This window comes from Hippopotamus amphibius, chromosome 17 (genome assembly GCF_030028045.1).
Source record: "Hippopotamus amphibius kiboko isolate mHipAmp2 chromosome 17, mHipAmp2.hap2, whole genome shotgun sequence".
Lineage (NCBI taxonomy): Eukaryota > Metazoa > Chordata > Mammalia > Artiodactyla > Hippopotamidae > Hippopotamus > Hippopotamus amphibius.
In genome coordinates, this window is record NC_080202.1 from 50,608,651 (window position 1) to 50,679,414 (window position 70,764).

General features: G+C 48.1%; 2 protein-coding genes across 3 annotated transcripts; one reads left to right on the forward strand and one right to left on the reverse strand.

Annotated features, from left to right (window-relative positions):
- Nucleotides 1-12,546: 12,546 nt before the first annotated feature.
- Nucleotides 12,547-45,870, forward strand: GOSR2 (golgi SNAP receptor complex member 2). 2 transcript variants are annotated; one of them, XM_057714930.1, is made up of 7 exons: nt 12,558-12,644; nt 20,070-20,134; nt 21,660-21,768; nt 22,766-22,898; nt 25,362-25,502; nt 28,550-28,754; nt 30,709-45,870. In XM_057714930.1, exons 1-6 carry the CDS (start codon nt 12,616-12,618, stop codon nt 28,709-28,711), a joined length of 639 nt encoding a protein of 212 aa, XP_057570913.1. In that variant the 5' UTR covers nt 12,558-12,615; the 3' UTR covers nt 28,712-28,754; nt 30,709-45,870. The 2 variants fall into 2 exon arrangements, with proteins under 2 accessions (XP_057570910.1, XP_057570913.1); XM_057714927.1 differs by lacking the exon at nt 30,709-45,870 and having other exon boundaries at nt 12,547-12,644; nt 28,550-28,961.
- An 8,512-nt stretch (nt 45,871-54,382) lies between these two features.
- RPRML (reprimo like) lies at nt 54,383-54,934 on the reverse strand. Its single transcript, XM_057713771.1, has one exon. The coding sequence runs from the start codon at nt 54,932-54,934 to the stop codon at nt 54,584-54,586; it is 351 nt and encodes a 116-aa protein (XP_057569754.1). The 3' UTR covers nt 54,383-54,583.
- Between the last annotated feature and the right edge of the window lie 15,830 nt (nt 54,935-70,764).

Here is a 70,764-nt window from a genome sequence, read left to right on the forward strand (position 1 = left end):
GGTAGGCACAGGTCCTGTTACACACTGAGCAGGTCTGCATCAAGGATTTGATTTTTGTATCTAGTGCACTTGGCTAACACGGGAAGGTTCTGTTAGGCCCCTTGTGACAGGGAACCAAAAGGGGACAGCAGAATCCCGAGGGCTATATCTAGCACGGTGTCTCTTTAAGCTTATGGCAAGGAGATAAGGGTTGAGTCATTCGCAACAAATCTTTCGGTTTTCTCCACGACGTCCGGCTGCCATGCACTGTCTCTGGGCTAGATGGCGCGAGACAGTTTACCACCGAGATTCCTTCTGGTGCCGGCTGTGGCCCCACCTGGATAAGCAGCCTCCCTCCCTGAATGCTGCTGCGTAAGCATCTTCCTTCCGGATGGGCCACGTGGAGCGCGTGAGGTTAGGTGTCGTTTTTCCTTTGCTTTCCATCAAGCCCGGTCTTTGGCTGTAAATTGTTTATGGAGAAATGGAGGCTCAGAAATGCCTATGTGTACAAACCTTGTCAGAAATGGATGGCGGTGTCTATACTGGGCAGGGGGCAGTGCACCGGAACAAGTGTGTTCCTCATATAGATGTAGGATTTAGAGTAATTCAGTGGACACCTACATAATGTGTGTGTGCGTGTGTGTGCGTGTGTGTGCGTGTGCGTGTGTGTGCGTGTGTGTGTGTGTGGTAAGACTGAGACAGAGAGAGAGAACACTATGGCAGGAAGTTTTCACATACCCAAGTTTTGACAACAAACAAAGAGCAGTTTGTGGCCAAGCAGTTGGTCTAGAGGGAAAAACAAACAGAGCAGAGGGCTGAGGAAGGCAGGGTTGGGTTTCCCAAGCTGCTCGTGGGGTGGGGGAAGAAACACAAAATTCTGGGAATTTTCTTCTGGTCACTGACAGGTACTATGAGTAGCCAGCTTCCCCTTCTTCTTGGTAAAGAGAACCTCAGTTCTGGTGAGATAGCCATCCTCCCCAAGGAAGGGATCTCCCTTCCAGGGGTAAATCCTGATTCACCTAAGCCAGGTCTGGTCATCCCTTTTCAGAGATTAACTTGAGCTTGGGCAGGTGATGAAATGCCAGCCAATGAGAGTTGAAGGCAATTTCTGCTGGGGCTTATGGGAAAGGTCTCCTCTCTTTTAAAAAGGGACTCAAGAAGAAACTGTTCCTCTGGCACTTCAGTTGTTATAGGATTGGCCTGCAGTACCTGAATGTGTGGCAGCCACTTTGACACCATGAGGTGAGCTGGCAGACACTTGGAGGGTAGTCAGGTGAAAAATTTTTAAAAAATCCAAGTTCTCAATGACACCATTGAGTCCCTAAATTGACCAATCCCAGAGCCTCCTCCCTCTGGCCCTCTTGCCATGGGAGATAAATTTTCCTTGTTATTTGAGCCACTTCAGGCAGGGCTCCCAGGTATTTCTATCCCAATCAATGTTTTCTTCCTCACTGGAAAACAACTTGAAAGTAAGGACCATGGCTTCTTCTCTTCTGCATCTCCAGCATGCAACGCCAAGCCTGGCTTATTGTGGGTGCTCAGCAGATGGATGGATGGACAGACGGATGGATAGAGCTCACCATCTCTCACAGCATCTTTGTTCTAACATTTGCTCTTCTAGTTCACATTTTATCCTCAATCAAGCTCAGCGGGCCTTGAAGAAGCATAAAGTCTCAAACTTGGGGGACCTGCATGAAGCCTCCGTGTGAACACAGGACTGAGCTGTGCCTGGGGCTGCCAGGTAAACCACGATCTTCCCAGCAAAGATCTTAGAAAGAGCCCCTTGCCGAGAACGGCCTTTCCCCTAGAGAAGAGGCACTCATGTCTCCTTGGGGTCCCCTCCCAACATGCAGAGCAGGAGCTGCCCACCCCTACCATGAAGGAACCAGCCCTGGGGTCTTGGAACTGGTCTCTATGAGTCCCAAAGCCTCTGTTGCTACATTGGATAAAGGGAACCGCAGTGGTTCTAGTGAGATGATCTTCTTAGATAGCCTGCATTCCAGCGTCCAAACGTCCCCGGTGAAGCTGAGGCTTGCAAAAACCCACCCTGGTCAGAGTGGGCAGCAGCAAGAAGATACAGTCTTCTCCTTCTGCTGAGTCATGAGCCGATCCCTTTTGGACATATTGCACACGTATGAGAGAGCAGGGTGACGTCTGTGGCTATGCGAGAGAAGGAAATCCATGGTCCTATCCAAGGACTGACCCATGACCTTGACCTCTTGGGCAATGGACACTGACAGCGAAGCCATTGCTCCCAACATCCCATTTTGCATCCAGACGGTGCAGCCTGGGACAGCGCAGTGGAATGTAAAGCAGACGGCCAAGTCCGTAACTGGTTACTTCATCCCACAGCCCCAGGACTGTACACATGTGTGTGTGTGGCGGGTGGGGCATTGTTTGCCTGTGAGTGTGTGCCCAGACCTGCAGACCAGGGTCCTCCAAGGGGACTGCCCCAGTGTGAAGGAAAGACCCCGCCCAGCAATGACGAAGCGGCGAGGACATCTTTCCACAGCATCTGGGAGGAATGGGCAAGGCCGGATGTGGACCGCTGACCTTCTCCCTTCCTCCTAGAGAGGAAGCTCCTCCTGCAGCCACCTTTGTGCTGACCACTGGGTGGTTACAAACGCGTTCCCTGCCTGTCGGTCTCTTCCTGAGCTGTGAGAGGCAGCTTGTCCAGCCCAGCCCAGCCCCCACTTGCGAGAAAGCCAGCGCAGAGAAGGAGCTGCAGGTCCTGGCTTCTGACCAGTGCTGATGGGCGGGGTGGGAGGCAAGGACCAGTGGCCAAGCCAGGACCTTCACCCTGTCTCTTCGGGAGCTCCGCTTCCTCCCCATCCTATAAGAAAGTCGACAGAGGGTTAGAAGGGACTTCTCTGAAAAGGGCCGCTTCTGTGAAAGGCCTGAACCAGGGCCAGCAGATGCATGGTAAGCATCTCTGGGCAGAGGAGGTGGTCACTATTTTTCATTTGGCAAAACCATCCTGTAGCATGTATCATGTGCCCTTTATAAGTATTACCTTATTTAAACCCCACAAGAACCCTATGAGGAAGGTGCTATTATTACACCCATTTTACAGATGAGGAGGCCGAGGCACAGTGAAGTGAAGCAACTGGCTTGAGATTGCCCAGCTAGTAAGTGGCAGAGACCAGATTTGAACTCAGGCTGCAGAGTCATTCTCTAAACTAATATGCAACCCTACCTCCTGAAGGTACAAAAATAAGAGCATTGGGCTTCCCTGGTGGTGCAGTGGTTAAGAATCCACCTGCCAACGCAGGCAATATGGTTTCCATCCCTGGGCCGGGAAGATCCCACATGCCACAGAGCAACTAAGGCCAAGCACCACAACTACTGAGCCTGTGCTCTAGAGCCCGTGAGTCACAACTATTGGGCCCACGAGCTGCAACTACTGAAGCCTGTGTGCCTAGAGCCCGTGCTCCGCCACACAAGAAGCCACCGCAATGAGAAACCAGCACTGCAATGAAGAGTAGCCTCCCTTCTCCACAACTAGAGAAAGCCCGTGTGCAGCAACGAAGACCCAACACAGCCAAAAATTAAATAAATAAATAAATAATAAAATAAATCTTAAAAAAAAAAAAAAGGTTACTTTTAAAGAAAAAAAAAAGCATTGCCTGAACACCATGTGTGTCCTAGGTGCTCTCACAGGGTCCTGTCTGGAGCCCACCACTTGAGAGCCCAACATATAACTATGCCACAGCTACACTGCAGTGAGGGTGATTAGTGTGATCAGAGCTGTACTGTGAAGGTATCAAGGGAAGTAGGAGGGTAAGAGGCAGAAGGATTATTTCCACCTGATGGCAGCACCCTCTATGTATCGTGCCATGTACTTTCAAATGCACAATTTCATTGAATCCTTGTAAAAACCTCTTAAGGAAAGTGAAGGTCAGGGTAGTCAAGTGACTTATCCAAGGATGCACAGCTAGCCAATGGCCCAACACACATCTTCTGATAGCACGGCCAGATGGCTTTCCACTATACCAGGAGTATCCTAGGAGCACACCAAGTCAGGAAATAGGGCACAGAGAATTCAAGTAGCCTGCCAAGGTCAAAGGGCAGCAGGGGGCTGAGTCAGGATTTGAATACAGGCCTTTCTGATGCCTCAATGAGCAACTGCCAAGGCTTGGGGTTCTTCTTGGCCCTGCTGTAGTCAGGACTGCAGTCCCCCAGTGGGAGCTCCCTTGGGAGGGAAGGAGAGATGGGAAGTCCATTCTCTTGTCCCACCCAGCAGGGGGCCTGGCCATGGCCTTGGGCACTCAGCGCATCTGAGGCCTGCCGGCTTCAGAAAGGTGAGCCAGGCGCAGGTGTTAGGCCAGGTGGGGAGGACTCTTGACCCTTCGCTCTCATCTGAGGGATGCTTCCCACTCTCCAGCCCCAGTTCTTGGCATAAGCAAGCCTTTGCAGACTCTCTCTGCCGCCATCCTCTCCCCTGCACCACCAGTGCAAGCCAACTCTCCTGATTTAAAAAAAAGAGAAGATAGTCAAGATTACCTCTCAATTTGTGTGCTATTTTCTTAAAAGCAGGGGCAGACAAAAAGGCCCCACCAATTTCTATTTTGCCCTGGGCCCCTTAACCACAGCTCCAGCTGAGGGGGGTAGGTATAGGAGATTGGTTCCTGCACACTGGGTGAGCAGGTAGGGGCTGCGAGGGTGGGGGGGGGGAGCCCAGCCTGGGTTGCCGACCCCGTAATCCCCCACCAATGGAATGTGCTTGATTCCAGGAGGCTAAGGTTTGGGGGGCGGGGGGCTGCAGAAGGCCCCTTTAAAAAGCCAAATGTCTGGGCAGGCCTGTGGCCCTGCTGTTTGACGGTTCTTGACGGATGAGTCCCCGACCCTCCGGTCGAGCCTCCTTGTCCCCCCTCCCCATGCTCCCGCCTCACTCTGTGAGGTCTGGCTTCTGCAAGGAAGCCTGTCAGTGTTGGGACACGTTGGCCCCATGGCCTGCAGCAGGACGGAGGCCTCTGAGGGATGCCTGCCGTCTGGTCCTCTCCTCAGAGGGCTCCTCTAGCCCCAGGCCTTGGGGTTTTGGGCGCTTCCCTTTCAAAGCTGCAAAATTATCGCCATTAATGCAGCTTGTCTCCTGGAGGCAATGAAAGCAGGGCAAGGAGGCCCTGGCTACCGAGGCTCCCGGGTTTGATCTGGCTTCTCTAGGGCTGGCGTGGTGGCTGTTGGGCGGGGTTTTTGCCCATGGGAGGCAGAGGCTGTTAGGACCACCCTGGGACTGCAGTGAGTTCAGCTGTGGGCCTCTGTGGCAATGTGGCTCCTGCCCGGTCCCACTGAAGGGACCATATTGGAGACTGACAGGGCTGGGAGCAGGGCAAGAGGCCAGCTAAGTGCTTGGGGTCAGCCCCTGCACCACCCTGAGAGTGAGTGCCTCCTTACTTTTTGTGCCCTGGGTACCTGGCTTGCCTCATTCTGCCCTGAAGCCCCCTTTGCCTCCTACAGGAAGCCTGCCTTGACTGCCCTCACACCCTAACTCTGAGACTCTTTGGATCTAAGGGATCCCAGAGGAGCCCATATTGGGGGGCTCTTCAGTTTGGAGAACTGGGGACCCAATCTATGCAACAGCATATGCCAGGCCTGGGATGCTAGGCTGGGAGTGGGGTGGAGGGAGAACTACCCAAGTCAGCTCTCTGCCTTCAGGAGTCTGCAGTCTCCTAGGGAAGTCAGAGGGTATCCGCTAGAGGACTGCTTTCTGATAGAAACACAGAACAAGCTACAAATGTGGGCTACAGATTTAATTTTAAATTGTCTAGAAGTCATAATAAGGAAGGAAAAAGAAACAGATCAAGTTCATTTTAATAATATATTTTATTTAACCCAAGACATCCAAAACTTTATCATTCCAACATGAATCAATGTGAAAAAGTATTGAGGTATTTGAAATTATTTTGTACTAAGTTTTTGAAAGCCGGTGGATCTCTTACAGCACAAGCTGATCTGCACTGGCCAAACTTCAAGTGCCCAACAGCCACGTGTGGCTAGCAGCTAGTGTATTGGACAGGGAAGCCCGAGATCAGGTGGCTTGGGTTATGGCGACAGCACTTTCATTTCAAGGGGAGAAAAAAACAGATAGGATGCACCAAGGAATGAAAGGTTTGGGGGCTTTGGAGAGGGGCTTAGAGATTCCTTCTTGGAAACATTTCAGTCTGGGTAGGTCTACTCCACCTCTGCCTGGCAAATTAAAGGCAATTTCAATGGGGGAGGTTGGTTCCCATTGAAATTGTACTTCCAGAATCCCCATCTGCAGAGCCTTGACCTGTGTGTCACCCAAGAGGCAGTGTGAGGTAGGGAGCTGAGCACTGGACTGGAGTCAGGATATGCAGGTTCCAACTCCAGCTGGGCTTTGAACTCTGTGTGATGTGGGCAGGTCACACCCCTCTCAGGGCCTTGGTTTCTCTCTAGGAGGATGAGCAGCTGAATGGCCACCAGTTCATTGGTTATCAAGGGCATGGAAGGAAAATTCCTCAATATTCCTGCTTCCCACCTGAAACTCTGAGGACTCATTGAATGATGGGGATGAAAGGGGATGACACAGAGGCTCCTCTACTCTCAGGGCAAGCCCTATGGGGCTGTAGAATAGAAGGCTTCTAGGTTGGTACTCTTGGCCAGGTCCCACAAGTTGCCACCTGTCAGAAACAATCCCCACCTCCGCATTGGCCTGCCATGGCTCGAGTCAACTCATGGATGGACATTGAGCCCACCAGTAAGCCAGATTCTCAACGTAGCACTGCTCAAGGTGCTCACGCGGTGGTAAGCCACTCTTTCCTGACTTGTAGATGGATGGAGTCCTGAGGACATCCCCTTAAGCCCACTGCCTCTCTAGCCTAGATTAGTTGAACAGATTTATTGAAAGACACAAGCAAGTCTTTGTCCTCAAGAAGATTATGATCTAATGTGGAGACTGGTTATACATGGAAAGCCAACATGCCTAGGAAGTGAATGCTAAGGTGCAGAGAATGATAAAGACAAGAGGGTGGAGAGGGTGTGACAGGATGGGTGGTCAGGAAGCCAGCTGGAGGAGGGGTTGGGAGTTGAGCCAACTTGGAAGAGGGGACACATCTCTTCAAGGAGCCAGCCCAGGCCCACAGGTATGAGAACACACAGTGTGTTTAGACAACTCAAGTAGGATCCGTGACTTGAACCCATGGTGGGGCAGGGAGGCACAGGCTCCAGGTTTGGGGGTGGGAGGTGAGCCAGTCCTGGAAAGGTGAGTTCCAGGCCAAGGAAGCAGTAGCCGGGAGCCATTGATGGTTCCTGAACAGGAGGCATGTGTAAGGTGGTATTTTAGGCAGGGGAAACTGAAGGCAATATTCCTGGAGAGGCAGGTAGGCGAGGGGGTGAAAACTGGAGGCAAGAAACTCACTCAGGAGGTCCCATGACAATCACTGTGAAATTAACACTCAAATCATGGGTGCAAAGCCCTTCTCATTTAATCCTCCTTCAACCTGGTGAAATACCAAGAATGGATATTAGTGTCCCCATCTAAGAGCTAAAGAAACCGAGGCTCAGAGGAATTGATTGATTTGGCCAAAGGGACCAAGTTGGAAAATCACACTCAGGCTCTCTGTATCAAACTCTGAACTCTTTCTAGCCCAGGCTCAGGGGTCCAGGAAAATGGAGGCCTGAAGGAGGAGACAGAGACGTCCAAGGAAGGCTCCCTGGAGGGGTGAAGTATATTCAGAGAAAAGTTGAATTTACTTGATTTAAGCATCTCTTGGAAGTCTTCACACTTAAACACTGAAATGGTGCATCTGGCCCAACTGACACTGAGATGCCCAGGCTGGGAGCCAGAGTTCAGGTCTCAGCTGGTCAATTACCTACGGTTTACTTTGATCACTTAGCCTCTCTGAACCTCAGTTTTCTCATCTATAAATTAAGACACCTGCCACACAAGGGGATTGTAAGGAATGACTGAGATCATTAGAGCCCAGAGAGACCGAGCTCTCAGTCAGTCCCTCAAGTCTAAATTAAGCTGATCCATTGCTCCATGTGCTGACACCCAAGCCTCCTTCTCTCCCACAGTTAAGAGGAGGCCACCACTCTCCCCTGCAACAACCCCAGCCTCCTGCTACCTCTGCCTTCCTCAGACTTATTCTCCTTCTAAACATGCCCACACATGGGCCCTGCTCCAGGTGGCTGCAAAGAGCAGGGGGCTCAGAAGGCATTTCTCCAGTCTGACAAGGGGGCTTCCTAGAAACTGTGCTGAGCCCCACAATCACCTAATGACCATGGAAATCACTTAGCAAGGGGAAAGGCAGACCTTTGCCCTGGCTCCACTCACAGGTAATGGGGTTAATTGGGACTTCTCTTTCCCTCCCTCAGGGCTGCTGGTGGGGGTCCAGCTCCCCAGTGACCTGGGGACACCTTAGTCAGTGATAAGTGGGGCTTTCCAGCCCCTTTTATCCTGTTTACTATACACTGGCTCTCCTCAAACCAAACCCTGCTCCCCCGACCTTGCTCCTGGCTATTATGGCCACATGAGACAATTTGCTGATGGACTCTCCATGGAGGGCAGCTTCCTTGGAGACCCCTCCCCACCTCCCACAGCACCCGGGGCAACATCTCCTCCACCTGGTGGGTCCTGGAAGGGGCCACAGATGCTTGTTTTTCTCAGCTCACTGCAGCCTCTGAATTCAGAAGTGTCATCCTTTCTCTCCGCTCAGCTTTCATCAAAGGGGTTGGGGAGAAAACCCAGAGGCAGTGAGATTATGTTTCTCTGGCTTTGGGGGTGGGGGTGACTAGGGTTTTTGGTTAGTTTGTTTTGCTTTTCTTTATAAATTTATTTATATATTGGCTGTGTTGGATCTTCCTTGCTGTGCGGGCTTTCTCTAAGTTGCGGCAAGCAGGGACTACTCTTCATTGCAGTTTGCGGGCTTCTCATTGCAGTGGCTTCTTTTGTGGCGGAGCACGGGCTCTAGGCTCATGGGCTTCAGCAGTTGTGGTGCATGAGCTTAGTTGCTCCATGACATGTGGGATCTTCCTGGACCAGGGCTTGAACCCGTGTCCCCTGCACTGGCAGGTGGATTCTTAACCACTGCACCACCAGGGAAGTCCTGTGACTAGGGTTTTGTTGCTGTCCAAGACAGAAGCCATCAGAGGTGTTTTACTTATCTGTGCAAGGCCTCTTTGAGTCAAAAAGGCAGGCTGACACAGCAGCTACCTGGAGGGTGGTGTGTGACAGCAGCCTGGACCTAGTTCCCCTCTTCCATGGTCAGCTGGGGCAAGTAAGTTAATCTCTGAAGCTCAGTATGCTTGTCTTAGAAAACCCAGATGGGGATGCCTGTCCTGCCTCCAATTGGGTGGTTATGAGCACAGAATGAGAAACTGCTGTGAAAGCACTTAAAGAGGAGGCATTTTGTTTAGCACTCTGTACTGATTTCAAGTGGTGAGTCTTTCAGCAAGAATTGCTCCTCTGATGCGGGCAGTTTATAATTGCCTAAAAGTCAACTTTCAAATAATTCTGGGCTTCCGAAATGGCATGCAGGTGGAATACTTTGGAGAGTGAGTTGATTAAATGGAGTCAATTTCAAGGCAATAAGCTGTTAAACAAGCACCTATCTTATACCAGTCACTGAGCTGGATGCTAAGAAGATACAGGGATGAAGGACACATTGTGGGTAGAGAATTGGGATACTGGTGATAAGTGCTGAGAAGGAGCACCAAATGCCAGAGGAAGCACAGGTGAGGAGTTCTGATCCAGCCTAGGTGTCAGAGGCCCTCCTCAAGGGAGGTGAAACCAGAGCTGAGACTTGAATGAGTTCATCAGGCTTGAGGCAGAGAGAAGGGTGTTTGAAACACCAGGGAACAGTGCATGCAAAGGCCAGAGGACACAAAGGCCCTCAAGAGAAGAACTACAATTTCTCTAATTAGGATGGGGGAAGTAGCCAGAAATGCGGCCAGTAAGGAGGGCTCTGTCTGCCAAGACAAGATTTGCTACTGTGTTCTTTAGGCATTGAAGAGAAGGGGCTCAACATTGAAGAGAATGATTGGAAAGGGGAGGGAGTGGTTGAGGAATGATGAGGGCCTCTCAACAGGCTCTTAGGTTTGGTAGGGTACATGGGACCTATTCACAGCTGGCACCAATTGTGCAAGGTGCTGTGCGAGCATTGGCACAAGTGGGAGAGACAATAGGAGGAAGGGGGCTTAGGAGGCAACAGGATCAGAAGGTGCAGTGGGAGAGGAGTAGACACCAGGGTAGGGGGGATATAGGGAGCAGTGATGGTTTGGTAGAAGGGATAAAAAAATTGTTCTATTCCATCTGATTGAGTTGACCAGAGAGACACAACAGATGGTTTCAGAGATAAGAATTAAATTCCTCAAATTGGACAGATCAAAAATACTCTTCAGAGTACTGAAGTTTATCACACCACAAAGGGAACAAACGGGCTGACTATGAATTAGTTTACCAAATCCTGGAAATGTAGAAATGTGGGACACCTCTTAAAGTTCAGATAAAAGGAGAGAGCATAAAGTCATCATACTGATTTTCCTGAAATATTACTTGATTCCGTTACCCAAGGCTCAAAGCCCTCCAGATGTTCCACAAGGTGGAGGCAAAGCATCTTTCCTCTCTGCAGTATCTTCCTCTACTGTGGCAACCCTCTGCTCTAGCCAAGAGGAACTACACAGACTGCCTGGGACTACCTACAGCTTCTGAACATTTTTCTCTCTGCTTGCCAAGAAATCCCTGTGCCTGTCTCTCCATACATCTTAATCTTCCTTGTACTTCAAGGTTCAGCTGAAATCTTATCTCTTCTGGAAAGTCTTCCTTCATCACCAAATTAAAAGGGATCTCTTCCTTCCCTACATTATGACAGAACCCACTTGTCTTTACTACTCATTACACAGTCATACATTGTCGTGTGCTACCTTTTCATAATCCCTGTACCCTGTCTCTCTAACTAGCTGATAAACTTTTTGAGGTCAGGTATCCATTGCTGCAAAGTAAACTATCCCAAAATTTGGTAGCTTAAAATATCATCCACTTTACTGTATCTCTTGATTTCCTGGACAGGAATTCAGGCATAGGCTCAGTTGGGCAATTCTTTTGTTCTATGTGGAGTCTACAGAGGTCACTTGGTGGGAGTCAACTGATGAATAGACTAGTACTGAGGGTACAAGATGGCTTTACTTACAAGTCTGGTGCCTTGGCTGGAAGATTAGGCTCAGCCGGGCATGTTGACTATAACGCATATAGACGTGGCCTTTCCAGCATCATGGCCTCAAGGTAGTCAAACTTCTAAGGTGACTCAGGATCACCAGAGTGAGTGCTCCTTTAAAGGGCTGAGTAGAAGCTGCATGGATTCTTATGACTTGACCTTGGAAATCCTAGAATTTCACTTTTCCTACATTCTATTGGTCAAGCAAGTCACCAAGGCAAGCTCAGATTAAAAGAGAATGGAATTAGACGCCACCTTTTAATCAGAACAGTAGCAAAGAATATGAAACCATCTTTATTCTGCCACGCAAGATTGTCCTAAGACCTAGGCAAGCAAAGTCCCTGGCCCAGGTTCTTGGCCTCAGGGGGGGTCCCTCACTTTGGAGTGCTATTTTAAATTTTTTCTAAGTCCTCCTTAAGTGGCTGGGATCATTCTAGTCTGCTTCTCTAGGGTTGGGTCTTACTTGTATTCCTCCCCCCAGTATCTGTGCCTGGTAATAGTAGGTACTCATTAATAAACAAATATTGGAATACATGGGAAAATAATGTTAGAGAAAGAATGTACATGGGTGGACAGTCTTTTGGGACACAAAACTGGGTGGGATCCAGGATACAGGAAAAGAGAAGCATCAACTTGTCAAAGGAAGAGGAACATCTCCTCCCTTGAGGGGAACTGCAGATAAGCCTGGGAGGATGGAAACGGATTAGGTCCACGTGGAAAGGCCAAAGTGTCCAAATCCTTCAAGTACTAACTCAAATGCTGCCTCCAACATTGTCTTTCCTGAATCTCCCACTGGAGCCAACTTTATCTCGCTCAGACTCTTTAGACTTTCTACCTTGTAGGTGTTTATTTGTACACATACATTTCCTTTCCTATACCGAGGCCGCTTTGAGCGCAATAAGAACAGGTTTCCTCCAGAGCACATGCGATACATGGTACCATTCATTCACTCTGGGTTTGTTAGATGGATAAATGGGGTGGGGGACGATGGTGCAAGGAGATGCTTGCACCAGACACCCTAACGAAGAGCGAAATCTCCAGACCCATAATTAAACAGTTTAACGCTACGCCAACCAGGAACCCTCCTAGCCCTCCTCCAGCAAAGAAAAGCTGCTGTCCCACAGCCTCCAATATTGCTCTGAGGACCCCACGTCGGTACCCTGAGACTGCCCTTACCGATGCCTGACTCAATGCTGGAGACAGCCTCCGGCCAAAACCCGTCCTTCCTCGTTCCCCATCTGAGGCAGAACCTCTGACTATATTTAGCCTTCTTCTCCAGGGCTCTTTACTCGTTCCCCTTCTCCTTTCTCGTAGCCATCACCAGGAGGGCGCGCGTTGGGGAAGCCCTAGCCGGCAGGGGCGGGAGGGCCCTGCGACCGGAAGCCGGGATCCGGAAGCCGGAAGGGGGGCTGTGAGGACGTGTTCCGTGGAAGCCAGAGCGGGACCCGGCGGGGCCGGAAACATGGAGCCGCTGTACCAGCAAACGCACAAGTGAGGGACGCGTCGGGCACGGGCTGGGGCGAAGCCAGGCTTGGCGAGGTCTGCCCCCCGGGCTGGGGCCTCGGGCGTCCGCCAGTATGGAGGCCGAGTCCTTCCGCCCGGGCACTGCCGGGAGGAGCAGCTCGGAAGTGCTCAATCGTTGGCGGGATGCCCGGGTCAGCGGAGGCCAGAGGGTCCGACCTGGTGCCCGGGGACATTGGGCCGAACGCCTCCGGGGATCTTCGAGGCCTTGACTACCTGCTGAGTAGACTAGGTGAAGGGAAAGTCTCACTTTGTCCAGCACCTGCCAACACTATGGTCCGAATTGGTAGAGCTGGTGGGGACTCAGGGCCCCTGCACAGAGGCGTTTGCTGTGTAGTTGGAGAGTCAGGGCTTGTACGAAAAAAGTCTAACGTGTGGCACGATGAGATGGAAGGTAAATGAGCAGTACCAACAGGATCTCCTTAAGTAATTTAGAAGGATCCATCACTGATTTAAGGTCTTCAGGAAAAGTTTAATAGCTCACAGCTCCTAAATGGTGTCAGTCTCTACTCTTTATTGACTCAAATCTTGTTTCTTCTTCACTGTAACTTTTTTCCATTATTCTGATTTTGGTTTATACTAAAGACCGTATTTTTATGATACAAAGAAATTACTCAGATAGCATTCAGTATGATTACAGTACATGTTATTCATATCTGGTTACAGGTTACCTTTAAGGAAATTGAATTTTGGTTTAGCTTCTCATAATTTAAATTCCTTGGTAGTGTCCTTTATTCATATTGTCCTGCATTTTTGGAACTTGCTGACATGTGTAATTGAATATAGAAATAAGATCACACCTATCCTATTTGGGGAGAAAATGTTTTTATGATTTATCTTTTACTGTGGTCAAACATGCATAACATACAATTTACCATTTTAAAGTTAACCATTTAAATTTTAACTAAATTACCAGTATCATATACTTTGCCATTTAAAATTTTTTTTATTTCTAAGTGTGCAGTTCAGTGACATCAAGTACATTCACAGTTAATGTTGTGTAGCCATCAACATTATCCATTTCCAGAGCTTTTTCATTATCCCAAACAGAAACTCATGTACCCATATAGGCAGTGCCTCCCCATTCCTCCCCAAGTCCCTGGTAACCTGTTCTACTTTCTGTTTCTGAATTTACCTATTCTAGATATCTCCTATAAGTCGAATAATATAATATTTGTCCATTTGTGTCTGGCTTATTTTCATTTAGCCTAATGTTTCCAAGATTCATCTATGTCATAGCATGTATCAGAATATCGTTCCTTTTTATGGCCGAATGATACTCTTCTGTGGACACACACACCACATTTTGTTATCCATCCATCTATTGATGGACACTTGGGTTGTTTCCACCTTTCGGCTGTTGTGAATAATACTGCTGAGAACATTGGTGTACAAATATCTCTGAATCTCTGTTTTCAGTTTTTGGGGAGTGTATACCTATACCTGTCCTCTTCTAACTTTCAAATTTATGTTGTAGTTTTGTGCTGATGAAAACACTTACATTCACACCCCCAGGGCCTGGGAAAGAAAGAAAATGGGGACCCACCTCTCTAATGAATTCACAACAAAAGAAATACTTTGGAGCATTAGAATAAGAGGAAGATGATCCTCTAATTGGTTCATTTTCTAAGTTTATGTTTCATTTTCATTTATGTTTCATTAAGTTACTGAAAATGTTTCATTTTCTACTTTTCTCTCTACTTTGTTGATTAAGCATTTGGTTTGGGTGGGTGAATATGTAGAGCCTACTTTGTAATAGTGTTGAAATGACAGAATTGGTCTTATACTGGGGAGCCCTATTTGCATATAAAAATTATAGGAAGGAACTTTAAAAACTAGATCGGTGAGTGAGTTAGGAAAGGAATGAAACAGTTGGAAAAGGAACTTTAAAAACTAGATCTTTGAGTCAGTTGGAAAAACATGGAATTACGCTCACGTTTCTAAGAAAGGGCAGATCTTTTACAATAATAAGGCTCAGTGGACTTGAGTAGTGCTTTGAAGTTAATCTGGGATGTACAGTCTCATCTGGTTAATTTGAATAATTTTGTTCACAGAGTCTCAATCTACCTGTTATTAGTGCAGCAGGTAGCTGATCACAGAGTAAACTAGGAAGCTCAAGTCTATGTAAACTTAGAGAAGGAATACTAAACGGTGTCCCAAACAAGATTTGTGGAGTGTAGATGAATTACTTACCTCTGCAGACCTCCGACCACCTACCCTCAAACTCTATAGCCCCTTAGACTGTATAGCAGAGCTCGTCAACTTTTTCTGTCAAGGGCCAGATAGTAAATATTTCAGGTCTTACAGGCTGTACAGTCTCTGTGGCAGCTATTCAACTGTGCTGTTCTAGTGCGCAAGCAGCCGTAAGGCAATATGTAAACAAATGGATGTGACTGTATTCCAGTAAAACTTTATTTACAAAAACAGACAAGGGGCAAGATTTGGCCAACTGCTGCTAGGCCTTCTGCTATGCAGTCATTCATTCATTCAGTGAATGTTTATTGAGCACCTGCTGTGTGTCAGGCACCATTCCCAGTGCTGATGGTACAGCCCTGCCCTCAGGGAGTTTACCGTGTTTCATGCTGCAGTATATTCTGATCTGCCTCCTTTCCCCTCAAGGACTGAACCAGGACTGGGGATTCTGGTTCTGGACCTCTTCACATTGTTTTCCTCATCTATAAAATAAAAGCTTGGGGCTGATTAAACTGTAAGGCTCCTTTGAGCTCCATAGTGCTGGTGATTGAGTGTCTTTAAAAGGAAACACTGAATCCTGTGCACATCAGCAGTTAACTTTTGCAATCGCAGAAATTAATGATTGCAGCTGAATTGGCACAACAGAAACTGAACATATTTTACAGGAACTTTGAACCCAATTTGTAGTTATCTCTCGCCACGTCCCTGAAAGTACGTTGAAATTAGATCAACATTTTAGTGTGTATCTTGAAAACGCCTGAACTACCTGAACAATGAATGGGAAAAAAAAAAAAAAGATGAAAAACATGTTAAACATTTTGCACTTAAATAATACTATGTTGGGATGAACTTTATAGAGGAGCTAATAGCCAGGCTTCTATTTTTGAGATCCCAGTGCTTGGAAAGGTGCCCATATTTGTCCAGGATCATTCAGTGCCCTGGACCTTATTATCACTAGAGATTCTGATTCAATAGGTTTGGAGCACAAGAAGCTCTATTTTTAACAAGCTCTCCAGGTGATTTTGATGAACAGCTGGGTTTAAAGACTGTTACCTTATCTCAAGACCAGTTTTTCCTTTTTTTGATTTTGCCTTCTGATGAGAGGCTAAATATAGTAGAGGCAAAGTGGGTGAGGTGAAAATGCCCAGATGGTTCCCACTACTTTTAAGTAAAGCTGAGTAAAAACAACATGCTTCTGTATGCTGCCGTGTGGGTTACGCAGCAGTTTCAAATTGCATTTGGATCTACGACCCTTTAAGTAAATATGATTATCAGTACCCTGTTTTACAGTTGAGGGCACTGAGGCACCAAGGAATTAAATGACTTGTTTAGTGTCCCTCAGCTACTGCCTAGTGGAACTAGAACTTCAACTCAGACCTTTTAACTCCAAAATCCTGTTTCTTGCTCAGGTTGGTCAGAGGCAGCAGGGGTGCAGAGTGAGTGTGTATAATGGGTGTGGGGAAGTTCCATGGACTTTTAAAAAGCAGTTCTGTTTTAAAATTCTTCCTAGATCTTCTACAGACTTTTTAAAAAAATTTTTTTTATTTTCAGAATTTTTTAAAAATCAGCAACCCTTGCTTATTTGCTACTAGGTCTCTGCTTGGTTATGTTTTCACCCAAGCCCACCCTGGACCCCATGCTAGGCAGGACTAGGACTTTTGATTTCTAGTGTCCACACTCCCAAGTCATACTTATGTAGCAGCTGTTCTTTATTGGCTTCAAATATGTTGTCTGAATTCCCAGTTCAGTATAAAGCAGATTTGCCACTTGGCACATAGTAGTTCCCACCATGCCATTCATACTTACTTTGTTGTTTTGCATTTATTTCCTCTCGGGCATGATGTATAGAGATTGTATCACTGTATTGGCTCTATCTCTTCCAGTTCATTCAAAGCAAATGGAGATTGGATGGAAAAAGTCAGTAATGTTTCCCTGCAATTTAAGGTTTATCCATTTTAGCTTAGACAACAGTAAAAGCCAGCTGAAGAATGGTTATAGGGTTTTATGGGTATTTGCATCGTCTCTCCTGCTGCCATCGTAGAATTTAAGAGTTGAAAGCGACTGGCAAGATCTTCCATTCCAACTCACTTTGGAATGACCCTGTATAAAACCCGAGACAGTTCATGTTCTCTGTGTTTAAACATGCCGGAGCTCTTTTTTTTTTTCTTGTTTTTGAAGAGAGAGTTTGTTCTCATTTTTCCCCCTCTGTTGAGCTGAAATCTGTTGTGTTGAAATTTGTACCTTTTGAATCTGGGTCTCCCTTAGGGAGCAGCAACAGAGGACAAGCCCCCCGCCTCTTCCTGTGTGTCAGCTCTATGTACAGGAAGAACCCATTCTGCCCCATTTTAGTTTACTTTTTGCTTTTTTCTTTTAATTTATTTTTTAAATTTTTTTTGGAGTATAGATTCTTTACAATGTTGTGTGTTTTTTATTTTCTCAGAGGATTATCTCACTAGCTCTTTTGACCATTCCTCGTCATAACTTGACTTCTAGACTTTCCCAGTCATCCTGTTCATCTTCCATTGGGGGAAACCTTCCTTTAATTGGTTGGGTTCCTTTAGCAGATGATTCCCCAAATTGAACGCCATTCTGTATTGTGCATTTGACTTTTTAAAAAAAATCCTGTCAAAATGCTTTTTATCATTGACAAAGTCGTCTTACTACTTTAGCCTAAATGAAAAAAATTTTTTTAAGAACTTTTATTGAGATATAATAGACATACAGTAAACTGCATATATTTAAAGTGTACAGTTTGGTAGTTTTTCCTTATTAGTAATATATATATGGCAATCCCAGTCATGAAAAATGTTAATATTTGTTTTGTGCTACAATATCCTAACCACTCACTAGAGCACAGAATCACGTGCAAATTTCATAAATGTAAGTGGATTTTTAAAAAATACTGAACAAAACACAGAGCCAAAGGCAGTCAGTCCTATGGTGGAACCTGGAAATCTTCCCCAGGATCCCTTGGGTACCATTGTTTTCCCTGCCATAAATCCCTCATCCTTAAAGTTTAAAATATTCATGAATCTAATGGGAGAGATGTGATGTCATTATTTTTAATTTGCATTTTCCTGATTACTAGAAGAGTGTCTCTTCATATGTTTATTGGCCACTTGGGTTTCCTTTTCTGTCAGTTGCTCTTTGTCCGTTTAAAACATTGCTTTGTTTGACTTTTCCGATTGATTTGTAGCAGTTCCTTATACAATCTGGACACTATTCCTTTGTTATCTGCTGCAGGTATCTTCCAGTCTATGCCTGTCTTTTTGTTTTTTAATTGTGCCTTTGGTGTAAAAATGTTTTTGTTTTAACGTAGCCAGATCTATCCATCTGTTCTTTTGTGGTTTGTGGGGTTTTGGGGGTAGTTTTGGGTTTTGTCTTGTTTGAGAAATCCTTCTTTAACTTGAAGTCATAATATGCGCACCTATATTTTCTTCAGAAAGTTTTACAGCCTCACTTTTTACATTTAGGCTTTAAACCCTCTTGAGTTTATCTTTGTGTACTATTACATGAGGTGTCTTTTCCGTGTGGGTAACGAACTGAGACATCAGACATTTATTGTAGTCCATTCTCTTCCCACTGCCATTAGAGATTCACCTCACTGCCCAGGTCCAGGCCTTCAGGAAGGTCCTGGTGCTCTTTTCCGTCTTGGCGTTGCCCTTCAGTCCTCTCTAGCTGTTTTCACAGCTGCCCTGATCCAGATGTTGGTTTCTTCAAGCTGCCTTCCTACACCTGCCTCTATATCTCCACATGCCTCCATCCTGAGGCATCCGGACTTATCTTCCCGAAGTAGCCATCTGGTCTCTCAGGCTCTAGGAGTGATTTCTAGCTGCCTCTCGGGACTGTGGGTCTCGCCCAGGAGCGCTCTGAGAGTCGTGAGAGAGCTGCGCTTGCTTCTGGGGCCATGGGTCTTGTTTCGGGACCACGGGGACACCCTGGAAAAGACTAGAGGCAAGTTCAAACCAAGTTTGGGCTCCTGGCTTGCATTGGTGAATTGGGGGTCACAGTTTGCAGTGCTCATGGTAGAGGATGGTTGCTGACCTTTCCCTCAAGGGCTGATGATGCTAGACCAGCTCACAGGCTCCTCTCATGTGGCTCTTGCATGGAGAGACCAGGAGCACCAGGAGGTGGTTGTTGGGGTAGGGTAAACAATATCCCCAGGACTGATCACAGAGGACGGCTTGGGAGGGCTCAGAGGGTGACCTTGCCCAAGCCCAGGGTACCTCCAAAAAATGCTCTGGGGCCTGGTGTCGGGACCACGCCAGAGGTCCTGGGTACAGTGTTGCATTTCCAAATGAGATGACAGTTGCCTCGGATTGCCAGGGAACGATGTTTACCAAACAGGAGATCCCTATCTTTCAGGGCCTCCTTCTGATGGTTTCCTCCAGCTAATCCGCCTCATCCCCTTCTCCCCTCTGACCCCAGCCCTCAGGCAGGCCGGCCTGCTGGTAACCCACGTGACATGCCTGGCAGGCTTTTTTGCACATCATTTTCGCCACATCTTCCTTCACAAAAGCATGTCTCTCTTCTTCAAAATGATGTTGAGAACTCCCTTCACCCACAGAGCTTTGCCCAGCTCACTCTTCTCTTCCCTTGCCTTTGCTTAGCACCGCTGTGCGTAGCTCCTCAGCTTTCTTTTTGTTTACACTTCTGTGTGTTAGTGTTCTCTTAGATCTTCTTGGGACTTTTCGTGTCTTTCTGGCCTGTCGTTCCTAATTGCACTGTTTCTCAGGGACAAGGATTATATCTCTCTTGCCCTTTGACTCTCCCTAGTACAGACCAGTGCTCAGCACATTGGGTCAAAGAACAGAGAGTGGGATTGGCTGGGTCCAGATTGAGCTTTATCACTTGGTGTGTGACCTTGAACAAGTTACATGCCCTTTGTGGGCTTCGGTTGTCTTATTTACAAAATGAGGAGGATGATAGTACTTCCCTCGGAGGGTTATGGACTTAGCAGGACGTCTCGGATGCAGTGAGCACTCACTACATGCTGCCTGTCAGTATTACTATTAATATTAATGTGAAAATATTAGAAACCATGCCAGAACGTGTGACCCAAAGTGCCACATACACATTTTACAGTTCAGCGATGCTGTCCATTTCAATCAGTTAGATGTTGGCAGTAGAAAAATTGTCTTTCCCGATGAAGCGCTGTTGATTACTCCTGTCTCACTCATTTCCTCCCTCTTCCTTTGATAGGCAGGTCCACGAGATCCAGTCTCACATGGGACGCCTGGAGACGGCAGACACGCAGTCTCTGCACTGTGAGTAATTAACTGTGGAGACCAGAGTCCCTTCTCTGATGACACGGTGCTAATGGGCTGGGTTTCCTGACTGCGTTTCTGCCTCAGGGGCTTAATGATTCAGCGTGGAATGAGTTCTGTCGTTAGGGTGGACAGAAAAGCCCTGTGGCCAAGGCGCCGATTTCCCTGATTGTGCCCTCCGGAATCCCACCAGTCTTATCCCCCATTACCCCTCCACTCAACCCGACGTGGCCCTATGGGGATGGAAGTCCTTTCCTCCATCTGTCTTAATCTAATCACCTAGTCCGTAGAGGAATGTAGTCCATTAAAATTCAGAGATGTTTAACTGGAATTGGTCATTTCTTCTGAGCTGAGACCTGTGGCTTTTTAGGAGGATTATTCAGAAACGACGAGCAACAGTAATTAGTTTAGTTCCCACACCGTGGTTTCTTTTGAGAAGAGTGTTGCGTTTTGTGTTTTCGTTTCTTCTCTATTGTAAGTGAAGGTCCACTTTCTGAGTCTGTCACGCAGACACAGCTGGTCCCCCTCCCCCCCCCCCCCACCCCAGACACTGTCTCCTCCTCTGACTCCTCAGCTGGCGCCTTGGCCGTCTCTCCTGCTCTCTCACGTCTGCTTTGTGCAGCTCCAGGGCACCTCTTCTCTTGGTGCTGTGCCCCACCTTGTCCTCAGCTGTGTTTGTTAGCTGTGGGCTACCCTAGGAAGGTGACATTTCTGTCTCTCCTGTCCTTTCTTTAGTGGGCAAGAGGCAATCTGGATGCCTTTTCTGCGCACAGTTTCACTTCTGTCTGTTGACTTTGTTTGCCTTCCCAGCAATCTCATTGGTACTTGATTAGAAGTGGAAAAGAGGTCATTTTGACCGTTTATCAAAAGGGATAAGGAAAATGACTGTATTTATCATATCGTTACTCTGTGGATTCTTTCCTGGGCCTTTCCTATTGATATTTGGTCTATTCTGGGGACTCCAACATCAGTCTGCCCATTCTTAAGGGAACTCTTCTCTATGTTTCATGTACTAATCTTTCCCTTTGCGCTTTTTTTTTGGAAACCTCATTATGTTCTGTAGGGAGTTCAATTGGCAGTCTTTTTACTTGATATTTATAACCCATATCTGAGAATAATCTCAAAGGAAAAGAGGCCTCGTTCTGTATCAGAAAATACTACATTTTGCCTAAAATATTTATTTGGACAATCTTTAAATGTTCATTTTATTTTCTAAAGGTGGAAATTTATTTCTACAGATTTATCTTCAGCTTTTTAAAAAATTGGCATTGTTATGGCATTAACAGTGCTCTCTCTATATATACATATATATATATATATATATTTATTGAAACAACATTTACAAAGTTACTTAGTGTAACTTGAATTCCCCACCCTGGTCATCATTAGTGTATGCATTTTTCTCCTTTTGAAATACATATTTTTGAGTTTATTTGATATAGAAAAAAGATATGTTTGATTTATCATTCTAATTTAAGTTCACTATCTCTTTTCCAGCAATTATTCTTTTTTCTCTTTTGTGCAGTAGTAGAAAACGAAATCCAAGCAAGCATAGACCAGATATTCAGCCATCTAGAGCGTCTGGAGATTTTGTCCAGCAAGGAACCCCCGAACAAAAGACAGAACGCCAAACTGTGAGTGCTCTGACACCCCAGACCTGTCGCAGCAGGCCTTTCTCCCCAGGGAGGCCATCGAATATTCTGAAAATCCACACATTGACACTGAGACTTTGCAAAGATAAAGTCCCATAAAGAGCCCAATTCTGCTTGAGTGACACTCCCTCAGAACAAGAGCTGTGTGTTGTACAGCATGGGGGATATAGCCAATATTTTATAATAGCTATAAGTGGAGTATAACCTTTAAAACTTGTGAATCACCGTATTGTACACCTGTAACTTATATAATATTGTACGTCAAGTACACTTCAATTAAAAAAAAAGGGGAAAAAAGGAATAAAAAGCCTGTGAGGTTAGCAGCTCAGAATCCTTGTGTCTCCTTTCCTTGGTATCATTTTGAAATTTTGCCCCCAGCACAGTTTTTCTGACCAGACCCACAGCCACTTGAAACCTAATGCTACTGGGAGTTTCACTCTGCTCTTTGGTTCCCACTACATTCTTGGGTTGAGATATCTTGCTCTTAATCACTCCAATCAGTATATTTATAATGAAATACTGATCTAATGTTTGATACACTCCCATGAAATTAAAATGAAACCACCGTCACTACCTCCACCCCAGCCCCTGCTTCCAAAAGTTTTATGAAACTTCATTGATGCTTTACTCCAAAGATGCCCTTGGGCTTCTTCCAGGAGAGCGATATAATCCCTAGAAGGTCAGGAAGAGGTCATTGAACCTGCTTCCTGTCACCTGTTCCCTGTCACGCATCCAGAATCAGAGACCAGCAGATATTTAAGTAAAGCTGCTGGAATCTCGTGTGCTGCCATCATGTTCTAACCACAAGCGCCTTCTCTACTTTCAACATCATTGATCGAAATCAGATATTTGCAGGGGTGGATAGCATGGAGTGGTGTAGGGGGAGGTAAGGAAATGCCCTCTTTCCTGAAGACAGAGTCTGGCTACCTCCAATCATGCTGCTCTGACTCCTGGAATTTAATCTCTGTATCAATTCTAGTCGTGTGGACCAGTTAAAGTATGATGTCCAGCACCTGCAGACTGCTCTCCGAAACTTCCAGCATCGGCGATACGCAAGGGAGCAGCAGGAGAGACAGCGAGAAGAGCTCCTGTCCCGCACCTTCACCACTAACGTAAGCCAGGTGCCTGGGCGGGGCCTGCAGGAACGCGACAGCTTGTGGAGTGCAGCTCAGGGCTCTGAGCGTAGGTCTTTTAGGAGGTGTCTGAAGCAGGTGATCAGACAGGAGGAGAGCAACTGGAAGTGATGGCCAACTTTGTGCGTTGCCACAGAGACTAGACCTAAACAGGGAATCTCTTTTTCCTCTTCACAAAGACCTGAAGAGGAAGCCGTTAAATTGAGGGAATGGGCAGTGGTGAAAATTACCTGGTTTGACTGGTCCGATGAAGAGAGGTGGACGTTCACATGGTGGGAATGTTTTCCTGAACAGATCGAGACAGATGATTAGAACTTAATGCTATTTGTAGTGAGGGCAGCTTTTCAAAGCTGCCTTCAGGCAGTTGCCATTGTGCTGTGTGTGTGTGTGGTTCCAGTGTCAGATGTATTAAAATGTTTTTGCCTCTAGTCTGAGTGGTAATTTTGAGGGATTTGTTAACAGATATTTCGTTTTAGCGGGATTGCTTGATTTGAGCCCGTGTGAAAGTGGCCTGTTGGTTTGCATGTTTGATTTCTTAGAACACCCTTGTCCCTATCCTTTGGTCTCAGTAGGATCATTTCCCGCACATGGCTGTAGAACATACTGGCCTTTTTCGTGTCCTGCATAATGTATTCCACCAAATAAGGTGGGTCTTTGGGGGAGGTGGTTGTTTGTTTTGTTTGTTTTTACATAGGGGTTTATTCTCTAGCTTTCTCTAGTCTTAGCTTTCTAAGCCAGTCCTCGGAATTCAAATCAGTTCCCACTTTGCAGATGTGTAACTCTCTTTGCTGTGTCTACACGTGCAGTAAATTTCCCCAGGTGCTTCAGAATATGCCTATGTAGTTTGGTTTCTAAGTCAAGTACTAATGATTAACAATTGAGAAGTTCAGTGAAGATGTATTGGTGGTATAGTGGTAAGCGGAGCCGCCTTTCAAAAGAGTAGGGGGCTATACGACACACTAAAAGGTGGTGCGTGGGCTTGCAGTGGCTGTGGCAATGGTTATTCCAGCCATTTTAGGCCAGGGGTGATGGCTCAGAATTATTTTGTTCTCCAGCCTAGTGTGATGCTGTGCGTACGGTGGGCCCTTAATAAAAATTGACTGGCCGGATGAACCTCTTCCTGGTCTTTGTACGACCGGGAGTTTTAATACATTTTTCTGAGAGATAACAGCTCATCAGCCCATCAGCTGTACCTTTTCGGATGGGAGGGTAAGAAAGATTTGCATTTAAAAGGCATTCAATAAATGTTTGTCAAATAAATGAAGTCTCTGATACATTCAAACACTGGAGTGTTGACCCACCAAGCATCGGCTCCTGCAGAACGCCATTTAAGGTGCTGAGAGTAAAGCGTGTTTCCGTTAAAAACCATGACTCCTGCCTGTGAGAAACTCCCATGTTAGCAGGGGGGGATTGAAAACATATACCTGAAAAATGATAGTGAACTTGAGCAGCAAAGAAAAGGTGATTTAACCTCTTCATGGCGATGCTGGAAAGTGGTAGAAGCAGCGCTGCTTGGCAGAAGGGTTTGTCGTGGTCAGGAGGCGGGAGAGAGGATGGTGCTGTGGCTGGTCGTGCCCTACTCCTGTGTGCTTCCTGCTTGCTGTGTGAAAGGAGAGGCCTGGGATTGGTCTTGGCACTTCTCCCTAGCGGGTGGGTGAGAGGGCAGGCTCTGCACCCAGCGCTGCGATTTGTGCCCCACGGGACGTCTTACCAGCCCCGCGTGGTCTGGGACAAGTCCTTCCCCTCGCTGGGCCTCCATTTCTTCATCTCAAATGGGGATAATCTCATCACTGCTGCAGAAAGTTAGAGTGAGGATCAAGTGAGCTTAGGGTGAAGAGCATGCAAAATGGAAAGCACTTGATCAGTATTAGGTTTTTCTCTTTTCATTTCTTTACAGACTTTTCTTCTCTGCTGAGGTGAATAGTCCATCGTGACCAGCGTTAGGCCTTTACTAGAAAACAGTCTCTTCTCTCCTTAGTCAGTCTGTCTAATCGGAGGGATAAGCTGTAGATAAAATAGCCAGAGGACAAAAGCAAACCTTTAACACTGCATTGAGGGGAAGCCAAGTAAAGGAACATTTGGAATAAGCTAGGTTAGTGAGGAGTCTGAGAAAGCCTTTAGGAGAAGCTCAGCGAGGTCTTAAAAAGAATAGAGTTTTTTCCTAAGTTGGAATGATACGGAGGCAGGGATGAACAAAACTTGTGTGGGGGAAACCCATTTGCAGAGTGTTAAGTCTGAGAATTCTCTTTCCTCTGAGTGAACAGAGGCTGCCCTAGATCTTTGCTTTGCTTTGCTTTTTCTTCTCTGTTAAGTTCTTGCACCATTCCCTCTGGCTGTTCTTCCAACTTGTCCTTGGCCAAGAGGCAGAGAAGTCAGATGCGGTGGGACCCTAAGAGCTGGCCAGCAAGCAAAGTTAATCAAGTGCCTGCATTTCTTTCACAGGACTCTGACACCACCATACCAATGGATGAATCGCTGCAGTTTAACTCCTCCCTCCACAAAATTCACCACGGCATGGATGACCTCATTGGAGGCGGGCACAATATTCTGGATGGACTGAGGACCCAGAGACTGATCTTGAAGGTGGGGGCCCTTTGGGGAGACAGGGAGAAGGCCTTTTGTTTTGGCTTTATCCAACAGAGTGTGACCTTCATTTCCCTTTTGTATCACTGAATTGTGGGATTGTGATGGTGAGACAGAGCCTTTGAGTTTGGGATCCTTTCTGTTGGAATTGAATTATTATGGGTCCAAAAGTAGCCAAATTCCCTTTGCCAGTAGGTATTTCTTGGGGTTTGCAGTGCACCATCATGTGGCATCTCTTGGTGTCTAGGTCTTTTTCCGTTCCCTGAACTTAACATAAAGTGACTGGTGCTATGAGAGGAAGCAGTGATGGACTGGGAAATTCTGTTATAGAATCCGCTCTCGTAAGAAGGAAGACACAGCTGTACTTGGTGTCTCGTGCTCTTTTCCTGTGTGGCCCCCACAGTGGACGGCCGTATAGCCGAGACCTCTGTACTGCAGCAGCTGAAGGGCATTGCCCTGGTTGACTAGCAGCAGGTGGCTTCCAGAGCACAGGCTGGTGATCTCTGGTGACTCTTCATTCTCTCTTTAGTAACTGGTATTCCTCGAAGCCCTGCCCCGTTGGCTGAGACTCAGACTCCCTGGGAGTGGTTTACAGAAACATTACACAGTCTCTGATGTCAGTCATGAAGTTTCAGCCTCAGCCCTTTTCCTGTATCAACCCTGATGGATAATGGGGTGTGGACTGTGTCTATTATCAGGGTGTGGTCCCCTGTGAACGAAGCCCTCCCAGCCACTGAGCTGTGAGAAGCAGTCACTCGGAAGCGTGAGCTTTATCTTGGTTTTTGTTGGACAACATTGAGCCTGTCAGCTCCGCGGGACTTCAGTACATTTCTGAGCAGCGCCTGCCATCTTTACCCGAGAGAAGGTCAGACCAGCTGCGAGTAACACTTATCTCTTGCTGACGGCCACAGTGCTTCAGTTGGTCTGGAAACGTGGTCTCTGACAGCTCCATGGGTGCCCCCCTTTCAGAACAGCCACCTGCAGTAATCTCAACTGATACATGATGGTTAATCCTCCCTTTCTTTAGAAAACTGCTGGCCTCCTCCCCATATCTCAGAAAAACAATAAAACCCTTTTAGGATGAGACTCACCATGTCACACTCACGTTGACCCGGTGGGGGTCAGAGCTTATTGTTAAAGCCCGTGTCCGCTTCCTTCTGAAGTCTGGTGTCACTGAGGAGTCCAGGCACCTTCTGCCCCACACTGTCTCCAGAGGTGAAGTGCTGGGAAGCCTGGTGGGCAGTCGGGTTGGAATGAGAGATTTCTAATTCCGTTTCCTCCATACACTGCTGTACCTGTCTTTTGTCTCTTGAGTCCCTCCACCTGCCTCCTGCCCCACTTCCATCAGGGAAGCTTCTGCCTACACCATTTGAAAGGAACATAGGAGGGAGCGTGAAGAAGCTGGGCCTTGATTTGGGGAGATTTGGGGTGGAAAATGAATAACATTTTTGAAATTTATGTTAATTTTCAAGTGATTTTCAAAGCTTGATAATCGTTGAACTTCATAGAGTGATGAAATAATCTGCTCTTTCAGAGCTAAGCAGGATCTCTAGTGAGAGTCTGGTTTTTACCATCACTGTCATTATCTCTGGTCTCTGGCAAGTTTGACCTGAGAGATCTCTCTCTGTGAGGCTTGTTAGTCTTTGGGCAAAACGTGGGTCTTGAACTCCTGTCCGTGACACCCCTCGTGTTGTTCTCACCTCTCTTGCATCTTCTCTCAGTTGCTTGTCACTATGTTCACTTAAAAAATGGATGTGGGACATTAGGCTCGAGGCCAGCAGACAAATGCAGTTGGCCGTGTGTGTGTGTACGTTGGGGTCTGCCCAGCTTTCATTTAGATTTGTTACTTCATACGAAGTTGAATGTGCTTAAAAATGAAAATTAGAAAGCAGAGAGGAAGGGCGGCCTGGGTGGTTTGGGCTGTTGGTTTAGGAATAGAATACCCTTTCAGTTTGGGCGGTGGGTGGTGACGTTTATCTGAGGGGTTTTGGTGTTGTGCTGGTCATCTGTGTTTCTGCGGTTCCTTCTTGCCCACTCACGCTGGCCCCTGTGTTGTACGCAACAGAATCCCCGAGCTTTCTGCTCTACAGAGCGCACGGGCCGATAGCAAGCATTTTAGAGCCAGAGAGCAGAGAAAGGTTTTCTTTGATGTTGCCTTTTTTTTTAATATAAAATGTTCTAATTTTAAAACTTTTTTAATGGAGGTATGATGTGTATACATATAGAGGTATACAGATCTTATTTGTACAGGTCATTGAATTTTGACAAATACATACATCCACCTTTGTCACTCACACTGCTGTCAAGACAGGGACTGTTTTCATCACCCCTGAAAGATCCCTTGTGCTCTTTCCCAGTCAGTCTACCCCTGCCCCTCACCCAGCCCCAGGCAACCACTGTTCTAATTGATTTCACCATATCTTAATTTTGACTGTTGTCGAACTTAATATAAATGTATTCATATTATGGTTTTGTGTGTGACTTCTTCCTCTCAGGAATGTTTTCCAGGCTCATTCATACTGTTACATGGTGTAATCAGGTCCTTTATATTGCCAGCAGTATCCCATTGCGCACAGAACATAAATTGTTACTCCATCCTCTGGTTGATATACACCTGGGTTGTTTCCACTTTGGGGATATTCTCCCATTTCCTTCTAGAAGTTTTATTATAGTTTTAGCTTTTATGTTTAATTCTATGAGCAAATTAATTTTTATGTATACTATGAATAAAAGGTCATTTTTTAACATACATACATATATATTGTACATACGGACATATGTGTGTGTGTGAATATGATACCCACATGGGGTACTCAGTGTATATTTGTTCCATCACATTTGTGGAAGACTTTCCTCTCCCCCTTGCTTTGCTCTGGGACCTTGACCACAACCCATCTGGCCATAGGAGCGTGATCTGTTTCTAGCTGCTGCTGCTTGTGAGCTTTTACCAAGAGACTGCTGGTGAAAGCCCCATCTCATGATGGCACTCACCCACCCTCACACAAGGAGCTGATCGTTGTTTCTCTTGCTCTTCGTGTCTGCCCCAGGGGACCCAGAAGAAGATCCTCGACGTCGCCAACGTGCTCGGCTTGTCCAACACAGTGATGCGGCTTATTGAGAAGCGGGCTTTCCAGGACAAGTACTTCATGATCGGGGGGATGCTGCTCACCTGTGTGGTCATGTTCCTTGTGGTGCAGTACCTGCCCTGAGCCAGCCGGGCCCCGCGGCGCGGAGGCGGCCCCCGGCTTGAGGGTGTGTGTGAGTGTGCGTGCGCGGACGGGGGTGGGGGCGGAAGCTGCCTCCTGAAGCGTGTGCCCACGTTAACCGTGAAGACCACTCGGCAGTAGTTGTGACCTGTAACCTGGTGGGAGTTTCAAATCTCTGTTTTTTGGGGACATCTTGGAGGGAAAACTTGTGCTACCAAGATGCGGTACTTAGGAAATGAACAAAGTACCTGTTTTCCTTCTCGCTCACTCTTACTGTCGCTGGGGGAGGACGTGATGCAGGGGAAAGGGGAGGAAGAGCGTGGCCTTGGCGATCTTGTCCTCGTAGTTGATGTGTGCCCAGGAAGGCTTTCATGGTGAGCTTCCAGACAGGACTGTTCATGCTTTGTCATCCTCCAGGCTTTCTGGCTCCTAGTAGATAGTCTGGAGCAGAAGCAAAGAGAGGAGGGGAAAGAGGCCTTCTTTTTCTGCACCCGCTATAGTAGATGGGTTCACATGCCCTTGCTACTAGCTACTCCCCCACCCCCCCTCCAAAAAAATGACATGCCAGTGACTGACTGTTAATACCGTCATCCTTCCCCGGAGGCAGCTACCTAGAGGAAACGGAGGCATTGGCGCTGTTGCTGATAGCAAGTAAGATTTTCCACATCACAGTGGTTGGGTGTTTCTCCTTTCCAAAGTAAGGCCACTGTTGCTCCCAGGGAGTGGTCAGTCTTGAAACCGAAGACCCTAGTCACTGATTTTTTTTCCAGTAATTAATGGTTGGCTTTTAAGACTGCAGCCTGGCACCCATGCCCAGACTTTGGTGGGCCTTTGCCCCTTAGAAAGTAGCTGTGAGCAAAGGTTAGTGATTTGTCTATTACAGTGTCATCTCTACTTTTAGCATCTCAGATTAATTATTGGCTCTCTCCCTTTCCTTGAAATATATTAGCAACTGCCAGCCAAGCCCCCATTCTGCCCAGGCAGTGTGGGCATATGCCACCCTAGAGATGTCCCTGGTGTGTATGTATGTCCTTGTGAGACTCTTTTCAGGGACCAGGACCTTTTTCCTTCTCTGACCAACCCTAGGTTAAGGCTGTACCGATAGCTGGCGTATTGTGGAATTGATTGTAAAGCCAGTCTGTTGTTCAAAGAGACTATTTGCTGAAAGTACCAGGAAGACCTGGTTAGCATATTTTTTTCATCTATCACAGGCACTACCAGCCCTAGGCTCAGTATGGCAAGACAAAAAACACTCAAAATGTCCCAGAGGAACTGTAAACCTAGTCAGTATTAACCCCACCTTTGATTGTCTTGCCCTGCCTACTTCCTGTCTTTGTTTCTTGTCATTTGGACTCTCTTCCATCATCTTTCTCTTTTCTGTATGTTCTCTTCCACCTCCCTTCTTTACCTCCCACCTGTTTCCGTAGCGGTATTGGGTCTTTTCAGGCATAAAATGTGATCCCTTTTGGGGAAATCTTTCTTAATTGTCACAGATTTTTAACATGAGTTTCCTAGGTACCAATTCCACACTTTTGATGGGATCTCCATTGCTCCTACTCCTCTGGGCTAAACAGGGGTTCTGGGTTTCTGAGGAAAGGAGAATCTTGGGTCCGTTCATAAAAGGATTGAGGGCCCTGCCAGAGTGAAAACAGTGGCCTGGGGGATGGACAGAGGGGTTGAAGCATCTTCAGACCTAGCTCTGACTTTGGGGACCCCAGTTTGACGTTTTTCTCACACCCAGCATCCCTATCCCGTGGACCCAGCACAGGTCTCTTAGCACTCCATAAAACAGGTTTTTAAACTGCGCAGACTTGGCTGTGAGCCTGGGCACCTGAGGATCCCGCCAGACAGTGCACTTTGGAAGAAGTACAAGGAGCAGCTAAGCCATTTGAACTTGAACTCTGGGGAGGCAGAAACTCCCCCCACCCACTGCCCTCTGTTGGCTGGTGTGACTTCTGCTTGTGATGTACACCAGTCTGTTTCCACACTTGCCTTTCTAGTGATTGCTGGCCTCGATGAACCAGAAGTAAGGCCTTCCTTCATGCTGCACCTTCAGAGCCAGTCTCCCAACTTTGTCATAAAAATCAAGGGGGCAGTTTGTGGGTCGTCACCACCCGGAGCTCAGGAACAGCAGCCACAGTATGTCCAGAGGCCCCGGGGCACTGAGGCCTCGCATCATCGTGTGCCTGCCCTTCCCTGTCACACTTCGGCTTTCAGTGCTCCGCGAGAAACACACTTCGGCCTAACTGGATGCTTCTGTCTCCACAGTATAGGAAGGGTCCCAGGCCAGGGAAGGAGCACCCTCTAGTGGAGCTGGGGTGAATTCTTAGGTCGAGCTGGTGCAAGAATCTCCAGGACCTTGTACAGGATTTTGGTGCCTGTTGTGGTTTAAGACAGGTGGGTTGTCAAGGGACTTGGGAACATCTTCATTCCGTGGATGTTTACTCCAGGTATGACCACCTTAAGAAAAGCCACACTCCAAGACCAAGTAAGTCGGAGAATCTTGATTTTATTATAGAAGGCCTCACGGCTGGGTTTTTTCCCCAAGTCCTTTGCCCTGACGAACTTAAATGGGTTTGATCTACAAATTTGGCTTTACACTCATTGTTTTTGAAACACATCAGTTGAATAAAGTTGCTGTTTATTTTATTTAGAAAATTACATTTTGTAAAGGAATTTGACATTCATCCTCATAACGAATGACCCCTTTTTCCTCTCCGGCCAGAGGTTCTGAAACACTGTCCCGAGCCCAGGGCTGGGGTTGGCTGCCTCAGCAGCAGCTGGGAGACTTTTCAAAAGTTACAGATGCCTCTGGCCTACCCCAGGCCTTCTGATCAGGGTATTTTTTAAGTCTCTAAGGTAGTTCTGATGTGTGTCTTTTAGACAGAGGCTTTTGTCTTAATAAAAGACTCTAGCATTTGAAAACATGCTGCACTAACTCAGCATATATGAGTGAAGAGCAGAACTTATCAGCTCCAAAATAAAGTCTTAATTTGTTTGTATCTTATTCCAGGAAAAATTGGAGGAGACTTAGAGGAAATAACTAAGACAGTGAAATAGAAAGAAGTAAGGACCAAGAACAAGTCAGAGTGAATATTAGTACCAAGAAAAAGACACATGCAAGTCATGAAGCCCCACAGAAACACTCTGGGGAACCCTTAGTCTGGCCTGGAGCCCCAGGAGCCAGAGCAGAGAGAGAAGCACGATCTGTTACTGTCTGTTGAGGGCTGGGATGTCCTATTTGCTCGAGGAGAGCCTAGACCTTGACGACTGCTAGCTTGCCCGTGGCCCTTACTGCAGGTCAGGCATGCTTAGTTTCCCAGGCCACCCCTCTAATCGTCACGAACCCGCTGTGTTAGGTTGTGGGTCATTCCCTTTGTGCAGATGAAGAGGTGGAGCTTTAGTGACTTTCTCAAGGCCCGGCAGGGAGTCCTGGAGGAACGGGCCCCTCCTGTCCCAAGCTCATAACCACTGCACCGACCGGCCTGCCTCCCGTGCTCCAGACGAGACGCAGGAGACCAAGGCAGCTTTCTGGGATTGGGTAAAGGGCTGTAACGCATTTGGTGCACCTTCCATGACAGGTTCTCTGCTCTGAAGTATTTTCCTAATTTAAACAGGGAGAGGGAATTTGAGGAGGAGCTTCTGGAAGTGGAGAATGGGGGCTGTACTCAGATCTTGCCGTGAGGGGGCGACATGACCCTTTCTGGCTGCTCTGCTCACACCTCCGTTCTGCCTTAGGTGTACCTGGAAGAGGAGGAAACACCTGTAGATTTGGTTTGCTTCCTTTTAGATCCAGAAATTCCCTGCTGAGTAGCGGGTATGGAGCTCTCAGGGCAAGGCCAACAATGCCTTCTGCAATCCTAGTTTGTTTTTATTTCCAGGGCTCCCCTCCTCTCCCAGTCTTTCCCTCAGCACACGGGTATATTGCAGACATGGGTGGAAAGTTCCCTGGTGTGGTGTCAGTTCCTTTTCCCCCTTTTGTGTCCTTTCATGCCACGTGGCACTTAGGAGAGGAGGGAAGTGGGATGGCGATGAGGGGATTCTGCAGGTTCTTGGCCTGCCCAGGTGCGGTTGGTAAGCCACCCACCATAGGCCCTCCTCTGTGAGCAGGCCCCCTCATGCCCACATCCCTCTAGCAGAGGGCTCTCAACCTTGGCTCCACATTGAGATCCCCTCCAAAGTTTTTAAAGATTCCCGTGAGTGGGTCTTCTTCTGATCCATTCTGATGTGTTGATAACTGGCTTGGGTTACAACCTGGGTATGGGGAGTTTTAAGGGTTGCCCAGGCATTTGTACTGTGTAGACAAGGGTGAGAGAGACGGCTGTGGCCCAAGAGCGTTCTACCCAAGGCGAAGTGGGGAACCACTCCCCCAGACCAGCTGGGGATGGGGGTGGAGACTTAATCGCCCCATGTGGTTTGGGAAGGGGCCAGATCCTTCCCGGCCTGTGGGCCCCCTCACTGACTGATGCCTCTGTCTGCTGAGGACAGTACCTTAGTGTGACAGGCCAGCCTGTCCCTGCCTCCTCCAGTGTAGCTCCCGGCCCGTGCCACTACCCCTGCCCAGTTCTCCATCCTCCCTGGACTGCTTGGCCTTCTGGGAACATACCACTTTCTTTTGGACACCTGCATCTCTGTTTCCTCTGGGGTGTGCCACAGGCACCCCCACCCCCTACATGCCTCTAGCACCACATATTCCCTGGGGAATGGTAGTTGCTGAGGTGTCCTCACTGCAGGGATCTTTCTTGTGCGTCCTGTGTACACAGTACTGCTCTGCAGCTGTTGGGTCATGACTGCAGAAGGGCAGCTTGATGAGCCCGGCCAGGGCAGCTGACAGACTTCTGAGAACGGAGGCCATGGTTCAACTGCGCTGCTCTGGCCAGGCCAGGAGGAAGCCAGAAGGTTCAAGGCCACTGGTGGCACTAGCCTTGTGCTCATAGGCCCTCAACAGCAGCGATGGTTCATGTAAAAGGGGGTGAGGCATGGGAGGAAAAATGTGCCAACCAGGACTGTGTGGGGAGAGATAAGGAGGGCAACTAATTCATCCTGGTTTTAAAGCTGAGAGTCCTGAATCCTGGTGCCCTCCTCAGGCTGGAGTAAACCAGGATGGTTGGTCATCCTGTGGACACTAAAGGCAAAGGACACACTCTTCCTGGGTGCCTGGGGACGCCATGGGGAAATTAACAAGCGCTAATCAGCCTCTAACTGTCAAAGGCCTGTCCCACGCGGTGAGGGGGAGCCGCTGGGGGGCTGACGTGCGGCTGTCTGCTCGGCTCACAGCTTCCTCGAGCCAGCTTAGAGCCCAGCCGAGAAGTGGCTGCTGCTCAGCGGCTCAAGAAGCCTGACGTGGTGCTGAATCCTTGGTGGGCGGTCACTCATCAGGGGCAGGCAGGTGTGGGCTGTGCCGGAAGGAGGCGGTTCCACTCGCTCTTCCCCTTTCCGGCCTCAGCCATGGCCCCACATTCTTTCATCCAAGACAGCTTGGGCAGAGCCCAGCCTCTGGCTCCACTCATCCCCTGGCACCTGCTGGCATGTTCTACGAAGAGTTCCTCGTGCCAGGGCCTGTGCAGGAACAGGGGCAAGGGGTCGGGGAGCTGGGGCCTCTGTGGGAGCAGAGAGTAATCATCTCTGTCCCTCAGACCTCTCCATGTTGTTACGAATATCAAACGATAAACTCCTGAACGCTTCTGGATGTTGTCTGAGTTCTCGTATGCAAGGGTGGCACAAAGCCAGTGTCCAGGAAACCATTTCTTTCTTCCCCCTCCTTCACCGCTGTGGCAGGGAGCAGCCCCTCTTATCTCAGCCCGGGGGCCCTGGGAGACCCTTGGCGGGCAGCCCCAAGAGCAGAATTCCAGATCGGGAACCTTGGCCACCTCCTCGAATGAGAAAACATCTTTGAACAAATTTTCCGAGGTCATCCATTTGGAGGGAACAGCGCTTAATTAAAGGTGTAGAATGCCTGAGATATTCACTTAAGGGAAAAAAAGCTCAATCCTAGTATTGTGCCCTTTTAACATATGAAGTTGATTTTATAATTACAAGAGATGTCACAGGACAGTGATTGGGGCTGAGCAAGTTGGGTAGATGGCCAGGACTGCGCGTCCAGAGGGCCGAGAGCTCATGCAGATGGGGGTGGGAGTGGTGTCAGAGTGCTTCCTGGAGGAGGAGGACTGGAACCGGGCAGAGAATGGATTTCTGGGCCTGGAGGATGGTGCTAACTGATGTCCTCGGAGGACATCCCTCCCTGGGGAAGGGAGCTGGTTTGAAGGGGAGGAGGGTGAGCTCAGTTCTCGGCTGGTTTTCTGAGCAGCCTGTGGAAAGAGTGGGGAGGTATTGGGTAGGAAGCAGGAGCGGGGGTTGGAGGAAGGCCCTGCTGTGAATGCAGATGTCAGGATCCTTAGTTGTTATCCTGAAACCGGAGCAGCGGGAAGGATCCCTGCTCACGCCCTGAGCTCTGTGGACGCGGGAAGGAGGTTGGGGGATGCTCCTAAGCGGCCTCACTGGGAGGGTTTGGGTGAACGCCTCCTCCTTGGTGTAAGTGTGCAGAAGGGAGGCTTTGCTCCGGGCAGCCAGTCTTTCCCAGGAGCACCCGGGTCTGGACTCCTCAGACATGGAGTGACCACCAGATGGGCATGGGTGTGGGGGCAGAGGCTGGCGCTGCTGCACACCCTGAAGTTCCCCACAGCTCATTCAGTGACATGCGGATGAGACGTAGTGGAGAAGCTGTTAGTCTCATGTGTGGTGTGGACAAGCTCAGCTGTCCTAGGAGGACCTGGCCACCAAGGTCCTTGACGTGATCTTGTGAGATGCAGCTAGCATGATGGCGGTGGTAGGATGGTATTTGTGATGGGAATGGCAGACGTGGCTTAGAATCTTGACTTTACCACTTCTTAGCACGATGACCTTAGGCTTAATTGCCCAAACCTGTTTCCTCATCTGTGTGATGGGAATATTAAGAGCTACCTCATAATGGTGGCTTATGTGCCTGTATTTGAGACCTTGGCAGTCAATGGAAGTGATTTGTTAATTAAGAGGCAGAAAAGTTTAAGTGGTTGGAATTAAGCAAGCCTGGGTATACAGCCCACCTCTGTCCCTTATTAATTTTGTCACCTTGAGCAAGTCATGTCACCTTGCCCAAGACTCTGCTCTCTTATCTTACAGGGATACATTGTGCCCATCCCATAGGGAGGCTGGGAGCCAGTGAACACTGCAATGTATATAAAGTGCTTCTGCACAGCCTGGGACATAAGAAGATGGTAGCTGAGGTTTTTTTGTTGTATAAGGCCTAGGTCTGGGACTTTCCTGGTGGCGCAGTGGTTAAGCCAGTGCAGGGGACACGGGTTCAATCCCTGGTCCTGGAAGATCCACATGCCGAGGAGCAACGAAGCCCATGTGCCACAGCTACTGAGCCTGCGCTCTAGAGCATGTGTGCTGCAACTACTGAAGCCCATGCATCTAGAGCCCGTGCTTTGCAACAAGAGAAGCCACCGCACTGAGAAGCCCACGCACTGCAATGAAGAGTAGCCCCTGCTCACCACAACTAGAGAAAGCCCGCACGCAGCCATGAGCAGCGAAGACCCGATGCAGCCAAAAATTTTAAAAAAAGAAGGAAGGAAGGAAGGAAGGAAGACCTAGGTCTGGTCCCTTTTTATTCAACTGATGTGATTATTAGTCAAAGACCTGATATCCCTAAAGAAAGTACAGCAGGCATTCACCAGTTAGCCTTCATTTGTGAACAGGTATAAGGTCGTGGATATAATACTGCATTTGGCATCAGAAGATCTGAATTCAAATCCCCGCTTCCTTACTTATTATCACTTGCTTACTCTTTCTCTCAGCCTCAGTGCCCTCATGTGAAATGGGGACGGTAATAATGACCTACTTCACAGAACTGTGGTGAGGACAGAACGATCAATCACGTGGATCAATGAGGATGCTCTGGGCTGCAAGCGCCAGCAACTCCAAGCAGCTTAAAGGACTGATGGAGCTGGAGTAGGCTGCAGGGCTGGCCGATTCAGGGCTCAGTGATGTCATCCAGGGCGGGCTTGGGACTTCCTGGTTCCCTGAGAGCAGCAGAACTCTGTGGAGAGGATGTGGGAGAGATGAGAGTGGCGGTTGAAAGGTTAGACTGGAATTGTCACCTGCTGAAGTTCATGCATTCAGCAGGTGCTAATCGGGCACCCCCTGTGTACCAGTCCATGGGGCTGGGCTTTGGAGTACAGATGTGATTCACGAGGTCCCACCTGCGTTAGTTTTGCATAAAGTGTCACCACAAAACATAGGGGCTTCAGACGACAATACTCAGTTGTTATAGATCACCGTTTCTAAAGATCTGGACCTAGGACAGGGCGTGGCTGGGATGGCTCATCTCTGCTCCATGTTATCTGGGGCTTCAGCTGGAAGATTCCAGGGCTGGGGAAGGGAGTCATCTGAAGGTTCACTCACGTGTCTGGCGCTGGATGTCCACTGAGCTCCTTGGCTGGACCTGTCCACCAGAACACCTGCACGAGGCTTCTCCGTGCGGCCAGGGCTTCCTCACAGCATGGTGGCTGGGTTCCAAGCGTGAGCAGCCCAAGGGAAAGAGCTTGGTGGGAACCGGATCCTATTTATGATCACGCCTTGGAGGTTGCATGGCATCAGTTCTGCCCTACATCTTGGGCTGTGGCAGTCACAAGCCCCCACTCCCTCTTAGAGGGAGGGATGTCCGTCACAGTGTTAGGAAGAGCAGGTAGGATGGGATAAAGCCGTGGGCGTGGCCATCTTTGGAGAGTACAGTCTGCCACACTCCCCTTGAATGATGCACACATCTGGCTCACAACAACAAAATACACAGACTCCATCACCATAGGTACCAGGGAGCATCTACTCACCGGAGACACTGGGGGAGGCTTTTGCACTGAATCTCAGCTGAGTCAGAGCTGACCAGGTGCAGCTTGGGAGGGAGGTCTCAGCAGAGGGAGTAGTGTGAGCAAAGGGGTGTGTCCTGGGAGGGGCAGGAAGATCTCTGCGGTTGGGGCTCAGGCTTGGGGGTGGGCTGGGGCCAGACATGGGTACCAGAGAGCATTACTCTCTTGTCTTCCTCCATACCCTGCCCCTCTGCATACAGTAGGCACTTAATAAATATTGATTGAAACTGGAATGAACAATATGTGTCAAAGAGGAAGCCATATCCCAGAGCCATAGGATGAGGCCTCTGTAGGAAGCGTGGGCTAAAGACAAGCAAGGAGTCACTCTCTTATTGTAGGAACTTGAGGTCCTTTTTCTCAATAGCCAGCTTTCCAGTATTTTTCAGTTTCTGAACGAGCCCACGGGAGTTGGTAGCAGCACTTGAATCACTTCTCTTTCCTATCCCTCACCCCCAGCAGGATTCTTGGGTCCTCTTCCCTGCCTGCTGGACCCCCACCCACACTCTGCTGCCCCTTGTGGGATGGGGAGGCGGGGAACGGGGATGGCCGAGGAGGAGTGAAGGGGGCAGGAGGGAGGGCGTGGAGAGGAGGGGAGGGAAAATTGAATCCTTCAGTGTATGTTCAGTGCCAGAGCCAAAGACCCACACTTCACATTGCTTTTCCCTTCACACTTATCCCAGGGAAAGGCCCAATTAAAATAGCTCCTATTGGAAATGGAAGTGTAATTGCAACAGGCAGCTTATTAAGCCCGTCTCTGGGAGCTTGCGGGGGCAGCCGGGAGCTTCAGGAACATCTGTCTGCGTGCTCAGACACCCCCGAGCTCAGGAGCAAGATGGCCCCGAGCAGCAAGGGCCAGCGGGATGGGGGCTGCTGCAGCATCTTACCTGTCTCAGAACCTACGCAGCAGCCTGAGAAGAGCCTGGACTGGTCTCTGCCGTGGTGGGGTGGTGCAGTGGGCTGAGATGTGGGGCTGATGAGATCAAAGCTGTCAGGTTCCAAATCCCAGAACAGAGGAAAAGTGGAGTTGGAAAGGGTCTTAGGGACCTTATGGGAGAGAGTGACTTGCCAGGGGTCACTCAGCCAGTTGGTAATAAAAGATCTGAAATCAGAGTGCTCCAGCCATTTCACGCCTGCCATGGGCATTTTCACCTTGCCAGCTTGTCCTAATCCTAGTCTGTGGCTGCAGTCCCATGGCCTGGCACTGTACCATACTCTTGCCAGGCACAGCTAACTCAGGGTGGCAGGAACCATGCCACTCTTTTCTGATTCGGGGGTATCTTCCCAGGCCCCTCTGATATTGATGTGACCTGGCACATATTGCCAGATTGTGACGTCCCTAAGAGGATGCAGACAGAGGTGGACAGAGCCCACGAACGCAGCTGAAACGGCGGGTTCCAGAGGTGCCCGCTTGCCGCCCACAGTGAAAGCCTGGTGGTGGGTGGCATTCTCCCCTCGGGTTACGCATTGGACCATGTCTCATCCTCCCAGAGTCAGTTTCCATGGAAACAGCAAGTTCCTTACCCATCATTTTCATCCTTAAAGATTCCCACCCCAGCTGTCTATGCCCTGGCTCCTCACCCAGCTGCCGCACCAGCCTGCTCCAGATCCCAGGATTAATGGTGAATTGTCGAGCTGCCAGCTAGAGCCTCCTGGGATGTGTCTGGTAACTGGCATAGCCCAGCTAGAGCCCCCTGGGATGTGTCTGGTAACTAGCATAGCCCTTGAAAACGAGCCGTATCATCATTTCTTCCCCATTCCCCTCTCCTCAACCTCCCAGGCCAAGGTAATGGTAATCAGGGCTGTGCCAAAATCAGATGCTGACCCGGGGGAAAGAGAAGTCTCCAGTTTTCTGGGGCCCGCGTACACTCAGGGAAGAACCCCATCCTCCACAGCCTCGGGGTGGGCTGTCCACCCCTCCTTCCCTCTCGCTCCCAGCCAGCCCTGTTCCTGGCCTCTGTGTAGTGCTTCTCCCTTTGGGCTTTTGCCTCCCTGCTCCTCCTCTCTAGCCATCACTTCCTTCACACCCCAACTCCAAGTTCACTCCCACCAGGATGGCTTCCTTTCTAAACCATTTTTCTCAGCGTGGCTCTCTTTGGTTCCTGCAACATAACTCTATATATTGTGTCAAGGAGAGAAGGAGATTCCTGAAGTTTTTTTTTTTTTCTTCTAAAGCTATTTTTTGGTGTATTTTCTTTCTATACAGGAGAATTCTTGTCGTGGGCATATGCTGTTTATCTGCCCAGCATCCCCTCTTTGGACTACAAACCATTATTCATTTCTGCTGGTAACATCTCTCCTTCCTATGGAAAAATCTGCTCCATGGGATGCAGCTAGGGCTGCCTTCTCCAGCAGTAGGTAGCCCCTGAAGCAGGCCTGGCCAATCAGAGGACTCTCTCAGTAGGCCCTAGTGGTTGGTTCAGGGAATACCACATGACCACACAGAGCCAATCGGAATCTTCCTTGATATTCCTATAGACACTGCTGGCTCCCTGACCAATGCCTTTTCTCCCCTTGGTTCTCACTAATAAAACCCTAATTTTATTGGTCTAGCAGGAAGCCCAGTTGAGAATACTTGCCTCTCCAGACTTTCTTGCAGCTGGGGGTAGGTAGCTGTATCACCCAGTTCTGGTCAATAGGATGTAGGGAGAAGTTGTTGGAAGGACTTCTGGGAAAAGAGTTTCAAAAGGAACAGACTCAGATTGGCATGGCCCCTTTAGCACTAATTCTAACTGATCACTGCCTCTGTGAGAGAAAGACATCCTAACCTAGAACTTTAATTCCAGCTGCGTGGGGATGCTGCCTGAGAATGAAACCCTCCAAGAGGAAAGCAAAGCCAAGCAATGGAGACAGAGGGAGGGAGGGAGAGAGAGAGAGGAGGAAGGAAAGAGAAGAAAAGAGGGGGAGGGAGAGAGAGGGGGAGAGAGAGAGAGAACAATAGAACAATAGAAAAATATCAGGCAAGCCCCTAGATTGAGCCATGCCCTCAGAACGTCCCGATTTAGGGCACCAGTAAATCCCTTTCCTACTTAAGCAGGTTTACATTGGGTTTCTGTTTCTTTCATTGAAGGCTCAGAAGGAAACCCTCTACAAGACCAAAGCCATACCTTTGTCTGCCTCTGTTCTCTCCTCCCGAGCTATTTACAATATAAGATGCTAGCTGCAAAGCGGGCACACAATAAGTAACTCCAGTAGACCTTGAGCCCCTCACATTTTTATCTCGGCAAGAGTCAAATTAGAGCTTGGAAGGACTTGATTTCTGAACTAGACTCATTAAGGAACACACTTGTCAATTCTCTGTGGACATCTCAGGTCAAGCACAGCTCCGATGCAGAGCATGGAATCCCTTCTCCTCTTCCCCAAACCTTTCCTTTAAGCACTTCCCTCCAGGAAGCCTTCCGAACCAGGTCTTGACTTCATCCTCCTTCCTACCTTTGTGACTCCCTGCTTTTGCTAACACTCTGGTCCAGCTGTGCTTGGTGAGATGTATCATTGGAGCATAGCTGTGTGTGTGTCATCCCTCCCACCCCACCCGTGCCAACTGGCTAAAGAGATTTTTGTTACAGGGGCTGTGTCTCCACCAGCAGACTAGGGACCTCCTGGGGCAGGGGCTCTAACTCCCCTATTAGGTCAGGGATCCAGATGTTGCCTCTCCTTACATCAGACGAGGCACTGTGAAATCTGGAATCATCTCTCCATGCGTCATGAAGCCTCATCCTCAAGGCAGGAAAATACAGTCTGAACTACAGCCCTGTAGAAATGGAGAGTGGGAGGAAGAGGGGTAAGATTTGCCCTCCTCACTCACTGGAGGGTTCATCTTAACCTTCAGGGGAAAACTGATTAACAGCCCATAAGATTAGTCCTGGATCAGAATATTGTTCAACTCCTGCAGTATTCTAACTCAGCTCCTGTTTCCTCCTGTGTAGCAGTGTAAACAGAAACCTCCCCACACAAGGCCAGAATTCTGCCTTACAAGCCTTCTTGCTTCCCTGGTTCCTGGACTGTTGGGTAACAATGAATCCTTTATTGGGAAGCTTGTCAAATCCGCGTAGACACCGAGGGGGTGGCCATATGTTTTCTGTCTCGTGGCTCCTGTTGGAAGGCAGCCCTGGAGTAGCCTGTGTAGCTGACAGTGCTGGTGGGACACGATACCACCCTCCCGCTCTCTTCAGCACGCTACCCTGTCTTTGTACCCCCTAGCCCCATCCCAATACTCAAGCCTTTTCAGCAGCAGCTGCGCAGTGAGCCATTGTGGAGGAAGGATGCTAATGTCGGGTCTTGCAGAAGGTGATGGATTCCCAACAAGAGTCAGAGAAAGTCATTCGGGGAGAACAGAGCCTGAGTAAAGGCATGTGAGTGGGGGTGGGTGAGGCTGCCCTTGGAGAGCTGACTTGGAACTACAGAGAGCAGGGAGCCAAGGTGCGGAGGGGTGAGGCAGAGAAGGCGTGAAGGGCTAGCTTGTTTGGTGGGAGAGGAAGGAGTTGATGAAAGTCCTTGAATGCAAGTTGAGCCTGTATCTGGTAGAAAACGCAGTGGGGAGACAAGGCGAGATCTTGGATAGGAAGGAGACATGATAAAAATAGTGCTAGTGATCCAGTCATCTGCATGTGGGAGGCTGAGCGCTTGGGGAAACGGAGGCGAGGCGCTAAGCCTGGATTCTGCAGCGGGATCGTGTGCCTGGTGGTGATTATGGAAGAGGGTTGGAGCTGGGGTCTAGGTGAGTGACTCCTCAACTTTTAGACAGGCTTGGTCTCTTGGTGGAAGGTGCTGGGAGCTCTGGCTTAATTCCCCAGGGGGATGTTGGCTCCAGGAATCTGGGCTGCTGCTTTGGGAATGAGTTGTTGCCAAATGTCACTGGATCTGGCAACCCCATTCAACCCATGGAGAGCAAGTGTCCTTGTCCTCAGCTGTCCAGGACTCCCCCCACCCTGCCCCCGCCTGCACCTGGCTGAGCTCTGCCAGAGGTGTGTGTAACCGTAGAAGTCACAAAGCATTCTGAAATTGTTTCCACTCCCATGGGGGATAAACACATACAGCAAGAGGAATCATTTTTACTGAATTAAAGGGTTTCTGAATTGATTCATATGGATTTTAAATACCTTGAACCTGGCCACTGAAGTATGGGCTTAAGAATCAATCAGATTATCTTGATACTCTTGCAGATCTGTGCTTATTTAACATTCATGCAAGGAACAGGGATTGCCTGTTACCTATAGGCACATCGTTAAATGCTGTATATGTAGCAATGGGTAAGATTGAGGAGTAAGAGTGACGTGGGTCCTGCCCTGTCAAAGATTTTGTAATTTATAGAAATCAGTGTCTCTGAACTTGTCCAGGACTTTCTTTCCATTGGCAGCAGCTGGCCAGGGACCTTTAAGAAGATGGGAACGGGGTGCAGGCTACCAAGAAGCTTGGGGCCATGTAAACCAACTTGCATGGCAAGGGAGAGAAGTGAGACGACCTCAGCCTCACCATTTTACCCGCATTCGTATCACACACCAAATAAGGAGAAAGATAGGACACATTTGCACAATAACTCAAGACAGGGTCTCCATGGCAACAATTACCCAAAAATCCACTCCTGACAGTCGCAACAGCAGGAGCTAGCAAAGAAGACTCTGGGGGTGGGAGATGTGCGTGGGGACTCAGAGGATGGCTTCCTTTTATTCTTAAACAGAAGGAAGTGCTAACGGCAGGAACCAAGGCATCTCAGAGCCTAACTAAGCCAAGAACCATTGGAAGGGGGAACTGGAAGGAGACTTGAAGATGAGCTACTCTGAGGCCTGGCTGCAGGTCACTCCAGGAGGATGTACTAGCTCAGGGGCGAGGACTGAGCCATCAGGGCATCATCCCTTCCACCACCCACTTTCGGTGGACAAGAGTTCTCCCTGCCTCCAGAGCTCAGGGGATGGGGATGAGGGGTGGACCCAACCTCCTGGGAAGTGAGGGGCTCTGGGGAGTTTGAGTCTGCCTGAAAACTGAGTCCAATCCATGAAAACCCCATACATGACACTGGTTGGGAGAACTGGGATCTAGCCCACTCCACTCCCCGACTTGCGGTATGACCCTCCAGTTTCCCCAACAGTGAAACATACAACCTACCTTGAAGAACTAGTGCAAGGCTGAATGAGTAGCACGAGACAGAAAATGCTTTAACAAAATCGAGTCCAGTGCAAAGACAAGAGGTCCCCGTATGTCCATGCAGAACAGCTTGACAAAATCAGCTGTGCCTGAGGCTCTCCTCCACAGGCAGAGTGTCCTGGAACAAGGGAGTCCGTGCTGGGAGTGCAATGGGGGACTTGAGTGTGGCCAGAGAGCAGTACCAGGGAGCTGGTGGGAAGGTGGGGGCAGAAGGTGCCTTAGCAGCAGAACCATCATGTGCTTCCTACCAGCAGACAGTTGGACAGACTGACTGACAGCAGGCAGCAAAGTGTGTGACCTCCAATCTTTAAATTTTCAAGAAGCGGTTTGGCTCAAAAGGAAAAGTATTCCACTTTCTTTTTGAAAAAGCCTAAATCCACCGCTACCAGCCCACCCCACCCCCACTTCTAAGTTTATTTCTTTGTCTGGTAGTGCTCAAGAGCCATTGACTGTTGTTCAGATCCTGTAAATCAGGCTACATTAAATACCCCAGAGAAAGGATAGGTTCTTCAGCTTTATTCTGGGAACTAAGAAAAGAGGCAAACTGACTGTATCTCCAGAGTAAAGAAGTCTCTGCTGCATTTGGAAATAAAACTTTTCTGCCAACCCCAGGGATAGCAATCCCTTTACACTGAATTATGCTGAGAAGGGATTAAGCTAGAGTATTTCCTGAGCACTCTTTTTGTTCCAGGCTCTCTCCTTTGCCATCCCACTCTCCACCCCCCAAAACTTTGCTCTTCCCTTTTTATCTCCCTAACCACGGAAAGTCCTTCTATCCCTGGAGGTCCCCAAAAGCCAACCCTCCCACCCTGGAGCTGGCTTCCCTCCCTCCTCTTCTGGACTGAGCAGGGAAGAGAGTGATGCGAGAGAGGGGCCATCTGAGGATGGCTGGCTGGGCCCTCAGGCAGGACCTCACAGGGCGGACTTCAGAGTGACCACCACGGTCCAGGCTTCAGTAGGGTCCAGAAATTGGGCCAGGACACTCAAAAGTGGCCAGCCTCTTGGGACTGACCAAACTCCATGACGAGCAACCAGAACGCCACTTCCTAAACTCAGGATAAGAGGGATGGAGGCTGCCTTTTCAGCCTCCTACTCATGCTCACTATTCTGGGGACTCCTTTCTTGGAGTCAGGAGACCAGAGAAGCTGGTGGGGATGCAGAGCAACTAAAACACTCACATATTGCTGACGGGAGAGCAAAAGGTGACAGCCACTGGGGAAAACAGCTTGTCCGTTTCTTGTAAAGTTAAGTATGTATATAGGCCCCACAATCCCTCTTCCAGGTACTTGCCTAAGAGAAATGAAATATTTGCTTAACCGTACATGCGAAAGCTGTACGTGATTGCTTATGTTGGATTTATTCATAATCACCCAAAACTGACACAACCCAAATGTCCTTGAACTGGAGATAGACTAATATCAAAATTTAATTTTAGAAATCTGTGTTACATTCACATGATGGAATATTAATCAACAATAAAAAGGAATGAACTATTGATCCATGCAGCCACGGGGATGCATTAAGCTAAGTGAAAGGGGCTTCCCTGGTGGCACAGTGGTTAAGAACCCACCTGCCAATGCAGGGGACACGGGTTCGAGCCCTGATCCAGGAAGATCCCACATGCCGCAGAGAAACAAAGCCCGTGCGCCGCAACTATTGAGCCTGTGTGCCACAACTGCTGAAGCCCACACGCTGCAACTACAGGAGAACCCGGGCTCTGCAACAAGAGAAGCCACTGCAATGAGGGGCCTGCTCGATGCAACTAGAGAAAGCCCCTGTGCAGCAATGAAGACCCAACGTAGCCAATAAACAAATAAAAAAGTTTATTAAAAAAAAAAAAAAAAGCTAAGCGAAGGAAGCGAGACTGAAAGGCTACGTCTTATGATTCCACTGATTTGACATTCTGGAAAAGAAAAACCATAGGAACAGAGAACAAATGAGTGGTTGTCAGGGTTGTCAGGGGCTGAGAGAAGGAGGGAGGGTTTGACTGCCACGTGGCAGCGTGAGGAAATGTGTTTGTTTGGTAGAATATTCTGTATCTTGATTGTGTTGGTGACTGTGGAACTCAAAGCATTTGTCAAAACTCCTAGTACCGTACACCAAAAAAAAAAAAAAATGAATTTCACTGTATGTAATTTTAAAAATAAAAAGACATATTCAAAATGACTACTTTGTGGAGAGTTTAAAAAACAAGGCAGAAATAAAATACTAGACAAGAAAACTTGGTAAATGGGTGAGGTAATCAGAGTTTAAACATTTGAAGCCTTTGTTTTGTACAGGATGAAGATGGAAATACTGATTAATTTCAGACTCTTTCATCAAGGATGCTGTTAAAAATTGAAGGTAACCACTAGAAGAACAGAAAAAAAGTGCGTAACTTCCAATCCAGTAGAAGGCATGAAAGAAGCCAGGGGGAGAGGAAAGGAAGCAAATAACAAAAGTAATAAAAACAGAACACTAAATAAGACAGTAGAAATAAATCCAAATACGTTGGTTATCACAAGAAATGAAACCAGAGGAAACACACCAGTACAAAGATTATAAGTGTTTTAATCCAGCTATATTTTATGTACCTCAAATATATTGACAGAGAAAACCTGCAAGAAAAGGGTTGAAGAAAAGATATGCAAAGAAAATATTAACCCAAATAAAGTTGGTAAAAAAATATTAATATCCAACAAAGTGTGAAGCCTGTATTTAATACCTAGTGTTTGCAAAGCCCTGTCCTAGGCCCGTGGGGTGATATGTGAGAAACAGAAACATGACACCTATCCTAGGGGACTAAAGTTGGGGTGGTGGACCACATGATTACTCTAAATTACTCTATATATTCAACAAATACTTGTTAAGTAACTCTGTGTAACAAAAGGTGATATTTCTCAGAAAGGAATAAGGGAGTGGCATACTTGGAATTTCAATAATAAAAATCATTTATTTGTCAGTGTAGTAGTTGGTTTCCAAAGATACCCCCCAAACCAACCACACATCCCGGTATTGATGCCCTTATATAGTCTCTCCACGATGAACCTGAACTGGCCCTGGGACTTATATTAATAAATAGGATGTGGCAGAGAAGAAAATATGCCAATTCTGAGGCTAAGGTTTACAAAGACTTGGAAGCTTCTGCTTTTGTACCCTTGGGAAGAAAATTGACATTAACAGGTACAGCTATCCTGCTGTGGAGACCATGTGGAGAAGTCACATGGAGAAGGAGATGCCATGAGACTACTAGGAAAGGAGAGTGGTCCAGCCATTCCAGCCCTGCCCTGACTTCCAGCTGTCCCCACCAAGACACAAAACTTGGACACTGTAGCAAGATGACCCCTAGATGGCTGCAGATCCTGCGGATGTCATGTGCCGGCTGACCCACGGTTGTCCAGACCACCCACAGGACCATGAGAGATAATAAAATGGTTATCATTTTAAACCATAAAATTTGGGGGGTAGTTTGTTATGTAGCTATCAGTAACCAAAACAATCACTTTCAATGTGTGCTGACACTGTGTTTGCTCATCATTTTCATAAACAGTGTTATATAATCCCTTGGGCAACACTTAGAGGTATGTGTCGTTAACCCCCATTTCACAAATGAAGAAACTGAAGCTTGGAAGGCATGTCTGATAGTTAATAAGGAGCAGAAGCAGGGCTTGAATCAAAGGCCCTTCTTGATTATGGACTCCACTCTCCCAACCATCCTATTATGTCGACAAGTGGGGGAGGTGAAGGGTGAAAAACAGATGTTTCAGGGTGTATTGCGGTATCTGTGTCCCTCCTAGTGTGAACTCCCTTTGAGCTTTCTTTTCATCCTGTGATACTGAGTGAAGCAGATTCTGGAAAGATGATCAGATAAGTGGGCGGACAATATAAGTTGGAGGTTTTATTATAGTTTTGACACATTTCATAACAAGCACTAATCATCCTCAGTGTTCAGTTGTCACTTGAGAGAATGTAAATGCTACATCTGCTCACTGCCTGTCTTTTCTTCCAGACAAAAGAACATGTGTTCCTAACACGCACGTGTGCTTTGTCCATCATCCCCTCAGTCCCACTGGAGAAGCCTGAGCCTTGGGACAGGTGGAGAATGGCTAAATCTTTATGGGCTCTCCTCTCCGCTGTAGCCCAGGCAAGCTTCCCAAGACTCCTCTAGCCCATCAGGTGTTAGGGATCATCTTAGTCCCCATCTTAGTCTCATTGATGAGAAAACAAAGGTCTGCCGGGAAGGCTTGGCTTCATCAAAAACGCACTGACAGCAAATGTCAGAGGCTAGGACCACATCTCCAGATTCCTCCTCCAGTGCTCTCTGAACTCCAAGACCCTCTGGAGTCGTCTCTCCAGCTGCAGGCAAGTCCCTAGACTCCTGATGGAGGCAGCCTAAGTCTGCCAATCTCTGGGAGTGCTGAGAATAGCTAGGATCTATTTAGCACAGGGCATGGCTCAGGAGCTCAACAGACAGATATTCAGCACCACAGACAGCTCCACTGACCTAATTTTCTTGAGAGGCTGGTTGCCCCTCAAGGTGGAGTGTCATGGGAGAGAGAGAAAAGTATTGGAATGATCTTAGAGACCATCTAGTCCAGCCCCTCACTTTGCACAGGAGGAAACCCAGGAACAGATAGAATGACTTGTCCAAGGTCACACAGCAAGTCAACACAGAGTCGGAGAAGAGGGCCAGCACCCCACTTCCTCACACCTCTTCAGGGCCCTCAGATACCTGATCCCCATGACTTACTAATGACACAGCCAGAGCTTGAATCAAAGTCTTCAAAATGTAAATCCCTTGCCTTTGGGGATGGCAAGAAAAGAAAAGAGAAGAAAAAAAGAAGCAAAAAGAAACTGAAAGAGCACCCCGCCCTGATGGGAAGGTCTGTGATTTGGCCTCTAACTTCAAGTCTTTGACAGGAGCTTCCTACTTCCCCAAGGTGATGTGGCATTTTAGAAACAGTTTCATTACCATGGAAACCTCATTCCAGGTTTCATCTCCATGGCAATTCACTGGAGTTTTTCACCCTTCTGGTAAGTACACATGTGACTGCCAATACGTACATTGCAGAAAAGTCACTATAAAGCCACATTTTTAGAAGTGGAGCATCTCATTATCCAAGTCTGCAGTCAGGGGCATAAGAAGGCAGGTTCCAGGGCCCATGGCATTAAGAACCCAGAGCAGTCTTTGGGGCTAGGTATGCCCTCTTACTGCCATTGCAAACCTCTTCTAATCTTTACAGATCAGTGTATCTTAAGCTCACCATGGCCATAAGTAATTTCTCCTTTTCTGTATCATCCCTAGTGTCCTACCCATGACAAAGCCTCAGAGTTGCCTCTGATGGCAAGAAGTGCTGGGACAAGGAGACAGGAGGCTGGTTCTTCTGATTACAACCTCTGTGGTACGCCAGGAGTGATTCGTCCTGCTTCCCTTGCCCATGTACCCCAGTTTGGGACACCCCTAGTGTTGTTCCCACCTTTTGTGGCAGACCTTGCTTGCCTGATCTGTGGGCTGTGGGTATGGCTTTCAACATGACCTAATCTGCCACTGATTTTCCAGGAAATCTTCACGGTTTTTAGTCCACTGAGGGTACCCCTTACATTTTCCCACAATGCTATAGATTTTCTTTAGTATCTGTCCCAATGTTTAAATGACACAGGACAGGCTGGAGTGAGTATATAGTCCACCATCTCGACATAACCCTCTCTTTCTCTCTGTACTTTTAGTGTTTTTGGTAACTTTTCTTGTCAACTTATAATCTGTTTAATGATGGTGGTGAGTCATTACTTTCTCATCATAATCACCATCATCTTCATCATCAGTAGCAGTACTAGTTCATGACTAAGGAGTCACCATCACATTCTGCAGCAAAGAAAAGTGAGAAGTGCTTGCAAAACACCCCCTACATCCTGAACAGTGAAACAGAAAAATCAAGGCATGCTCTAACTTCAAAATTTCAATCAAAATCATGAAACGTGCCAACTCTTTATCTTCCAAATATCTTTTGAGTTCAGATAAACTTGAATTTGGACTCTGGTTCTACTGAGTCTTAGCTGTGATTTCAGAGGGATGACCTAAACAGTCTGAGTCTTGTTCTCTTAAGCGGAGATGAAAACAATCTCTGCCTTGCAGGAATTATTAGATCTGAGTTATGAAAAAAATCAGAAAGAATTATAAGATAAAATATGAAAAGCGCTTCCCATCATTCCCGGCATGTGGAAGATCTTCTCTGAATGGCAATATTAGCACCTAAAAGGGGAATCATTACCATGGAATTTTATTTGCTTCTGACTGAAGTGAATGCTCACCCTCCTTGTGTTTCGTTTATTTGATTACCTGTCTTTGATCCCTATGATGCATGACACCCCTTGAAGCAGAGGCTGTGTCTTCGATTCAACCAAGTTTTGTGATGTTCCTAGACAGAATAAAGCATCATGCTTGGTGCCACAGAAAATACGCACACAGAGACGACAGTTCTGGTCCTCAAGGGTAGTGTAGTGATGGAGCTCTATGACACCAGAGAGCTGCGGGGGTAAGCAGATGCTGCCTCAGGATAACCGCCCCCCACCCCCAGCAGCCATCTCAGAGACCCGGACACTTGCCTGGTTTGGCCTGGCCTGAGCTGGGGTTTGGGGTTCTGGATATCACATGGGCCTGGTAAGATCTTTGTTAACAAGAGAGGATCGTGAGCCACACTCTAGGGCTGCTACTCAGAGATCCCACTAAATTCCTTTGTAATAAAATGTGTGTGTGTGCATACACACACACACACACACACACACACACACACACACACACCCCTTTCCCTCGACATGGGAATCCTGGATGTGGCCATTTTTGTCTGTGTCCACGACGTTTCACGTTTCACTCTCCCTTCTAATAAACCTCCCCTGACATACCAGGCTGCTCTTTGTCTGCTGCTCAGTTGGGGTCTGGGGGAAGTTCAGACAAAGGGACTCCTGGAAGCCAGCCCAGCAGGCTCTGTGTGAACTCAGGTCAGACACACAAGTGGGAAAGTAAGTGGATGTTGTGATGTAAGCCCTTCCTACGGTCCCCCATTCCAGAGGACCTCTTGCTAATGAGGGAAAACTGACTCCAGAAATTCCACCCCTGACTCAGAGGAAGGCAAGTAGAGGGTTGAACCTAGTCCCTGAGACTCTCAGTACCCGAGGGCGAGTGGCCCTGAGGAGCAATGCAGATACCCGGGACTGCAGGGGCTGCAGGCCAGGCTAGACTCTAGCTCTGCTCTCCCCTCACTCACCCTGGTGCCTGCACGGTACCTGGCTCACAGGAGATTCCCGGTAGACATTGCTTGTAAGTGTCTGGGGCAAGTCAGTTAAACTGAACCTTAGTTTCCCCTCCTATAAATGTTTAGGCACATAGGAAAGTGTCTGCTCTTACTCCCCAAGCTGTTGTGGACAGCAAACAAGAGGATATGGAGGGAAGGCTGGAATCACAGGCAGGGCTGAATCCTAGCTCTGCCCCTTCTGGGCTGGGTGACCTCAGGCAACCTCTTAGAGCCTCAGTTTCCTCACCTGTCAAATGGGAGTAGTAATGAAACCTTCCTCAGCAGGGTGGGCGCTCAGTGGTCAGCACATTAGACACATGATAAGTGATATGTGTCCTGCTTATAAGAGTGCTTTGAAAACTACAAAATGTTTTGCAAATACGAATTACTATTTTTCTGTCCAGGATCCCTTTTCAGAGAAACATATCTTGCTGGGGAAGAGTTCACACCCTAAACAAAACCACTGATAATCATAAGAAGTATCTTTATTGGCTGTTCATTACATGCCAGGCTCTAGGTTGGCTACTTTAAACTCATCATCTCATGGGAGCTATGGGTTCTATGGCTTCCATTTTATAATTGAGGAAACTAAGGCACAGAGAGATTGAGTTACTTCCCCAGAGTCACACAGCTAGGAAGCAGGGCAGCTAGGATTTCAAAGACCAGGGTCTAGGACTTCTCTTCTGAACCCAGGACCCCCAAAGATTTGGCCCCTGAATCTTGGGCAGCCTTTGTTGGAAGATCTCTCCCTGCACAGGGGTGGGGAGTGAGGAGAAGGCATTGGAGAACCAGGCCCCTTCTCGATCCAGTACCCGATGCCCCAGGCTCAGAATGCTGATCTAGTCCTGCCTTTCCCTTGAAGCACTATGCTTCGTGCGCTCACGCTTACGTAACTAAATGTGCCTGCCCCCAAAGTTTATATATATAAGAGAGCTCTGTAAACACACTGCCGGACATTAGGGCTTCGAGAGAACTAAGATGGACTGCAAATGAGATCTCACCCGCCACCCCTTCCCTGGACCCCACTCACACTTGCTGTTTTCCTCTTTGGGGTTGAGCGTGGCTTTGTATGCACCTGCCTGTGTGTGCATACTTGTACACCTGGGCATGCCAGTCATGGGGTGGAGGGCACAAACAGGCATGTTAGTACATGTCTTCATTGTCCTTTTTCTTCTTTACAGTGAGAAAATCCTGTAAAGTTTCCCCACTAAGGCTTTCCTTTTTCAGCAAATTCAGGAAACAACTCTCGAATCCCCTTCTCTTGCCCCAGTCGTGGATCCATTTTATTAGAGGGAAGTTCTTGTAGTGTTTGCTCCAGCTTGATCAGCCAGAAAACAGTGTTTAAGCTGTGTCCCTCCAGAAACTCCCATTTTCTGGTCGTTTGGGTTTTATGTGAACACCTGCAGCTCTCTGAACTGCATTCTTTAGGCCATTGGGTTAGCCAGACCCCAGAGACCTGTGCTACACAAAGCCAGATACCATTCAAGGCTGCTCTTCCTAGATCAGGCTGGGCTACCTGCAAGTCACCCCAAACCATTAACAGAACATTCTCCACATGTGGGTTTAACTTAACAAGTAGTTTCTGGCCCCTAGCCTTTGCTGGACTGACCTAACTGAATGAACTCTCCCAGGTCTGAGATTGGAGTGGTGGGGCGGGGGTGGGTGGGAAGATGACACATCCTGATGGTTCTTTTTTTAAAAAAAAAAATATTTATATATTTATTTGGCTGCACTGGGTCTTAGTTGTGGCACATGGAATCTTTAGTTGTGGGATCTAGTTCCCTGACCAGGGACAGAACCTGGGGCCCCTGCATTGGCAGGGCAGAGTCTTAACCACTGGACCACCAGGGAAGTCCTTAATGATGATGATTCTGGTTACACAGGAGGGCCCAGGATCCAGGAAGATTCTGGATCCTTCATAATCAGTGACCATCTATGCTTTTGTTGAGATACTTCCCCGGCCCCAACCTCGTAGGGAACTAGTGTTGAAGACATGAGATAGTTTTCCCTATACTTCCCTTCCCAAAGCCAAGTAAGGCTTCAGCCCCCTTCCTCTCACCCACCTTCAGTTCCACCCAAGGCAAAAGAGCGAAGAGGGGAGGAAATCTACTAGCGCCCTCCCCGCAAATCTTCCAAGCACCAGGGTGCCTGAGTGGGGTTGGCACTAGGGCTAAGGGGGATATACACAGGCTACAAAGGCCAGCTTTCTCTCCTCTCATCCCCCACCCCCTAGTTTCAATTCTTCCCCAGACCAGACACTTGCAGACAGCAGAGCCACTCACTCCCCCTTGGCCTGTGAGTGCTTTAGGCCATTGGGTTAGCCAGACCCCAGAGACCTGTGCTAGTTCTAACTGCTTAACATGGCTTTAAGGAAATTCTGCACCTATAAAAGGTGCCAGGGTTCTGGGCAGCAGGGGGCATCTCATAATGGGAGGTTCCAAATTCCCTGAACACAGCTGCATTGGGGGCCATTTGCTCCATTTTAAACATTCTGGGTCCTTCAAACCACAAAGCCCTCTCCCAAGCATACACCCCTCCCCCCTAAACCCTCCCTCCTCATGATGCAAAGGCATATCTTCAGAATCTACTCACCTACCCTCTGCAAGGGTAGAGTCAAACAAACCCTTAGATGGGGCTTCTGGCCCCAGAACCAAAATTTCCCTCCATCTAGACCGCTGCCCACACATTAATTAAATTTTATTTGTCCACTGTCCTGATGTGTTATTTTTGCTATTTTCTCCCTTTTGCACTCAAGTCACTGATTTTTTTTTTCCATCTCACGGAATAGATTCAAATTTCCCAATGACTTAATTGATCTCACCAGCTGTCCAGCCGGCCTGTGGGACCAGCCCCCGTGGCTGTCAGCATAGAAAATGGTACCTTTTCTCCTTCCCTGCTACGGCTTCCAAGTGGGGCCTCAGGAGCCCGCCACCAGCCCCAACAGCCGCCCAGTCCCGCGCCCCGGCGTCCTCTGTGACCGCTTAAAGTGCCTGCTACTAGGCTACACACCGCCCACCCCCGCCAACACACACCCTAACATACACACACATCCCACAGAGGTTCGGGTGGAAGCCGCCGGCAGCCCGACGGCTGTACCTTTATTACAAGATTTCTTCTCAAATGCGAAATCAGGCCAACAAGCTCAGTGACTCGGATTCGTCAACAACTCCCCGCTCCCCACACTGCTCGTAACTCGCCCCCACTCCACCCCGCCTACATACGCACAAAATTCCCACCACAGTGACCTCAGCCCCAAGTGCATCCCACAACCTCTCTCACCCTGCCCAGAACTTCCTTTCAAAATAACAACGAAGAACCCCCATCCTCTACCCCCCACCCCGCAGCGCTGGACCGCACGCAGGACCTAGTCGGGTGTGGAAGTCCCTTCCCGCGCCGCCGCCTAGAGTCCCGCAGTGTCCCGGGACCGGGCGCCCGGTGGCTCGTCGCAGCCCCTTGCGCTGCCCGCTGGGAGGCGGCGGCAGAGCCCGGGGAGGGGGAACTAGGGTCCTGGGCTCCCTTCTCCGTCTTCTTCCAGCCACGCTGGCGAGGGCAGGCCGAGGCGGCGCTCAGTACAGCCCCAGGATGGCAGCGCCCACGTCCTTGGAAGGCCGGCGCTCCTGCATCAGAAAGTTAATCATGCTCTCCGACTTGATGAGCAGGTTGCAGCCCAGGAAGAAAACGCCGAAGACCACGGTGAGCGACAGCACGCAGAGCACGGCGATCTGCGCCACGCGCGACACCCACAGGCTGCGCTCGTCCGGCGCCAGCCCGGCCGGGACCCCGTCACTGGCGGACAGCGGCGCGCCCCCGGGGCAGCAGCCCAGCCCGTGGCTGCGGTTCCCCAGGACAGCCCCGCCGCCGCCGCCCAAGCCACCCACCGCCTCCAGGCCGCTGTGGTTCAGGAAGGTCGCGTTCATCGCCGCTCGGCGCCCGGGGTCTCGGCGCGCGGCCCGGGGCGCACGGGGAGGCTGTCCGGCGTCCGCGCTCTCGGAGACGCTCGGGTCCACCTGTGCGCAGGGAGAGGAAGAGGGCGGGGGCTGCCCGCGCGCCGCACCTCCTCGGGCCGCCGGCCCCTTGGGCACCTGGCGGGAAGCGGCGGCCCGGAGAAGGGAGCAACAGGCTTCGCGGGAGCCGGAGCCGCAGAACAGAGCGCGCCTGGCCGCGCCGCCTGCGCTCCTAGCCCGCCCTGCCGCCCGTCCCCTAGCAACGGCCCCGCCTCCTCTCCTTCCTTCCCCACCCAACCCCCCGCGCCCTGCTGCGTCCGTCGGGGGCGGGCGTCCCGCAGCGCTCGCAGCTCCCCCAGCGTCCCAAGGCTGGAAGGGGTCGGGGCATCAGGTCAGCCCCGCCCTCCGTCGGAGAAGCTCGACACCCTCGGGGCAGCCTTGGTCTGTTCCAGCCGGGAAAACTCTCCCCAAGGAGCCCCTTCTGGGATTTGGTGCTCTCAGCGGATAAGTTCTTCCTCAAGTCTGCCCTAAATCTCTGCTCCGCTCTTCACTGAAGTCGCGGCAGCCTTCCCAGAGGTCCCAGGAGTTGCAGAGACCCCGCCCCTCTCCCCAGCGTTGCCCTCCCTTTCCTCTCTCCCCTCTTCTCTGGGCCCTCCGTACCCCGCCCCCCCAACCCCCCCACCTCCCCACCTCCCCCCCCCCGCCTCCCCTCCCTCCCCCCCCCGCCCCCAGGTCCTCCCAGCCTCCGGCCCACCAAGAAGGTGAGGAGGACTCTCTGCCTCCTTCCCACCTCGCCCCCACCCCTCCCCCTTTGACTTTTTCTTAATTTAAAGATAAGTTATTGCAAATACACGTCCCTGTAAACTAGTTGGAAATTACGGATTAGCAAAACGAAAAAAATCTAAAGTTTATAATTCTGCTACCCAGAGAGTGTCCATGTTACCGCCTTAGTACAAAATCTTCCTAGCCTTTCTCTATGTGTGCCTTTATGTGTGTATGCAGAGTAGGGATGCACGGTTCATACCTGCTGTTTTGTACTTGCTGTTTTGTAACCCTTTGTCATTTAACCGTTTATCCTTTCGTAGTGATAAATATTCATTTTACAACAGTGGTTGTGAATTGCCCAGGGGGCTTGTTAAAACCCAGATTACTGGGCCCAGCCCAGAGTTTCTGAATCAGTAAATCTGTGCATTTCAAACAAATGCTTTTGCTGCTCTTCCTAGACTCACTTTGAGAATTACTGGTCTGCAACATCATTTTTAGTGAAGGAATTGCATATAGTAGTCAAAATATAGACTGTTACAATTTATTTAACCAAAGTATCTATTTTTGGAAATTGGACTTGTTTCCCTCTCTCCCTCCCTCTCTCTCTCTCTCTTACTCTCTCGTCAGAAACAATATTACCACAAAGAACCTTGTGACAAAGTCTTTGTACAGAAACTGTACTTTTTAAAATTTCTATTATATTTTGAAAAATGGACCTGCAAGATCAGTAAATCACATCTGACCAAATTGCCCTCCAGAAATGTACCAGTTTCCACTCCAGCCATGTACCAGTTTCCACTCCAGCCATGTACCAGTTTCCACTCCAGCCCTGTGGAGAAAGAGCGCATTCCCCCTCAGTCCTGGTTAGTGTCAATATTTTAAAAATCATTGGGTGAATTTAGGGGCTAAGGGCTGGTTTCTCACCCTTGTATTCTTTGATTGTTGAATCAAAGGAAAGAAGGAAAGCATTTAGGACTTTTTTGCAATAGTCCAGGCAGAAGAAGGCTGGCTGGAAGCTTGGATTCCAGTCGTAGCAGTGGAAGGAGGGACAAGTGGATGCAAAGAAAGAGCTTGGCAAGTTGGAGGGAGGGGATTCAAGATGCCTCCAGCACGCGAGCATCTCAAAGCCACCCCCTCATTATTAGCAGAACACTGATTTGCATGCACATGTGTGTGTGTGTGTGTGTGTGTCTCCTGGAAAGCTATTAAACTCCTCATTTTTAAGATGAAGAAACTAACATGTATGTACGCTTGAATGTATGTGCGCGCGTGCGCGCGCACACGAGAGATTAGGGAAAGACCCAGCTCACCTCCTCAGTCTTAGGAAAGCACTTGGCACAGAGCACTCAGAGTTTTCCGGGCAGAGGTCACCCTATCCTGAGCACCCCTCAGAGCCAGGATAGAACAGGTATCTGGCCTGGACACTTTGTCCCCTGCTTTTGACCAGTTGGATTTCTTTAGAGAATGCTTTTAAGTCCTTTGTCCAGCCTTCTCCTGAGACCAACCCCTGCCCTTTGATACACCCTGGACTTGGAGCCCATGGCTTTGAGTCCATCCAGCTGAGGTCAGTCAAGCTGTCGGCTACACAGAAGTGGGGTGTGTGTGTGTGTGTGAGTGAAGGTGCGGGTACAGTGGCCTGCCTACTCCAGCAAGAGGCTGTGAGAAGGCTGATGGCTGGCCTTTCTTTATTAAGCACCTATTATATGCTCAGTGCCTTAAATGTATTACCTCACTGAATTCTTACAGTGGATGTTCCCTTGACATGAGGAAACAGAGGCTCAAAGTAGTTAACTGACTTACTCAAGACCACACAGCTAGTTAAGCATGAGTCAGAATTTGAGCCCAGATCTGTCCTGTTTCAAAGCTACACTCTTTAAAAAATTTTCTTGAAATATAGTTGATTTATGTTAATTTCTGCTGTACTGCAAAGCGACTCAGTTGCACGTATATATATTCTTTTTCATATTCTTTTCCATTATGGTTTGTCACAGAATGTTGAATATAATTCCCTGTGCTATACAGTAGGACCTTGTTGTTTATTCATCCTGTATATAATAGTTTGCCTCTGCTAATCCCAAACTCTCATTCCTTCCCTCCCCTAACTCCCCTCACTTGGCAACCAGAAGTCTAGTTCTATATCTGTTAGTCTGTTTTTGTTTTGTAGATTTGTTGGTTTGTATTGTATTTTAGATTCCATGTATAAGTGATATCATATGGTATTTGTCTTTCTCTTTCTGACTGACTTTGCTTAGTATGATAACCTCTAGGTCCATCCATGTTGTGGCAAATGTCATGACTTCATTCTTTTTGTTGGCTGGGTAATATTCCGTTGTGTATATATACTACTTCCAAAGCTATGCTCTTAATTACAACTGTCTCCCTCTCTCTCATCATCCCGGAGCAGCTTTCTCTGGATACCTGGCAGGAGAGGAAGATGTTGTTTGTGACCTGGGAGCAGGAAGGGAGACAGAGAACTTGGGCTTGTAGAGATAAACAAAGATGACCCAAGTGAGCAAGCAAAGGTTATTTATTCAGAACTTGCTGCAGCAAGGGAGTCAGCCACCATTACTTGAGTTTGTCAGGGACACAAAGGCAGGCAGAAGAGTGGGAAAGCTTTGTAGCAGAAAAAAGGGCAGGTTTCAGGTACGCTCTGATTGGAGGCTGTTGACATAAAAAAGCTATAGGTGTGTTGACTAGGCGACAGGAATCCCATGTGATTGGTTAGGGGAGCATATTTAACTTTTTGCAATTTGTACTATGTTGAAAGCAGGGGCAAAATTAGGGAAGCTTGTTATCCATCAAGGCCTGGCTGTTTGGGCCTGGTTGCTACAGGGGTTGTGGTTTGGCTTCCTGGGCTGTTGCTCTAGGTAGTGGGTCAGAGCACTCTTTTTATACTTTATATACAATGGTCTGACCATTGTCTCTATATTCAGCCTCTTAGACTCCTCCCCAGAGTTCAGGAGTGGGGGACCTGCCTGGCCTGGACCCAGCCAGGAACTCCCTCTCCTGGGCTCCCTCCTACTTTTCCCTTCTGCCCTTTCTGGAGTCACTGGTCCCAGCAAGTCTGGTTGCTACCTGATTACATTAACTCTTTTTTTTTTTTTGGCCACACCATGAGGCTCGTGGGTTCTTAGTTCCTCGACAAGGGACTGAACCCATACCTTCGGCAGTGGAAGTGTGGAGCCCTAACCACTGGACTTCAGAGGGAATTCCCTGCATTAATTCTTAATTCCTACAGTAACCCTGAAAGTACATTGCTTATCTCTGTATCACAAATGCCCCCCAAATTTAGCAAATACTGATTATCTCACATAGCTTCTGAGGGCCAGGAAACCAGAAGCAGCTTAGCTGGGTGCTTCTGGCTCGGGGTCTCTCATGAGGTTGTCGTCAAGGGGTTGGCCAGGGCTACAGTCACATAAAGGCTCCACTGGGGGTAGAGGATCCGCTTCTAACATGACTCCCCAACATAGCTGTTGTCTGGAAGCCTCAGTTCCTGGCCCTGTAGACCTTCCCGTAGGGCTGCTTGAGCGTCCTCATGACAGGCAGCCGGCTTGCCTCCAAGCCACTCTTGGAGAATGTGCTGCAAGGGGAGCAACGGGTGGAAGGGTGAGGGCCAGAAGAGTGCAGCTGCGGAGTGGAACACGTAGCTGCCATCGTTACTGAATCTTCACAGCGAACCTTACTGAGAGAAGTCGTGAGCCCCATTTGACAGATGAGAAAATGGAGGCTCAGAAAGGAGAAAAATCTTGCCTGAGGGCACAGGGCTGGTAACGGGCACAGCCAGAATTTCAGCCCTTAGCTGCCTCCTAACCCAGCCCAGGTTCCTTCCAGCACATTGTTTGCGCATGGGTGGGGTGGGGTGGGGGAGGGTGCTTTGCTGTGAGAGAAAGACCAGCCCCCCCACCAGGCCCCAGGGGTTGGGAGGGGCCTCAGGAGCCTGAGAAGGTGCCTGTCCACTGGGCTGCCTTCGCGCCCTAGAACGAGGAAGCCAGTGCCTCTGGGCCCAGCTGCCACCCACACAGGACTATGTTTCCCCTCCACCTCAGTGACAAGCCTGCATGTCCCAGCTCTGGAAAGGCCATGTGGGCAGTCTGGCTGCCCCAGGAAGAACCTCCACCCAGAGGCCACCATTGTCCCCACAGCTGTTTCTAGATGAACCTTTAGCTGTCCGGCATACCTTGGCCATCCTGGGTCAGTAAGACGCTTCCACCTCTAGATTCACAGATAAATAAAACTTCCCCAATGAGTATCAGTTGCCTGATGGAACTATCCAAACGGAAATGTTTAAATCTGAAGGTATTTTCAGTTGTTCACATTTTGAAAAAGGTTAATAAAGTGTTCTATGAATGAACCATTTTAATGAAGAGGTAAGAATGATTTTATTTGCGTATGCACTGTGTACACACACACACACACACACACACACACACAATGTCAATAGATGATTATTGTACAACAGTGCACTTCAGGGAGGTCCAAGAGGCCTTCAAAGGAATTTATTATCTGAAGTGGTTTCAAACAGCTGCCCTGGGGTGCCTGTTGATACTATTCATTTGTTTGGCAAACTCTTCCTAGAGCGGGCAAAGGTTGCCATCTGCCCAGGTCCTGTCCAAATGATCTCACATTTCACATTGGCAGAGGGAAGTTAATAATGATTTCCTGCATCTGGTACAGAATTTAAATAAACACGGATTGCCCTGTTCAGCCTTTGCCCCTTGAGAGACTTCAGGGTTGGCTCCTGCTCTGTTCACCCACACAAGGTGGAGAGCAGAGGAGCCCCAGCGGTTCACGCCGCGGTGACTTGGCCCAAAGCAGCAGGAGAAATGCCTACGGGGTGCCTGTGCCATAGCAGAAAGTGGGCAGGATTTGTGTAAGTGCTGTGCAGTGAAGAACTTGTGAGCAGGTATCACAGGTACCAGAAACTTCACACGCCACCTCCTGCCACCCGTCTGATTTGTGTTTCAGAGAATACCTGGATTTGGGAGATCTGGAATCTATTTCTGCCTCTGACCCTAATTGGCTGTGTGACCTTTGACAAATCGAAGTCATCCTCTCTGGGCCTTGACTGGCTCATCTCTAAATCAAGTGAGATGACTCAGATCATCTTCAATGAAACTTTATTTATGAAAACAGGGCATGGGCCAGATGGGTCTTGGTTTGTCTTCCTCCACTCCCTGTTTCCTGAAAGTGGCGGGGGTGGGAGAGGGGATGTGCAGAGAGCAGGGTGCCCAAGATCTGTGCCTGGTCTTCACCTAAAGCACTACCCGGCCTCCCTTCCCCCATTTAAAAGATGAGCAGCGTGGTCACTATCTTCATTCCCCAGACTGCACTTGCTGGATCAGCTGTCCCGTGAGGGCTGCCCAGGAGTGGACTGACCTCCACAGATTCCTTTACTGCAAGATTTCTCAGGGCCTTTAGTGTGTTGATGTGCATTGTGAATTTCCCAGGGGGCATGCGGGATGCAGTGTGTAACAACTGGATTCCTTTTTCCTGACCGCCAACTAATGTATTTTGCCACTGTGTACCACTCAGCACAGTTAGGGAAATGCCCTGTAACCTCCCTGAAGCCTCTGTTTCCTTCCCTGCAGAACAGGGGCCATGCGGGTTTCTGCCTCCTAGAATTGTTGGGAAGGGTAAATGAGGTAATGCCTGGAAACAGGCCTGGCGCAGGGCCTGGTACAGAGTAAGTGTTCAATAAATGCTGGCAGCGATTATTTATAATAAGCTTCTTCCTTTCCAGCTCTGACATTCTGTGCTTCCAACGGCAGCGTGTAATTAAACCCCAAAGCATCTGGCTTCTCGAGTCGAAAGAACAAGGCTGGAGGAAGGAAAAAGGAAGAGAAAGATCCTTCTGGGTTGCCCATTTGGCACCAGCCTCACTGCCAGTCGCCACAACGGGAGTGGAGCAAAATGCCAACCCCGGATGAGAAGGCTGGGGGGAGTCAGTGGTTCCCTGTTTGGCTCAGACGCTGTGGGGAATATCAGAGACTGCAGAGAGGAGAGGACTAGGACTAGTGCTGCTTTGGAGTTAAGCAGAAGAACCCCACAGCATCCCACGTGTCTCCCTTTCCCACTGTCTGGGGCACAGTGATCTTGGCCTCTTAAGACAGGTCTCTGTGATGTGCTGGGGAGCAGCGAAAGGAGAGCTGAGTCAGAAAAATTAAATAGGAAAATTCAGATGAGAAGGGCAGGAAGAGCAATCCACAGAGGCAACAGCGTCTGCTGTGGCTGTGCAGCCTGGGGCAGCACAGGCCTGTAGCCGCAGGGACCCAGGGCTGGGGCGGCAGTGGGGGGGAATGTCAAAAGAGAAGGCTAAAGAGTGGGCGGGGAACTTGGCGGGGAAGCGTTTACATTCCCCTGCATTTAAAAAAAAACCAACTCTCCTCTGTATTTTTAAAAAATTTATTAGTGAGCATGTAATAGCTTTTATAAGAAGAAAAATGTTTTTGAAAAAGGAAAATGATCACCTTTGCAACCACGTGGAGACCACTCTGGAGGCTACTGCTGTTGACCAGACAAAAGGTGATGATGAGCAATTCCACTCGCAGGTGTATGTTCCCGAAGAACTGGAAACATACAAATACACGTACATGCGTGTTCACAGCAGCACTAGTCATAATAGCTGAAAGGTGGAAACGGCCAAATGTCCATCCACAGGTGGTATAGCCATTCAAGGGGGATACTATTCATAAAAAGGCATGAAGGACTGATACGTGCTACAACCGGATAAACCTCAACAGCTTTCAGCTAAGTACAAGAAGCTGGACACAGAAGGTCACATGTTGTATGATTTCATTTATATGAAATATCCGGAATAGGTAAATCCATTGAAACAAAAATGCAGATTAGTGGTTGCCTGGAGCTAGGAGAGAAGGGATGAGGAGCAACTGCTTAAAGGGTATGAGAGAAAGTCCCAGCAGTCGGAACCCAGACCTCTCCCATAGTTTGGTAACAAGCCCTCTTTATAGCTTAAGCTCCCTTGAGCTGACTTTTTGTCACTTACGCAGAAGAGTCCTGTCTAATTCACCTGATACTATTCCATAAGCCTGTTCGCCAAAGTTCTTGAATCAAGAATAAAATCACCAGGGACTTCCCTGGTGGTCCAGTGGCTAAGACTCTGAGCTCCCAATGCAGGGGGTTTGGGTTCGATCCCTGGTCAGGGAACTAGATCTCACATGCCACAACTAAGAGTTCGCATGCCACAACTAAAGATCCCACATGTGGCAATGAAGATCCTGCATGCCGCCACTAAGATCTGTGTAGCCAAATATATAAATAAATATTTGAAAAGAAAAAAAAGAATAAAATCACCTAAGGCAGGGGTGGGGGAAGGGGGAATTGGATGAAGGTGGTGAAAGGGACAAATGTCCAGTTAGAAGATAAAGAAGGACTAAGGATGTAATGTACAACATGATAAATATAATTACCACTGTTGTAGGTTATATATGAAAGTTGTTAAGGGGGTAAAGTCTAAGAGTTCTCATCACAAGGAAAAATATTTTCTTCTTTTATTTTGTACCTGTATGAGGTAATGGAAGTTCACTAAACTTACTGTGATAACCATTTCATGATATATGCAAGTCACATCCTTAGGCCATACACCTTACACTTGTACAGTGCTGTGTGTCAAGAGTATCTCAGTAAGACTGAAAGAAAAAAAAAGAATAAAATGATCGTACTGCTGATGTTTCTGGAAGCTATAGTGAACACGTGCAATGGGAGGCCTTGGAGAACCTTCTACAAGTCATGGAAAGGGGTGAGACAAGGGAAGGAAATGGTTCACACCACACAAGGGACCAGTGTCTGAAGCACTCACCCATCAAGGCCATGTGGACCACAGGAAGGTGTTCACACTCGTGTGAATATTAGAAACATGTCTTTCTCTCTCTTAAGAGCCATTGACAGCACACATAAGCTGCTTTCAAATGGTTCATGCCCTCCACCACCTACATTTCCAAGAATTTATCTTATTGCAATAGTTTTCAAACTGTGTTCCTTGTGGAACACAAGGGTTTCATAGAGACATTTTGTTGGTTCTGGAAACCTCTGATTTGAATGCCACAGGTGCTGAGGCTGATCAAAAACAAAACCAAACAAACAAAAAGAACCATTGCTCACAAACCCTAATTGACTTTGTTTTTTTCTTACTTAAGAAACTTAAAACTTATTTTTGGCTGTGTTGGGTCTTCGTTGCTGTGCATGGCCTTTCTCTACTTGTGGCGAGCAGGGGCTGCTCTTCATTATGGTGGGGCTTCTCAGTGCAGTGGTTTCTCTTATTGAAGAGCACAGGCGCTAGGCGCATGGACTTCAGTAGTTGTGGCACATGGGCTCAGTAGTTGTGGCTCATGGGCTTAGTAGCTCCACAGCATGTGGGATCTTCCTGGACCAGTGATGGAACCCAAGTCCCCTGCATTGGCAGGTGGATTCTTAACCACTGCACCACCAGGGAAGTATCCTCTGTAAAAAGCAAATGTACATTTGAATTTATAAGATGTATGTAACTAACAAGATGATCCTCTTACCTGTTATATGAATTCTAGTTAAAGTTGTATTTGGAAAGGGTCTTACTTTAAAAATAAAGTATAAAAATTGCCGTTTCAAGAAAACAATCTCTACATACTAGATTGTTTAGCTTCAAGGATACTCACCACAGCACTGCTTATAGCAGCAGACAGCAAACTATGGCCCAGGAGCTGAATTTGGCCACTGCTTGTTTTTGTGAATAAAGTTTTATTGGAACCCAGCCATGCTCATTCATGTTTGCATTGTCTGTGGCTGCTTTTGTACAACAAAGGCAGGGTAAAATAGACACCTTACAGCCCATAAAGGCTAAAACATATATTATTTGGTCCTTTACAGAAAAAGTTTGCGAATTCCTGGTTTATAATGATGAAAAAAATGGAACCAAACTAAATGTCCAAGAAAAGGGGGTTAGTCAAATTACAGCACATCCCTTCAGCAAGGAGGATGCAAGGGCACCATGGGGAAGTGGTGCTGTGGCACAGGGGCCCTCCAGCTTGGCTGCATACTGGAGTCACCTGGGGAGACCTAAAAGTCCCACAGACCGACCCCATCCCAGGCCAATTAAACCTGGGGGTGGAATCCAGACACGAATATTTGTTCGGCTTTCCTGGGGGCTCTAACGAGAGCCACTGTTGTAGAAGAATATTCAACGACATAGAAATACGATCACTATATGCAGTCATCCCTCAATATCCAAAGGGAATTTGTGTTCCAGGACCTGCCGTGGATACCAAAATCCCCAGGTGCTAAAGTTTCCATATCCGTGAACATGGAACCTGCCTTGTATTGAAAAAAAATCTGCTAGAAGTGGACCCGCACAGTTGAATCCTGTGTGGTTCAAGGTCAATTGTATTGTTAAGTGAAGAGAAGCAAATTATCTAACACAGTATACCATATGACTCCTCTTTTTGTAAATTTCTACCTGCACACACATACACACACGTGCACGCCCACCCACAGACTCACACAGATGAACGATAGGTGTGAAACATTGATGTGCTCATCTCTGTAGGATGGGGCTATGAGATACTCTGATATTTTTCTCTTGATTATCTATATTTCCTATATGTTCTAAAGTGAACATTGTATCTTGTAATTAGTACAAAAAAAGATAAAGTCATCAGCTTAAAAAGTCATATACTTTTCGTTTCAGGAAAAAAAGCATCTCATTAAACAAGGTGTCTGCAGGTCAGTTGCGAACATAGCACATCCGTAGGGGTGCTGCCACTGCAGCCCAACAGAAAGGCGGGTCCCAGCCTCTTGGTGACACGTGGGTTCTGTGAGTTTGGCAGGTGCTGCTGCCTCTAAGCCTCAGGCTCCTCAAGGGTTAAGTGGGATGAGTTTGCCTACCTCACGGGATTAAAGGCATGAATGTACAGAGTCTGGCACAAATTATGTGCTGGACGACGGTTGCTTCTTTCTCCATAAGTAAATCTCAGAGTCAGAGCCTGTAGCCAGTCAGCTCCTTGCTCCTCTTGCTGAAGGAGGATTGGTTTTGCCCAAGTTCATCCACAGCTGCTGGTCCCCAGTGCTGTTGCAGCTGTGCTAGCCGGCAGCCACCTCTCACCGGCTTTGGCTTTGAATCTCTGCTGCCGATGAAATTTTCCTGGGCTCCTTAGAAAGACCCCGGCTTCCCATTAACACAACCTGTTGACCCTCTTATCAACGTTGCCTGTACCCACCATCCCCAGACTGGGTCCTATCTGCATAACGAAAGAAGGGCTTTTGGTCTTCCTGGGGTCTGCTCACCTTTAATAAAAATGACAATTGTAGCTGCCATATATGGACCCTACCTGTGCCTGGGCTTACACCCTCGGTCTCTCAGCCTCAACTCTGCCACGCATGGGATGATCCTATTTCCATTTCACAGCTGAGGCTCAGAGAGGTGAAGGGACTCAGTCCAGGTCACACAGCTGATAACTGGCAGGCGTGTCTGGCCTCCAGCTTTCTCCACTGTACCACCCTGCCTGCTAGGTGTCTCTGTTCCCTTTTCTCATCCCGGTGGATTCTAATGTGCAGCCAAGTTAGAGAACTATTTTTACAAAAGCAGTTATGGAATTGCCTTCTGCAGTTGTGGTAACGTTCTACTTCTTTTCCCCTATTTTTTGGCCGCGCTGTGCAGCATGCAGGATCTTAGTTCCCCAACCAGGGATTGAACCCATGCGCCCTGCAGTGGAAGCGCAGAGTCTTAACCACTGGACCACCAGGAAAGTCCCTCTACTTCTTGATCTGGGTATGTGCGTGTGTTCATTTTTTGTGAAAACCATTGAGCTGTACACTTATGATTTGTGTGCTTTTCTATGTGCATGTTATTCTATAGTAAAAGTTTTTTTAAAATATTTCATTAAGTAAAGAAAAAAGCAGTTGTCCTGAGCCATGTCTCCACCTCCTGGGAAAAGGCAGTCTGTGGCCCTGGACTTGTCATCTTGAGGATGCTTTTCACGTCATCAGGCAGCTGTTGGCCTTTGAGTCTGTGCCTGTCCTTGACAATGAGCAGACACGTCTTCCAGGGCTGATGCTATGCTCAGCTGTAAAAGGTCCACTGTTGCTGCAGTAGCAGGTACTCAGGGACAGTCAGGCTCTGTGGCTGGGCTCAACACCTCCTCCCTCCCCACAACTGGACTCATAGGACCCCATTCTGCCCAAGACTTGGGTAGGGCAGCAGGGATGGAAATAGCTATAGCCCAGCACCTGGCCTAAGCTGTGAGTCCCCTGCTGACTTCTGCCTTCTATCATAATTTGAGTCGCTCAACACATGTTCTCTGATCTTACAGACTCTCTGATTTTTGGCTGGGCCCATGAATGTGTGAAATTTAGTCTGTATTTCTCATTGTCAGTTGCAACTAGGTCTAGTCATGTGGCTCAGTTCTGGCCAATACAATGTAAGTGAAGTAGTCTGCACAATTCTAGGAAGTACCCTAAAGAAGGAGCCTCCTCTTCTCCTTCCCCTACTTTTTCTTGCTACCTGGAATGTGACAAGGAAAGGCTGGGTCCCAGCAACCATTTTGGGCCAAGGAGCAAAGTCATGATTGAAGATAGGAGAACAACAAGACAGGGGAGCATGGGTCCTCTCTCTCTTTCATCTCCTTTGCACCATAGAGCACCCTGTTGGTGGTAGACTGACTGTCTCGGGGTGTCTTCACATGAGAAGGAAATGAACTTCTACCCTGTTTGAGTCAGTGACAGTTGAGGTTTTCCATTCCTCTCAGCTCAATCCTAACTAATACTCATGGCTTCTGACTAGATTCTTGGCCTGAGTTGCAGCCTTGGTCACCTGCCCACTTTGAGGCTGAGGGTCCTGCCTTGCTCCTCCTGTGCACTGGAGTTATGTCCCTGCCCCATCTCAGTGGCTGGACCCTGCCACCTACTGGTGCTCCCTATCCATGCTTTCTGCAGGATTGTGTGTTGCAGCATTTGTGTCTTGCCAGGGTGGAGTACAGCCTGCCGCTCCAGTTGCTTTCCTGGAGTGAGCCCTGCTGCTTCCCTCTTCCCTCTCATCTTCTTACCTGTGGCTCCTGCCCTGTGCCTGACAGGCTGGCCGTTCTCTGGACATCTGCAGCAGGACCAATGCCTGCAGTACCTTCCCTACCTACCTTCAGTGGGCAGGTCCACAAGCAGCCAGTTCCGGACAGGTAAAAACAATGGCACCTACATTCATATATTCATTCAACTGTGTCTATCGGGCGCTGGGGACACAACAGTAGGACCAGGTTGAGAGATGGTGCAGTGGGTACAAGCACAGGCTGTAGACTGAGAACGGCAGACACAGCCATCAAAGACCCTGGAACTGACCACAGGAATTTCCAGGGGTTTCCTTTAAGGATATGTCCATGACCTTGGTTATGTGTGCAAGTCTGTATGAGTCACTGCACCTCTCCAGTCCTCAGCTTCACCATCTGAACATGACAAGGCTGAACTGGATGATGTTTAAGATTCTGTGCAGCTCTGTCCTCCTACAAAGGGAGCAGAGGGCCCAGGAGTCCTTCAGCCCAGGTTTGCCACCCACAGGCTGCTGCCTAATTTAGGGCCTTAAGACAATTTCCTTTTAATTATTTACGATGATTCTATGGATTGATGGGGGCTCAGCTGGACAGTTCTCCTGGTGACAGTTCCCTTTACCCCTCTGACCTCTGTGCTCATATAGAAATGGGGGTAATCGCTTGTACCGACCCAGAATCCTCACAGAATTCACGAGATGATAGCCTGGGTAACCAACAGTAGAGGAGGGAAGTTTCTCCTTATCGAAATAATCCAGCTACTAAGTGAAGAAGGAACAATAGAATTAGAATATCACCATGTTTAACCTCAGGGAATGAATGGGTCCAGCCATTGGGCATCAACAGCTGCTAATGTCACAAAAAGGAAGACATTATGTCCCTTTGATGAAAGAACACAACACCTGCTTTGATCTTAATCTGATCAAACTTCCAGACTCCACTGTCAAGTTACAGGAATTATAGAAGACAGAGCAGTATGTTAAACTACATCATGGGCTTGCAATCATCAAAACCCAGACTGTGGCCCATCTACAGGGTATAGGACCCACCTTCTTCAATAAGAAATTACAAAGAAAAAGTGAAAGAGGAGAGAGAAGCTTATGGATCAAAAGAGGTATAAGAGACATCAACCAATCACAACTGAGTGCATCTTATTTGGATCTTGATTTAATCCAGTTGCTAAAACATGCTTTCTTGACTTAAAACAATTGGAAATTTGAACACGACTGAATATGTAATGATATGAAAGAATTATTGTTTTCAGAAAGACACAGCGAGATAATGAGTGAGTAACAATGGACAAAGTACAAAGAAGTGCCCAGCAACAAAGACCTATCATTAACTAAGGCTGGGGAGTGTGGGAGAAAGAGACTGTGCTGGGAGTCCTACCCCCAACTCAGCCACTAGCTCACCCTGCGTGTGGCCTTGGTCCAGTCCTTTCCCCTCCCAGCTCTCGGTTTTCCCATCTATGAAATGAAGCAAGTGGACCCAGTGGGTCCGCGAGGATCTGTTTACCTCTGGCCTCCTTTTGCTTTGTCCTCACCTGTGCAGCCCTGGAGCCTTTACTCAGTGCCTGTATCACCCCTACCATGTGTCCATAAGAGCATCAAAGCAGCAGGGAGAGCTCTGGATGTTGAGGGACCAACACAGTGGAATTGGGAGCCAAAGAGACCACAACCCCAATCCCACCTCTACTGCTGTGTAAATCGGGGCTATTCATCCCCAGCTCCCAGGCTAGCGGGCATAGAGGAGGGAATTCTTTTAGGTGTTGGTGCCCTTGCAGCCCCCACTTCCTGTACATGGGCCGCTGCTGGCCTCTAGTGGCCACTGGATAAATTGCACAGAGTTGGCCTTAGAACCCGGATGTGGGAGAAACCTCCCCAACTTCTGAATTTTCCTGATACTGGGATTCTCAACCCTGATAGATCCATAACTCCCTTTTCATAAAATATATTTTGTGCAATGATAATACATTTAAGAGATTTTAAGCACTTCGTTGAGGTATTGACATATAATAAATGACATATTTAGAGTGTACAATTTGCTAATTCTTGATTTATGTAAATTCTCATCACATCAAGAGAGTGAACCATCACCCCCCAAAATTTCCTTGTGCCCCTTTCTACTCCCCCACCCCCCAAAAAACTACTGGTTTGTTTTCTGTCATGATAGATTAGTTTACACTTTCTAGAGTTTTCTATAAATGGAATCATACAGTAGATACTGTTGTGTGTGGGGGGGGGGTCTAGCCTCTCTCACTCAGCATAATTATTTTGAAATTTATCCATGTTGTTGTGTATACCAGTAGTTCATTCTTTTTTATTGATTTGTTTACTTCATTCAGAATGAAGGTAAATTAAAAAATCAGCATAATGCCCTAACTATAATATATAAGAGAAACTGGGGGGAAGTAAAAATAATACATAAGTTCTATGTAGATGTTCAGGCATGATTACAGTAAAACGTATAGTGATGTAGTCACATGCTTTACCTATACATGCAGTTCCATGAATGCAGTTCTTTGCCAGAAACTTTGGTTTGGCTCCAAAGGCCAGTGGTTGGCCACCCCATGCAGGGGGATATGATGCTGTGTGGATGGTGTGTGGTGACTGAGACTGAGCAGAGACAGTGGACACAGGCAGATTTTAGCTCAGTGGAAAGATTCCTTTCTCGAAAGGCTGACTCTCATGGTGGCATGATTCTTTTTGAACTATATAAGTGGTGTGTTTGGACTGGACCACTATGGAATTTCTCCAGTCTATTAACTACTAAGACTCGTGGACTTGCTTGAGTCCATATCTGATTTTTCAAAGGCATGTTTGTATTTGACTCATCTCGCATTTCACAGCACAGTCTAGGAGCTTTCAGTGCACTTTCCTAAGCAGAGATTTAAGTCTCCTTCCTTGCCCCACGCTCCCAGGGCCAGCAGTAGGACTGAATAGTTCTCAGTCTTGCCGGGGGCCCCTCTCCGGGCAGAATATGATTTTATGGGGGAAAGTGTTTAGCAATGCTTTTGAG

Excerpts from the sequence above, each read along its gene's own strand:
- GOSR2 (XM_057714927.1), top strand. The coding sequence starts at position 12,616 with ATGGAGCCGCTGTACCAGCAAACGCACAA. Across the intron at positions 12,645-20,069 it reads CTGTACCAGCAAACGCACAA|GCAGGTCCACGAGATCCAGT; the intron begins GTGAGGGACGCG and ends TTCCTTTGATAG. Across the intron at positions 21,769-22,765 it reads AAAAGACAGAACGCCAAACT|TCGTGTGGACCAGTTAAAGT; the intron begins GTGAGTGCTCTG and ends TATCAATTCTAG.
- RPRML (XM_057713771.1), bottom strand. The coding sequence starts at position 54,934 with ATGAACGCGACCTTCCTGAACCACAGCGGCCTGGAGGCGGTGGGTGGC.